This window comes from Martes martes, assembly GCF_963455335.1.
Source record: "Martes martes genome assembly, chromosome: X".
NCBI classification, from domain to species: domain Eukaryota; kingdom Metazoa; phylum Chordata; class Mammalia; order Carnivora; family Mustelidae; genus Martes; species Martes martes.
This window is the reverse complement of record NC_137897.1, coordinates 30,611,694-30,683,782: the sequence shown is the minus strand read 5'-3', so window position 1 is coordinate 30,683,782 and position 72,089 is coordinate 30,611,694. Positions and strand designations below refer to the sequence as shown.

The following is a 72,089-nucleotide window of genomic DNA, read 5'->3' as shown; positions in this document are numbered from 1 at the left end:
AATTCTTGAGGTGTCTTTGGTGCAAAAAGTTGATTTTATTAAAGCACAGGGACAGGACCCATGGGCAAAAAAATGCTGCTGCACTGGGGTTGTGAGGAATGGCTGATTATATACTTTGGAGATGGGGGGAAGTAAGGACAAAGGGAGGTTTCCAAAAGGACTTTCATATGCTAAAGAAGTTTCTGGATACCGGAGGTCAAGGTTGTTTTTCCTTAGAATGTTATACTCTGCCTATCTCAAGTATTTGCCAGTGGGCTGCAGGTTACAAGGAAATTTAATTTTATTTGCCTTTCCTTCTGCCTTTGTTTCCTACATCACTAAGGAAGGGAGGGTGATGTTAGGACTCCAGGAAATTAAGTTATGGGTCTCTGAAAGTTAGGCTATTGATAAAATTGTTTTTTCCTTGCAAATCACTAAGACGTCTGTAAACTGAGGGAGACTCGGGGCCTGCAGGACTGTGATCTCCGTTAGTTAACCATTTGCTTTTTCTCTTCCTTTAGTTTTAGGGCAGCCAGGGGTGCCTAAGGAATGTCACATATACCCCACCTGGGAGTAGGGAGGGAGGTCAAGGGGTGTCACCTTGTGCTTTGCCCTCTGCTTGCCTTTTGCTCCCTCATCAGTACTGGTGAATACACCACCGTGGAACATTTCTCCATCCTCCACATTGAAATAGGTGCAATGATTTAGGGATCTGGATGTTCAGACAGTCTTTAGTTTACTTAGATGTGTTGTTCTTTCTGCCAGCATCTTTGCCACACTATCCATAACGTCATCATGAAATTTCATTAGAATTCTTGATGAAAGGGTGCCTGTGTGGCTCAGTCGCTTAAGCACCTGCCTTCAGCTCAGGTCATGATCGCAGGGTCCTGGGATGGAGTCCTGCATCCGGAGCCTGCTTCTCCCTCTGTCCCCCCACTCCTCCCCACTTATGCTCTCTCTCTCTCTCTGACAAGTAAATAAATAAAATCTAAAACAACAACAACAACAAAACCTAAATATGTTTACAAACAAGTTCCATTCAGCTTTCTTTTTAAGATTTTATATTTGGGGCACCTGGATGGCTCAGTCTGTTAAGAGTCTCCCTTCGGCTCAGGTCATGGTCTCAGGGTCCTGGGATCGAGCCCCAGGTTGGGCTCCCTGCACAATGAGGAATCTGCTCCTCCCTCTGCTCCTGCTCTCTCTCTCAAATAAATAAATAATATAAATAAATAAAATAATATTAAATAAATATTAAATAAATAATATTAAATAAATAATAAATAAATAAAATTTTTAAAAAAGATTTTAAATAAAGTCTAAACGCAACATTGGGCTCAAACTCACAACCCCAAGATCAAGAGACACATGCTCTACAAACTGAGCCAACCAGGTGCCCTTCCCAAAACTTCTTAATGTCCTGGTTCACAGACAACCAAAGTGATTTTCTCTGAGGTTATACTGATGGGTCCAACTAATTTTTTTTCTATTATTAATTTATAGTAGTCATAAATGCTATTTTCAAGGTCAGCATTCATGTCTACTTTCTCTGGTTAGAGCTTTTCTATTTTCCATCAAGGAATTATTCTGCACTCCACTGTATATAATCACAATGTCTTCATATTCTCTGGTTTCCCTCCCTTCCTATTAAAAAGAACTGCAAATCTAAAAATGTCATAATCAATACACAATTACAAAAAATAAGAGGGTCTAAGGTATGAACCAAAAATCAGTTATTATGTCAGCACAAGATATGACAGAATCCAATGCATTAATACATTTAAATTAATGTATATTGTCTTTATTATCATTTTAAAATATTTTAATATCATGTTAAAATTTATAACTCAATCTTTTTTTTTAAAGATTTTATTTATTTGTTTATTTCAGAGAGAGCACAAACAACAGTGACAGGCAGAGAGAGAGGGAGAAAGAGACTCCCCACTGAGCAGGAAGACCTATGAGAGGGCTTGGTCCCAGGACCCTGGAATCACCACCTGAGCCCAAGGCAGATGCTTAACTGACTGAGCCACCCAGGTGCCCTTCAATCAAACATTTATAGTATCCTAATACAGGGCCACATGGGTGGCTCAGTTGGTTAAGCATCTGCCTTTGGCTCAGGTCACGATCTTGGGGTCCTGGGATGGGCCTCACAGGGCTTCCTGCTTGGTGGGAAGTCTGCTTCTCCTTCTGCCCTTTCCCCTCTCCTTCTGCCCTTCCCCACCCCCCAACTCATGCAAGTGCTCTCACTCTCAAATAAATAATAAATAAAATCTTAAAAATAAAAAAGAATCCCTAACACAATATGCAAAATCCAGGCAGCAAAACACTGATACTACTCTTTTCTTATCCTTCTAATGTATTTTAGGATCAAAACATGTCCTTCCTAAAATAATGCCTAGCAGCTAAAGAAGGGGCATATTGTTGTGGACAACTGCAAATATAATTTTCCTATAGAGAACTGCAACTTGACTTGGGTGACATTTATAAATCTCACTTTCTTATCTCATTTTTTTTGTAGGGCACTTGTGTTTTGCTTAATGGAATGGAACATCATGACCTAGATAATTTTATAGCTGAAATCAAGGGGTAAATGGATTAAAGATCAATGCAATGTAAAAAAGCAAGCCTGGCTTTGACAAAATGATTTGTAAACAGGGAAAAATATTTGTTTTACAAAAACTATTTAAAGGTGAAAACTAACCTTTATATAACTTCTAAGCAAACACTATAAATGGCTAATTGCTTTTTTTCTTCTTTAATAAATAATTTTCCAGTGAGAATATTTTATCTCAACAATGAGTTAGGAAGTCTGATTTACAGTCTTGTTTAATTGCTAATTTACATATTACCTTGTAGGGGCTATTAACTTCTGCATTTCAATTTCTACTGAAGGGGAGCTGAATTTGTCCACAGAATAAGTCTCTTTGGCATAAAGATTATTTCAGGCTGATTGTTTTTAAGAAAGAGCAGACATAGAGGGAGCTCTAAAAACTGAATAGAGGGTCACCTGGCTAGTGCAGTCAGTAGAGCATGTGACTCTTGATCTCAGGATTATGAGTTCAAGTCCCATGTTGGACATAGAGCTTACTTAAAAATTTTAAAATGAGTAGAATTTATCCTTTAATAAGAGACATTTACATTTATAATGATGCTTCTCATTCTGTACCAGGATGATTGAATCTCTAGAAACTTATCAGTGGAGAAGACATGGACATAAACCTGCATAAGAACCATACCCTTGATTACTGTGCTTTGCTTGATAACCTCCCATAACTGGTCACCCTCCCCTCAACATCTTTCATTTTTAGCTGGAGATGATATTTAAGGCAGTGGCTTGGGAACCTGGGTGGCTTAGTCGGCTGAGCATCTGCCTTTGGCTCAGGTCATGATCCCTGGTCCTGTGATGGAGCCCCACATCAGGCTCCCTGCTCAGTGGGGAGTCTGCTTCTCCCTCTCCCTCTGATGCTCCCCCTGGTTGTATGTGATTGCACATGCTCTCTCTCTGACAAATAAATAAATTTTTTTAAAAAAGACAGTGGCTTGGGCCATCTCTGGGAATTACTCACTTTTCCCCTTCCTCTCCCATATACATAGGAGGTATACATATTATTAAACTATCTGTTTGTTTTTCTCTTTTTACTCTGTCTTTTATTACAGGGTATCTCAGCCAAGAACCTAGAGAGATAGAGGGAAAATTATTTTTCCTCCCCTACAATATATTTACAAAATAAAACAAAACAAAGCAAAAAAAAAAAAAAAAGGAATGAGACCAACATTTACAATGAATCTAGAAAAGGCTGAGTTTTAGGTAGGTTCCCTCCCTTAATTCTCTCAATAATCCCAACAGGAATATATCACATCTCCATTTTGCAGACAAGGAAAATGATGTTGAAATATGTTAATTTGTCCATATTAATATAACTATTGAGAAATCCAATTAGGGGCACCTGGGTGGCTTAGTCATTTATGGGTCTGACTCTTAGTTTTGGCTTAAGTCATGATATCATGATCCTGGGATGGAGCCATGTGCCAGACTCCATGCTTAGTGTGGAGTCTGCTTCAGATTCTTTCTCCCTCTCTTTCCCTCCCCACTCTGGCTCTCTCTCTGTCAAATAAATAAATAAAATCTTAAAAAAAAAAAAAGAAATCCAGTTAGAGTCCAAACTGAGGATTTTCTAGCTCTATGATAAATGCTCACTACTCTGCTTCTGCACATGTGTGCATACAGCTACTTAGAAAACTTGTAAGACACATGAACAAAGGATTAAAGCATATATTATTATAACTTCTTGAAATATATTACAAACAAGGAAGGACTCTATCTCAAAGATTATATTGTTTAATAGACACTAGAAGATAAGGAAAACATGCATTATTGGGGCACCTGGTTTGCTCAGTTGGAAGAGCATGTGACTCTTGATCTTGGGGTCATGAGTTTGAGCCCCATGTTGGGTGTAAAGATTACTAAAAATCTGTATATAAAGTTAAAAAAAAAGAAAAAATGTTATTTTATAAGTAGTACTAAAGAGGTAGAATTTAGCTAAATAGAAGATAAACATATAATGGAGAGTAAAAGGAAAAATTCATCTTTGGAATATCTGACATTGATTAATTAACACTAGACATGATTTGTCATGATAAGACATAAAATTATCAATATCATAGATTTAAAAAAAAGAACATCAATGGAAACCCTGAAGGCATTAAAAACATATAAAAAGACATTATAAATAGCTTCTTAGCAATATATTTAAAATTTTATGTTAAATTTTAAAAATTGTAGAGAAACACCAATTAGCAAAAGTGAGAAAAGAAGAAATAGAGAACCAAATAATCTTATCTTTTAAATAAGTTGAATTTGTAATTTAACATCTCTTCACTTCCACCTCCATCCCCAGAAGATACTGTCTAGCCCTAGGTGGTTTACCCATGAATTCTACCAAATATTTAAGGAAAAAATAACAACAATACTATAAAAAAAGATGGGAAATATTTCCAAGTCATTTATTAGTGTAGTATAATCTTGATGCCAAAAATGAAAAAAGGCATTACAAGGGTACCTGGGTGGCTCAGTCAGTTAAGCATCTGTCTTTGGCTCAGGTCATGATCCCAGGGTCCTGGGATTGAGCCCTGTGTTGGGCTCCCTGATCAGAGGGGAGTCTGCTTCTTCCTCTCCTTCTGCCCCTCCCCCTGCTTGTGTTCTCTTTTCTCTCTCAAAGAAATAAAATCTTTTAAAAAATAAAAAAAGACATTTACAATAAAGAAAAAATATGGGCCAGTCTTTCTCACAAACACAGACACAAAAATCCTACATAAAATATTAGAAAACAGAAACTTTTAACCTAGAGATGTCTGGGTTAATTCACCCCCATATTCTTGAATCTTCCAATTTCCCTGAATTCTCTGAGCATATAGAAGTGGCCCACTCTTATCTATTAGTGGATAGCCCTATTCCCTTGTTTGAAGATGATGTCAAAGTTGAGAAGTATATACAATAATTCTTTTGGCGCTTTCCCAATTAAAACTATGATCATTTACTTAAGTAGCTGTTCCCTGGGCTACATAAATATACAAACATCTCAAAGACTATTGACACAGGGTCCAAACTGACGCTGGAATCCCAAAATTCCAAGTATCACACGGACCCCTGCCAGAGTTAGGACATATAATGACCAGGTGATAAATGGAGTCTTAGGGCACCTGATTGGCTCAATTGGTAGAGTATGTGATTCTTGATCATGGGGTCATGAGTTCAAACCCCATTTGGGTATAGAGCTTAATTTGAATGAATGAATGAATAAATGAATGAATAAATGGAGTTCTGACCCAGGTCAATCTCACAGTTAATCCTTTAGGAACACTGTGCAAAATATTCAACAGAATAGATTATGTTTGTAGTTGGCAGAACCCCATGTTTGTTCCTTGGCCTGTAGGGTAAGAGATATGATAAAGTGGAAGGCCATAAAAACTTTAGAAACTACCCCTATTTTTTTTAAGATTTATTTTATTTTATTTATTTGAGAGACAGAGAGAGCATGAGAGGGGAGAGGTCAGAAGGAGAAGTAGACTTCCCACGGAGCAGGGAGCCCAATGTGGGACTCAATCCCAGGACTCCAGGATCACGACCTGAGCCAAAGGCAGTTGCTTAACCAATTGAGCCACCCAGGTGCCCTGAAACTACCCCCATTTTCAACCAAGACAGTAAAGAAAAATCAGTCCTACATTCCAAGGTTAGCAGCACCTAAAGAATGCTGAATTGGTGCTCACCATCATATCTCCCTTTGATTTATTAGTCTCGCACTTTCAAAATCCAAACACATCCCATACTGTATTAGTGGACTACTGCAAACTCAAACAGTTAATATTCCCAACTGCAGCTACTGTGGCAGATGTGGTGTTTCTGATAGAGCAGATTAACACAATCAAAGTACATGATAAGCAGTTATTGATCTGGCAAGTGCATATTTTTCTGTTTCTATCAAAAGGGAGGATTATAAATAGTCCGCATTTACTGGGAGGAGATAACAATATATGTTTATAGTCCTGTCCTAGGTCTACATGAGGTCCTCTCCCCTCTGACATAATATACTCTGGAGACACCTGAACTGTCTGGACATTCTGCAGAACATCAAAAATTTCTAACATATTGACTATAAGTTGCTAACTAGACCTGTAAGAAGCAGCAAAAACATTGAAAAGTCCTGGTAAGGTACATGCATTCCAAAGAGAGGGGCCCACAACACTGGTAAAAATGTTAACGGTCCAGTGGTCTGAGACATGCCAGTGTATCTCCTCCATGGTAAAGGGCACATTATTGCATCTCAAATATTCTTCCACAAAGAAAAAAGCAAAATTCCTGGAAAGTCCTCTGGGATTTGTCACAAAGCATAATCCAAAACTGGCCATATGGTTATAGCCCATAGACTGAGTGACATAAAATGGTCTCAGCTTTGAGTAGTGCCCAGAGCAAGAAAGGGCTCTTCATCAGGAAGAGGCTGCAATGCAAATGTTCCTACTGCTTGTCCCGTATCATCTGGGAGACTCTATGTTACTATATGTCCCAAGGTTGACAAAAGACACAATTTAATATTACTATTATTATTTTAAGTAGGCTCCAATCCCAGTTTGGGGCTTGAACTCACAACCCCAAGATCAAGAGTCACATGCTCTACCAACCGTGCCAGTCAGGCACCTCTCACAATCTGTTTTTGTTTTTTCGAGGTCTTTAATTCCAGTTAGTTAAAATACAGTGTTGTATTAGTTTCAAGTATACAATATTGTTTTTCAACACTTCCATACATCACCCAGTGCTCATTGCAACAAGTGTGCTCCTCAATTCCCATCACCTATTTCACTCATATCCCCACCCACCTCCCCTCTGGTAACCCTCAGTTTGTTCTCTATAATTAAGTGTCTGTTTCTTGGTTTGTCTCTCTCTAAAAGATGCCAGTTAGAGTTTATGGCAAGCCCCAGTGAATGACTCATGACAGATTCCTAGTGTTCTGGAGTAAGACTCTACCACCTGCAATACAGAATTGTACGCATTTCAAAAAGCAGATTCTGATTTTATGACATAGATATTTTTAGTAAATACAGTCCAGTTATTGTGTAGAACTTCTATCACTTCTTTCCCCAACATTAGGCCATGATATGCATTTTTTTTTTTTCAGGAAGATTACAGTAGTGATGTGTCCTTTTTTGGTGCATCATATCAGGAAGCATATGACTGGTAATTTACTTTTTGATCCCTTGGCTAAAGTGCTACCGTTCTGGGTTCTCCACTGTAGTTATATTTTTCTTTCTCTCTTGAGGAAGACTCTTTTGAATGATATCACTACCTTATTGCACTGTAGATTTTCAATCACTAGTTTTAGACTCTATTTATGATTCTTGAATGGATTAATTTTTACAATGATGATTACCAAATTTATTTTTTGTACATCTAGCAGTTGGTTTTCTACTATAAAGTATAATTTTCCATTCTCTCACATTTTTCCTGCAAGTTATTTGGGTTCTGCTTGCCCAACTACAAGGTGGAGTGTGGATTTCCCCCTATACCAGCAATTAATTAATTAATAATTAATTAATTCTCAAACACTATCTACCAGGAGATAGCATCAGATTCCACAGGTTGAGGGCTGTCCTACAAGGCTGCCTCCACCTTAACTTTAGATGCCAATCACAAACCCAGGTTATCACCTATGTTTCTGATCAACCAGATATAGGTTAGAAGTTCCAATGACCTCCACCTTGGGTTGGATTAATTTTCTAGAGCAACTCACAGAACTTAGAAACATTTTACAATTGTTCCTTGAATAATGCAGGAGTCAGGACACTGACTCTCCACACAGTTGAAAATCCCCACATAACTTTAGACTCTCCAAAAACTTGTTATTAATAGCCTATTGTTGACTGGAAGCCTTACCAATAACATAAACACTTGATTAACACATATTTTGTACATTATATGTATTATATACTGTCTTCTTATAATAAAGCAAGCTAGAGAAAATGTTATTAGGAAAATCATAAGGAAAAGACATCTACAGTACTGTATGCATCCAAAAAATCTACATGTAAGTAGATCCACATAGGGCTTTTTTTCTCAAGATTTTGTTTATTTATTTATTTGAGAAAGAGAGTACAAGCAGGGGGCAGGAACAGAGGGAGAGGGAGAAGCAGACTCCCCATTAAGCAGGGAGCCCGACATGGAGCTCGATACCAGGGCCCTGGGGTCATGACCTGAGCCAAAGGCAGATGCTCAACCAACTGAGCCACCAAGGTGCTTCAGACCCACACAGTTTAAACCCATGTTGTTCAAGGGTCAACTGTACTTACTAGATCCTAGTTTATAATAAGGAGATATACTTCAGGAATGTCCAGATGGAACAGATGCACAGGGCAAAGTATGAGGAAAGGGCTGAAGCTTCCATGCTCTATCCAGGAGCTTGACTCTCCACAAATCTCGATGTGTTCACTAACCCAGAAGCTCCCTGAACACCGTCCTTTTGAGATTTTTATGGGGGCTTTATTACATAAGCAAGAGTGATTAAATTATTGGCCACTGGTGACTGATTCACTCCAGTCCCACTCCCCTTCCTAGAAATCAGAGGGTAGGACTAAAAGGCCCAAACCTCTAATCAGGTGTTTGGTTTCCTTGGCAACCAGCCCCCATCTTTAAATGCTTCCAAAAGTCACCTCATTAACATAAACTCAGGTGTAGTTGAAAGGCGCTTGTTATGAATAACAAAAAACATTTTTATTGCTCTTACCACTTAGAAAATTCCAAAAGTTTTAGGAGTTCTATACCAGAAACTGGACAAAGACCAAATATATATTTATTATAAATCAAAAATTCACACACATCTATAACTCTATTGCTTTGACTTGCTCTCTCTTGTTCTTAGAAATATCCTGTTAGCTGGGGAGCCTAGGTGGCTCAGAAGGTTAAGTGTCTGACTTCTGCTCAGGTTACCATCTCAGAGTCCTGGGATCCAGCCCTGCCCTTGTGAGCCCCACCCATGTCAAGCCTGGCCTCAGTCTCCACACTCTCCTTCGTTTTCCCTCTGCTCCACTTCAAAAAAGGAAGACAACTATTGAGGTCAAAGAGAAAGATCTCAATTACTTTTTTTTTTTTTTTAAGATTTATTTATTTATTTATTTGTCAGAGAGAGAGAGAGAGGAGCGAGAGTGAGCACAAGCAGAGAGAGTGGCAGGCAGAGGGAGAAGCAGGCTCCCTGCCAAGCAAGGAGCCTGATGCGGGACTCGATCCCAGGATGCTGGGATCATGACCTGAGCCGAAGGGAGCTGCTCAACCAACGGAGCCACCCAGGCGTCCCATCAATTACTTTTTTTAAAGAGATTTTATTCATTTATTTGGGAGAGAGAGCATGAGGGGAGAAGGTCCGACAGAGAAGCAGACTCCCTGTGGAGCTGGGAGCCCTATGTGGGACTCAATCCTGGGACTCCAGGATTATGACCTGAGCCGAAGGCAGTTGCTTAACCAACTGAGCCAACCAGGCACCCTAAAGATCTTAATTTCAAAGAATAAATAGTCCCTTTAGCTTCAGTAGCCATTGGTCAAGTGATGCTAAGCTGAACTGTGGCTTAAAGATTAATTCCATACTGATTTAGACTGAGGTTGGTTTGTTTTGAAAGAATTTATTCTCAACATTTAGTTCCTACCTGAGTCCAAATCTGAAACCTTTGCTTGATATTAAGAGGAGAGAGTGGCTGGAAAGTTATTTTGCTGCTGCAGTAGAGAGGCCAGGGATGGGCAAAATTGGGAGACAGGCTTCATGCTAGATGCTACCAGTCGATCTCTATTTCTGGGTTTCTCACTCCTTCTGTTATCACCTTCAGGATATTTAATAAAAGGACAATTGACATAGATGTGGACAAAGTTAAGAAAAATATGAAGGTGAGGGGTGCCTGTGTGGCTCAGTGGGTTAAGCCGCTGCCTTCGGCTCAGGTCATGATCTCAGGGTCCTGGGATCGAGTCCCGTGTCGGACTCTCTGCTCGGCAGGGAGCCTGCTTCCCTCTCTCTCTCTCTGCCTGCCTCTCTGCCTACTTGTGACCTCTCTCTCTGTCAAATAAATAAATAAAATCTTTAAAAAAAAAAAAAGAAAAAGAAAAATATGAAGGTGAGTTGTATGTTATACATCTTAATAGGGATCTCCTTGAAGGCTTTACCTCCAGAATTATCCTGGGGTCTAAACAGAAATATCATGATCTCTGACTTGCTTCTTCTTTGGTTTATTTTGCTGGATTTATATACATCCTGCCTCGGAATTTTACTGTGTAGTTTTCAATTTCCATTATTACAAGTCAGGGAGAGAATGTAGATGAAAATAAGTGCTCAACAAATAAGTAAATCTGATTTCTAAAATTTTCCTCTGAACAAAGTATCATGCTGCTCTTATAAAAAAATTAAATATAACACACATGTTTATGGAGGAGCTTGACTAAGTCTCAGTAGAAGTCTAAAATAGTAGGTGTATATGCTTGAAGAAAGCAAATAAGTGAACATCCATCAGGAGGGAAAGGATGGATATAAAACAGAAGTAGATTTTATGTTACTATTTTCATCTTTTTGAATTCTACAAATTTAACAATATTCAGAAGACAAAAGGAGGATAGAAAAGAAATTGGAATCTCAGAAGGAAATAAAATACCTTCCAGCCAAAGATGATAAAATCAATATTTATCAAGCAAGAAAGATCATAAAACTTAAATGGCTTCCTTTCCTACTTAATCAGAAAAGGGTGCATTAATATTTGCTTTAGGTAGTAGAAGAAAAATAAAGTTGAAATTGTGGAAGGGAGATTTTGATACTTGATTTTTCATCAGCTAATGGGATATTTATTTTTTTCTTTTTAAATTTTACTTATTTTTTTTAAAGATTTTATTTATTTACTTGTCAGAGAGAGAGAGAGAGAACACAATCAGAGGGAGCAGGCTCCCTGCTGAGCAAGGAGCCCAATGTGGGATTCAATCCCAGGGCCCCAGGTTCATGACCTGAGCCAAAGGCAGATGCTTGACTCAGCCACACAGGCATTCCAATTTCTTCTTTGAGAAAAAGACCAGGTACACCTGGCTGACTCAGTCAGAAGAGCACACAGCTCTTGATCTTAGGGTTGTGAGTTCAAGTCCCATGTTGGGAGTAGAGATTACTTAAATAAAACTTTTTTTTTTTTTAAAGGGCAAATAGGGCACCTGGGTGGCTCAGTTGGTTAAGCGACTGCCTTCGGCTCAGGTCATGATCCTGGAGTCCCAGGATCGAGTCCCACATTGGGCTCCCTGCTCGGCAGGGAGTCTGCTTCTCCCACTGACCTCTCTCCTCTCATGCTCTCTCTCTCTCATTCTCTCTCTCTCTCAAATAAATAAATAAAATCTTTAAAAAAAAAAGGGCAAATAATCTAATAGAAGATACAAAGACATGAACAGGTATTTCCCAGAGGAAGAAGCATATAGAGAGGAAAAATTGTGAAAAAGTGGTCAGCTGCATTAGTGAGCAAGGCAATGCAAATCAATACCAGAATGACAAGCCATTTTGTACCCATTTTATGGGTGAAAGTGAAAAAATCTGATAATACGAAGTATTGGAGAAGATCTGGATCATTGTGAAATTTCACACATTGCTAGAAGAAGTATCGATTAGTACAACCACTTTGGAAAGCAGCTGGCAATATCTTGCAAAGATGAACATTCCTATACCATACAGCCCAGCAATTTCCCTGCTAGTCATATACCCAAAAGAAACTTTTGCACATATCCTCTTCCTCCTCCACCACCACCATCACCACTACCATCAGAAGATATGTACAAGAATGTTCATAGAAACCCTTAGTCATAAAAACCTGAAAACAACTATCAGCAGCAGAATGGATATATAGAACATATAAATGACTGAAAAGCAGCTGTAGGCAGTAAGAATGAATGTAAGCAGTGTAGTTTTGAACAAAAAAAAACTAATCCCAGAAAGTGTCATGTTGGGAAATAAAATCTTGGGATAATAACTGATTTTTCTGTCATTTCTCACCATTCTTTTTATTCGAACCACACAATCCTGCCCCATTAAAACAAGACCAGGAGGTTGTGGCATTCCATGTTTCTTACCCAAGAAGAAAAGCAACATACAACAAAATGCTGAGGCACAGATTAAAATTGGTTTTGTACAGAGGGGAGGAAAAATTTTCTTTTGTTCATCGAGGTTCTGTGGCTGGTCTAATAGTTACATCAACATAAGACAAATTAATGGAAGAAAGACAAATTTAATTTCACACATATGAGAACTCCATACAAATATGAGATCCATGGGCAATTGGGGAGTTGGGGTTACATGCTGTCCTGAGCTAAGGAATCAAATAGGGCCTTCAGAGAGGAGGGTAATTCATAGGACAGTAATAGGAACACATGTTTGATAATTAGATATTTGCCCTGTGTCAGGGAAGAAGACCTTCCTCTGCCCTATGCTCCTTCTAGCTGGACTCAGAATCATATTGACATCCCACAGATTAACAGGAGAAAATCAAATTTAATAGGGCTAGATATGGGGACGCCACGCAAACATGAAAATCCCAAAGACAGTGAGGCAACGGAAGCTTAAAGGAGCTAAAGAGAAAGGTAGGGTCTGAGGCTACAAAGGGGAGAAAGACCATTAGCCTGAAGGTGAAAGGGGATGTTTTCAATAATGAAGGTTGCCCTGTTAGGTAGATGAGGTTCTTGAGAACACAGGAGTATCTGGTAGTAGCTCTCTTCCTGGTACAGCCTCTCTTTTCCAGCGTAACTTTAGGTAGTTCAGGGGGAGGCCGACAGCTTTTCCTGCATCTGCTGGAAAGGACTTTTAACTCAAAATAATCTTTATGCCAAAGTGGCCCATCTTGGAGTAGCCTGCCAGTGGCCCCTATCCCTACCATACAGATGGGTCATTGGGATAAAAGTTATCTCTGGCAGTAACTCTCTGTGTACCAGGCCACTGTCTACATTTTTCTAGGTCAGTAAGGGAAATTCAATAAGTTGTTTCTTAAGTCTTCTGGGTCCTGATTGCCTTCAGTTCAAAATAATTCATATGCCCAAGTGGCATATTTTGGGGTTTACATATTCTGCTCCCCTTCAAGTACCATCAATTTGATGTCGGGTGTTTTAAAAAAGATTGATTGGGGGGCGCCTGGGTGGCTCAGTGGGTTAAAGCCTCTGCCTTTGGCTCAGGTCATGATCTCAGGGTCCTGGGATCGAGCCCCACGTCGGGCTCTTTGCTCAGTGGGGAGCCTGCTTCCTCCTCTCTCTCTGCCTGCCTCTCTGCCTACTTGTGGTCTCTGTCTCTCTCAAACAAAAACAAAAACAAACAAACAAACAAACAAAAGATTGATTAAGAGAGCAAGTGGGGGGAGGGGCAGAGGGAGAGGGAGAAAGAATCTCAAGCACACTTGGTCCTCAGCACAAAGCTCAACACAGGGTGGGCTTTATCTCACGACCCCAAGATCATGACCCCGAGATCATAACCTAAGCCAAAATCAAGAGTCGGACACTTAACCAGCTGAGTCACCCAGGCATTCCTGGTGTTGGGTATTAAAAGCAAATCTCTAAAATAATCAAGAACTACATTTTAGGCTTAAGCCATAGTTCAGAGAAAGAAGAAGAAAGTTATCCAAGATGCCGTCAACCACAACAGAAGTTTATACTTAATGGTGACTAAGACCATAGCTTTTGAAGTGAGGAATAGGAACCCATGTCCACCAGCACTGCTAAACTTTAATACTATATTTGCAACTCTAGGAAATGCAGAGACAAGAAGTGTAAGGATGGGAAGGCAGAAAGCAAACTGATTTTTCTGCATAGATGCAATAGCCCATATGTCAAGATGAAGCCTGCATCAGCAAGGAGTCCTGGATAACCTCCCTGAAAACACCATCCCTGCCAATCCATATAGAACATTTGGTGTGAAAGAGACATAAACTTTTGTTGTTTTGAGCTGCTGAGACTTGACCATTGTTTGTTGCTAACTTATTCAAACTGGTACAGATGGCTTCAATTCAATCTATAGTGCTTTATATCCAGCTGGAAAGCTTCACATCCAAGCTGGAAAGCCTATATTTTAAATGCCTGAAATAATGTATAATATGTATTTACAAATAAATAGAATGCATGAATATACAAATTTCCCTAACCTGGACATTAGACAAAGTTAATTCAGCCAGAGTAAGAAAGAGTCAGAGAAAGGTACAGAATTGTTAGATGGTGTGAATCTCTTAGAGGGGGCTCTGAAATTTCTCCTCTTCCTTCTCAGGGGAAAGACTGTGTGTGTGTATGTGTGTGTGTTTCAAAGAATGGTTTGGAATATAGCACACAGAAGAGAAATGGCAGCACAGGAGATTGGGACTGAGACAGCCTACCACACCCAGAATCTTTCTCATCAAACAGTATCTACAAGTTTCCCTAGCTTTACCCTATCTCCCAATAAGATGGTGTGCAAAGGCTGAGAGATGGTAAAGGGCCTCGTGCCTGAGAGAAACAGGACACAGTGTGGGTAGATGGACTTCCACATCCTGGACGTGATGGCACAAACGGTACCCGGCTGCCAATATGAAGAGCTGCCAGGGACCAAAGGGGAGTCAAGCCCCTATCATAGGACTTCTGCTGACAACCCAGTTTCAGAGGTTTTCTAAAATGACATTATTCTACATGAACTGTTGAATATATTGGCCACCCTAAGAGAAAGAGGGATATGCAAAAATCTTTAACTGCACGAGTTTAAATTTGATTTGACTAAGACAATTCTATAATGGGAATGACTGAGTTCAATTTTTTGAATGGGGACTCGAAATGAAGACTGAACATTTGCAAAGTTAAAAGTACAATGATTTGCATTTTGCAAATGAATTTTGCAGTGAATCAAGCACTCCCTCAAAGAGCTGGTTGGCATCGTTAGTAAATTAAACATACTGAGAGGGAGAACACTGGGGAATGGATTAGATTTGGATACAGGAGCAATCAGAAGTTCAGTTTCTAGACATGGTAAATTTGAGATGCCTAATAAACTTCAAAAGTAGAGGAAGTTGAGTATCAGTAGAGAGGTTTAAGGGAGATATGCCCATTTGGGGGGTTTTAGATATGGATGAAGATTTAAAGTTAGGGACTTGGGAATTGGATTATGTAAGGAATAAACACAGAAAAAGAACAAATCTAGAGATGTGAACTTTGAGGCATTCCAACATTTACAGATTAAGAGGATGTTGTTCCAAAAAAGGAGACAGAAACAGCAGCAAAATGAAGTAGTGGAATAAAACAGGATTGTGTGGTGTCCTGGATGTCAAATAATGTTCCAAGAAGGATGTGAGCAACCATGTCAAATACTAAGAGGAAAGATGGGGATTGAATAATGGCCATTGAATTTGGCAATGCAGGCATAGTAGATAACTTTGGAAATGCAGTTTTGTGAGTGTTGGAGATGAGAACATTGTGCAATGGGCCAAATCTGGAATAATTCGTCTTTTCTTTCTTATGTGGTTTTTCCAAAACAGTTTTTTTGACTTGGCATGAGGAAGCTCCTTGATAAGGAAGTTATTCATTTGAATATGTCTAGAAACACAGCATACAACCTCCCATGTTATAAGTCAAAATGAAAATAAACAAAAGACATAAGAAATGAAAAAACAGACCTGTTTACTTTATCTAGAAATTCTTAAACTTCTGTCCTATAAAGTGTACACACGTGTGTGTGTATATGTGTGCATAAGGCTCCACAATCTCTTATATGAAGCCCTTTGGGTCAGATGTAATTTGTAAACCAGAATATTTCAGACTTCAGAGAGACAATGAAGTGGATGGTGCATATTTTATGTAATTCCACCAACCACCAACAGGAAATCAAACACAAGAGTACTTTCGCAATTTTTTATAAAAAGTTTCACCTTGGGATAAACAAAAGTGATAGATAGCTTCACACTCCTTTAAGTTTATACATCAAAGAATTATGTGCCAACATTTCTAAGAAAATAATTTCAGTTTCAGAACTTTTGGGGTTTCAGAGCTGTGGGCTTATATTAGGATTCAGTGGAAAGGTTTCCTAGAATAAAGTTTGTGCAGTGTTGACAAATGACCTTGAAGCGAGGGTCAAGAGCTAGTGGTAACCTTTGGGGTAAAATATAAACATGGGCATTTGCTAAGTGCAGTTTAATTGTAGCGGATAATATTTCACGCAACCCACATATGTCATATCACAAGACAATAAGTATATGATTTATAATTTCAAAATGTTACAGGACTGTAAAAATGATGACATAAAAATGATATCAAACACAATGTTTTTGTATTTTAAAAAGGAAAACAAAAGGGGTGCCTGAGGGGCTCAGTCAGTGGAACACCCCACTCTTGCTTTCAGCTCAGGTCATTTTCTCATGGGTCCTTAGATGGAGCCCCGTGGCTGGTCTGTGCTCAGAGTGGAGTCTGCTTGAAGATTCTCACCCCCTGCCCCTCCCCCCAGTCACAAGCACATGCTCTCTCTTTCTCTCTCTCTCTCTAAAATAAATAAATCTTTAAAAAAAATGAAGACAAAATTAATTAAACAAAAAACATCTGGGCACCTGGGTGACTCAGTGGATTAAGCCTCTGCCTTCAGCTCAGGTCATGATCTCACAGTCCTGGGATCGAGTCCCATGTCGGGCTCTCTGCTCAGCAGGGAGCCTGCTTCCCCTTCTCTCTCCACCTGCCTCTCTGCCTATTTGTGATCTCTCTCTGTCTGTCAAATAAATAAATAAAATCTTTAAAAAAAAAAACCATCACTACACAATTTTGAAAAAGAAGATGAGGGGAGCAGATGGAGAGAAAAAGGGCCTCCCTGAAACCTCCAGTAAAATAAAGACAAATTAATAAATAATTATCAAATGTCTATTTCTTATTAAAATTTTTAAATATTTATTTAGTTAAATAATCTCTATACCCAACATGGGGCTGGAACTCACAAACCTGGGATCAAGAGTCTCATGCTCCTCCCACCAAGTCAGTCAGGTGTCCCTACCTATTTCTTTCCTTTTTTTTTTTAAGATTTAATTTATTTGTCAGAAAGAGAGAAAACACAAGCAGGGGAAGTGACAGGCAGAGGGAGAAGCAGGATATCCACTGAGCAAGGATCCCAATGCAGGACTCGATCCCAGGACTCTGGGATCAGGACCTGAGCTGCAAGCGGATGTTTAGCTGACTGAGCCATCCAGGCATCACCCCCCACCCCCTGCCTATTTCTTGTAACAGTGCGTTTAGTGTTATAGGACATAGCTTCCCCATTCCCTCCACGCCACAAAAAAACAAAAAAGCTATGTAGATCCCTTGGAGATTATAGTTAATGGAATGTTCATCTTATAAAGTGACCAAATGAGAGCTATATAGAGCCTATGGTGGGAGATAACCTGGTCATAGGAAAGCCAGTGCTGATCTACTTATGTAAGTCATCATGGTTTTAGGCTATTCATTCCATTCAAGTGCATCAGGCATAAAGAAGAGCTAAAATATCCCATCCTTGTACTTTTAAACTGGTTTTCCAGCTTCCATAAGCAATTTTCCACCCAACAGTGATGGTTTGTCCCCACTCTTCAGTGAGATTCAACAGATGCAGTCAGGATATCTCATTTACTAACCAAAGCCTAACAGAAGGAAATTCCACAGGAATCTGAGATGAATTTGGAAATAGCACTTAAAATAACTCAGTCCCACTTAGTTTACATGTGGCCCTTGGGAATGGCCATGAGAAGGATGGGAATGGAAGGAGAGAAATGAGGGCCTCTAATTCCAAAATGAAATACTTCTCTCTACGCATAAAATAAAATGGGGACCTACATACATGAAAATACAGGCCAGAGAGGTTGTATGACTGAGGAATTGGAACATTGGAGGTTTTCCCCTTGCTCTCATCATGTCGTCTGCAGGGGTCACACGGCCTTCAGATACATTCCACAATTAATCATTCTGCTTGATTTGGTGCCTCCTTGTGAGCACAGCTTGTAAATCATTTGCTGGAAGTTGCAGAAGAATAGGGATTGGTTCAGGAAAACTGCAGGTGGCTTCAGGATGAGCCAGCTGGAAGGAAGGTGGGACCATCAGTGGTTACAGGAAAGCTGACCTAAGACTGAGCCTCAACTTTATGGTGCACTGGCTTAGAAGAAATCACCCAACGTCAACACTTTCCTCAGAGGAAGAGAGTGAGGAGATGCCATACCAAAAAATAAGCAATACCAAACACCTTTGAGAAATGTTCTCACCAACAATATGCTGTACGGGGGAATTATGCATTTTACTGTGATGAACGGCATTGTATCTGGTGGTGGGTACTGACTGATAAGTGAAAGCCTCCGGAAGGACATTTGTATGGTTCCCTTTGTCACTGGTTGGTATTGTTCTCTCCTATCTCAGGATGCAGCCCACTGGAGTCCTTCAAAGACGTGGCAGCTTCATGAAAACAACCCATCGCACCGTGTGAATTACATTTTGTCTTTCCTGGAAAATATCAGGAAAGGAATACATCTAAGAACCATTTCACGAGACATACTCCCTATATAAATAAAGTTTGATAAACTAATGAGCAGCTTGGGGGAAGAATAACACATTTGTCAGCCTCCTTGAGTCCCCAGAATGGCAATGGCATCCTGAACTAGTGCTGAGCAGGAAGATGAGGACAAGGCGGGGAGGAAGAAAGGGGCCGCTACTCTCCTCAAACCCTCATGAGAGAGAAGAGACGTCTGGCTTGACAAGGCTTCCCCGATGGATTCTTAACGCTATTCCAGGGGACCTCCTTCAAGGATACAGTATCTTAGATTATACTAGAAATCCCCTCTCATTCACTTTTGGGTTGCTTGAGAGGCTAGGTTAAAACCCTGTCATACAACTACTGACAGCTTGTTTCCCCAGGTCGTGTTTGAGGACTTGAGTGGTGGTGTAGGAAGAGCACAGCCCATGGGGCAGGATTTGGTTCACTATGCACTAGACCTGGTTAACTTGGACCAACTACCAGTCCTTCCTGAGACTCAAGCTTTCTTGTCTGTGAAGTGAGTACTTCCCATACCCGTCTCACAGAATTATTGTGAGACATGCATGAGAAAGTGTGAGAAAGAGCCACTTGTACAAGGTAAAACAACACACAAACGCTCATTAGAATTTATTTTAAAATTTGCCATAGAGCAGAACAAAGATTTGGCCAGGATATAGACACAATGCCTCCAGAAAAAAATGAGCGAATTTAATTGAGACAATAATAGTGCTTCTTTTATAACTTTTATATCACAGTCTCCTCTCCTTAAAGACAAATTGATGAATTTCTTCGTGAACTATTTTCATTCTCTTTGATGATCTTTAACTCACATTCTTCTAGGTACTTCCCCCCACTTGGGGAAATGGTAATCTAACTTCTGCAACTCACTGTCTAGATGTCTGAATGACTTTCTTTGATCCTTGTTTTTTTTTTTTTTTAAGATTTTATTTATTTATTTGACAGACAGAGATCACAAGTAGTCAGAGAGGCAGGCAGAGAGAGAGAGAGAGAGAGAGGAGGGAGCAGGCTCCCTGCGGAGCAGAGAGCCCGATGTGGGGCTCGATCCCAGGACCTTGGGATCATGACCCGAGCCGAAAGCAGAGGCTTTAACCCACTGAGCCACCCAGGCGCCCCTGATACTTGTTTTTTTTTTTTAATACTATTGGTACAAAGTAATTGATATACAGGATTTTGAGACACAGTCTATTAATCATGAAGATAAGTGATACCTGTGCTCATTTTGTCCAGGCCCAGGCCACTAGGGCTAATGATATTGCTTCTACCTACATAATAGAACTTAGTTCTATTTATTATATATTTACATGCTCATATTTATGCATCCTTGGCCAAGCTCTGAACTTGCAAAGGCTCAAAAGTGTATCTTACTTTTTTTCCAGCTGGAATGTTTTATTTTTTGGAAAAATATTAGATATTTTAAGGGACTGTATTTCCCTTTTTTCTCTGACTGCTAGGAAGCTCACAGGCAAAATGGAAGCCCAAAGTTGCTAACTCTGAAGGATGAAACAGTATGTATTTCTATGCATACACTTTCCCAGACCTCTTATTATTCTACCTTCATCTTTTAGACTTCCTTATTTTTCATTTTGTTTCATGGTTATATATTCTTGTCACTCTGTTACAGATTCCTTCATTCTGCTTCAGAGATGCTTCTTTGGGTTCCTTATTTTTTTGACCCTTTTGTCCAACTGGTCTTCTAAACCCATGACAAGTTTACTCTCTGAATCAGAGTCCAGGCTCATATGTACTTTGGGAGAATCTATATCTTTTCCCTTCAGTTTATCTTTTGTGGGAGGAGGAAAAGGCTTTCACTTTTTCTGAAGAGTCCTTCTTAGGCTGGGAACTTGCCTTTTCTTGAAGCTTGGATCTGCTTTCTCTCTGGTTGGCCATGTGCTTTTCAGTTCCTCCTAGTCTCCACTGGGTTTGACAATTTGAGTTTTTGTTTTGTTTTGTTTGACAGTAGATGGCTCTTTATCCATCCAACCACCTTCTTTGTCTTCTGCATCTTCTGGCTCATTCTTAGACTTCCACTCATTGTCACTGATACTCACTATCACTCCTATCTGACTTCTCAGAATCTTCAGGATCGCTGGGCTCTATAGCTGTGTAAACATCATTTGAGATTTCATTTATGCCTAGTTGTGCTTTGCAAGTCTTTATCATCTTGTCAAGATTTATCTGGAACCTGGTGTGACTCTGCCAGTTGGGTGAGATGAGAAGAAAAGTACCACCTGCTGCTGGACCAACTCGCTTAGCTCCCTCAGGTCCATCTTGGCCTTGCTTCAACAATCCAGGTTAAGATTCAGGATGCTTCCAGTGGTGGACATTTTGTTTGTTTTTATCATGATTGGCATGGATGCTTGAGGAGAGAAAGTTTCTGGACCACTGGATAAAGTACCTGCTTGTCCCATGTTTGCCAAGGCTGGTGAAGCTGTGCTCTTGTCCAGGAAGTCCATGGACTCCTTGCTGGCCCTGAAGTGGCTCAACGTGGCCTTCTTCTTGGCATCCTGCTCCATGTCAGAACCTGTGTGCATGGAAGAGTTTTTACTTGTGGGAGAGCTTGGCACATGTGACAAGGAAATCCTGCGACCCCAGCCCCTGCTCAGCATGGGCTTGCCATCAGTATCTTGGGGAACACTGTCATGTCAAAGCTGAGCTTGACCTTTTCCTGCTTGTCTAGTTGGGCAGTGCCAGCACTGGGGTTGCTGGGATTGAGCAGCATTTGGTACTGGATGTTGGGCGTGTATGGTTTCCCAATGGGAGAGTAATTAAGACCCCTAAACTTTCTGCAGATGTTCTTCACCTATACCTCCATCTTTCTCATTGCACCATTGAAGATGCTTTTTGTGTTTTTCACAGAAAAAAGGAATTTCTTTAGACATGAGGTGGCAATTATTTATTGGAACCCAGGCCCTGTCATGTTACCTAAATAAATGTGCATCATGCTACCCAGCTTTATCCCTCAGAGCTTTTATAGGCCAGAATGGAAACCCCTTCAGTTTTGCCCAGACCAAAGGATTTGAACTGCTACAAGCTTCATAAAACCAGTTATCTCATTTTTGTCAAACAGCTAGATATTTAGTGGATATACTTTGATTTCATTCACCCCATACTCAGAGACTTTGATCAGTACTTTTGCCATGTCAGTTTGTGATTTCTTCCATTTAAATGATGCATTGTGCAAAATCCACTTTGCATCAGCCAGAAAAGCGTAGGCAGCCCTACATTTTCTTCTTAGCCTTCTTTTCCAATGTACAAGGGTCCACAGAATGGAAGATGCCATTCCAATGGAACAGGCTTCTGGAATGCATCTGTCCCTGGTTGTTTCATTTTCTGAATGGCAAACTTGAACAGGTAGGATAACTGTTTGATGGTGAACATTGTCATGGCTTTACTCTGAGCCTCAACGCCTTCTGTTACCATAATCTTTTCACATTCAGGACAAAACCCATCTCCCTCTGGTTCTGTTGTCAGTCTCAGACACTTAACATGATAAACCCAGGGATAAATCTCACAGCAAAGGACTTGGCCTTTCTGGTGACAAATCCAGCAGTAGAAATCATTCCATCCATCCTGTGGTACAACATTGCTGCCCCTCCTCGTATTGACAGGATGCACTGAGAAGGTCCAGCATTCTGTCTGATACCCTCATGGCTCTCTGCAGCCTTCCCTATGAACTCTGGGTTCCTTTACTTCCTTTGCTTCAGGTCATAAACTCAGGGTCATGAGATCAAGCCCCACATCAGGCTGTACACTCAGTAAGGAGTCTGCTAAAGTTTCTCTCTCCCTTTGCCCCTCCCTGTGTGCACTCACTCTCTCAATAAATAAATAAAATACATCTTTAAAAAAAAGATTTATTTATTTTAGAGAGAGAAAGTGTGAGTGGAGGGAGGCAGAGGGAAATGGAGAGAATCCTAAGCAGACTTCCCACTGAGCACAGAGCCAGATGCAAGGCTCGATCCCACCACCCCAACATATAAGAGCCAAAATCAAGAGTTGGGTGCTTAACCCACTAAGACGCCCAGACACCACTGAAAATACTGCTTCAAATGCTTTCTAATAACTTACTGTTTGATTTCCACACATGTCAGTGTGTGTGTGGTGGGGATGGGGGGGTGGTATATATGTGTATCTTGGATATACAGGCCCATTTGCCCTTGAAGTCATGACTTCCAAAGAATAAATTAATGTCACAGGTTTGCCATATCCAAAGGGAAGTGCAACACAGTAATGCAGATCTTCTGTTGGATAACATCATATAATACAATGAGAGACACAAGGCCAGCATGTCATATCCTGACATAGTCAGCAGGAAAAATTGAAGGGAAAAAAAGGAACAGTTCTTTGGGAAAAAAATAAAATAAACTGTAGGGCCTCAGAAAACTGTTGGTTAAATTCATTTTTTAATTTCATTGCTAAAGTAATGAATGACAATTCACTTAGGCCTTTCTTCACAAAGTACCAGTATTGTGAAAGTGTGAATTCCTTTCACAGAATCATACTCTAATTGTCTAAGACAGAGAGTCTTAAATGACCTCCATATTTCAGATGAACTATCTTTGCTTCATTGAAAAGAGTGGCATTACGGGTGATCTATACCCTTGGATAGTTTAGAAACAAAAATATACACTTATGGTACAAATTGCCTTAGTGTAAAGCCTGACAGAATTTGGGATCTGAGCCGAAGAATTTTCTCACCTTTCTGCCGCAAAAAGGTAGCAAAATCACATGAAAATCTTTTCCGGGTCCAGATCACACAGTACATTAAAAGATTTTGCTACTGTGCAATTTTCCCAAAGGCACTAGGACTTCTCAAAATATTTATTTGAAGTGCTTTGAACTTGCTCTAACAGGTGAACAAAGGACTGCAGATGTTGTGGAAAGCTATTTACAACCCCTCCTCCCTTGCCTTCCTTTACACTAAAGAGACTGCAAAGTTGCATTAGTCACTGGTTTGCCTCTATTTCAGCAAGGGTAGCAAGATGAGAGGCAATTTTAGTGATCAGTGAGATGTATATAAAGTCTTGGAAAAGGAGAAAAAACAAAAAGCTTTGGGAAGGAAAAGACTTTGGATCTTCTTCCTGCTTCACGCCAGAAATATGAGCAAAGGACAATGGAGAGGGAAGAAAGAATGAGCCACGATCCCCTGAAGACAGTCTATTGTGCAAGCTACCTCCCAAAAGGTTAGCTGATAAAAATATGTTCCAATGTTGGGGCGCCTGGGTGGCTCAGTCAGTTAAGTGTCTACCTTTGGCTCAGGTCATAATGGCAGGCTGATGGGATTGAGCCCTGTGCCAGGCTCCCTACTCAGCGGGGAGTCTGCTTCTTCCTCTCGTTCTGCCTGCTGCTCCCCCTGCTTGTGCTCTCTTTCTCTGTCAAATAAATAAATAAGCAAAATCTTTTTTTTTAAAAATGTGCCCCAATATGTTTAAAGCAGTTGTTGGGTTTTCTTTTGTTTTAAGATACCTCAACACATAAGAAAGGTGTTTGGGGGATGCCGAATTAAAAAAAAAAAACAAAACTTTAAGTAACTATTTATGTATTTATTTATTTATTTTAAAGATTTTATTTATTTATTTGACAGCGAGAGAGAGCACAAGAAGGGGGAGCAGCAGGCAGAGGGAGAACTAGGCTCCCCGCTGAACAAGGAGCCTGATGTGGAACTTGATCCCATGACCCTGGGATTATGACCTAATTGACTGAGCCACCCAGGGGTCCCATGTAACGATTTAATTACTGGTGCAATTAATTTCAAATTTTGTCAACATAGAGGGTTCAAATTCAGATTGCTTAGGGAAAATGTTTTTGTATGTATTTACTTCATATACAAATATCTATTACATGTAGTAGGAATAAAAGCAGTCACAGAAAATAAAGCACTGATTTAATAAAAGTAAAAGGTAGTAAAATTTCATCAAGTAAATGTTTTATACTCCACAAAAATATTTGAGTTACTTCAATAGGCAAACTAAAATGATCTCTGATTCAACTAATTGATTTGGTAAGGAACACTAGCTACTAGAACAGGTTCTCAGATGTCTTCCTGTATTTTTTACAGAATGTTTTACTAAATTTTGTTTTCACTTTTCAATTAGCTGTGTTGGCATTACAAATGAACCATATATAAATGAACCACTTGCAATACATATAATTATTCAAACTTATATGTTAAAAAATGAAAGTTTCACATCAATGTCAATTAGCTATGCACACTTGAAATGGAAGTAAAATGGAATATATTGGTTAAGAATAAATTGGCAAATGTTTCTGTGATTATGTCGTAGGGGTAAGGCACTTTCATAATTACTGAAGGGAATATAAATCTGACAAAAATTATCAAAATTGCAAAAGTACATTTCCTTGGAATCAGCAATTCTATATTTAGGAATTTATTCTGAAGATATACTAGCATGCATTCATGAGAAATCATACATGCGCAAGATTATTCTTGCAGCATAATTTGCAATAGCAATCTGGAGACAACTGTTCATAAATAGGGGATTGGCTCTGTAAATTACTGTGCATTCATAGAAGAAAGTATTACTGAAAAGAATGAAGTAAGTCATCATGTACTTATATGAAGCAATCTCCAACTTGTTTTAGGTAAAAAAGAAAATATGTGGGAAAAAATGGATGTGTAGTATATGGGTATATCATATATGTGTATGTAATACACACACACACACACACACACACACACACACACACACACACTGTGCCCCTGGTATAGATATAACTGTGAAAGAAACTGACATTTGCTGCTTTCGGTGACTAAGAGTAATGCGTGGGTAATGTGACTAGGAACAGGGTAGGAGAAAAGCTATAGGCCTACCTTTTTTTTAATTATAAGCAATATGTAAGGTATTACTTACCTCACAAAAGAGAATTAAGATATATGTTAGTGGGAGGACTTAAGTGGCTCAGTTGGTTAAGCATCTGTCTTGATCTCAACTCAGATCTTGATCTTAGAGGCATGAGTTCAAGACCCATGTCAAGACCAAGTAGGCTCCATAGCCAGTGTGGAGCCTACTTAAAAAAAAAAAAAAATAGATAAACAAACAAAATGTATATTAGTGAAAAATCTCAAATTTTCTTTAAAAATAATCGAGTATTTATAAGCTCATTCTGCTCTTTCCTGCATGCAATGAATCACATCATACTGTCAAAGGGGAAATTTTAAATGCTTAAATAAATATATAAAGTCTCACAGCTTTATTAATATAACAGAAAAAGCCAGCTTAATTCCAAGTTGCTTCCTCATGGATCTACCCTAATTCAGTGTTAAAAGCAGTGTGAAAATGTTTTTAATTAAGGACATTTCTCATTTTTTGGAATCTTGCAAAATGGGCCATTCTGTGATAAGAAAGAGCTTATATAATAGGTCCATCTTTCACTTATGAATACAGAATGTTGATCCAATTGAGTCACCCACAAATTGATATTCCTAAATTCATTTTGATGACCAGCAAAGTACAAGTACCCACCACAATTTATTTTTGACTTTGTTAGTACTTTAATAAGAATTCTCATGGTATGTAACATGTAATAGATAGAAGTGGCAGAATTAAAAGATAAAAATGTATAAAATTTCCATAACAGAAAAAGTCATGTTTCCTTCTTCATAAGTGAGAGGTTCATCTTAAACTATTTGAGCTGTGTTCCCCCCACAGAACTTATAAAATGTATCCTTGTCTGAATTTATCATGTAAATCCCCCCCTTTTTAAAAGATTTTATTTATTTATTTGAGAGAGAGAGCACAAGCATCGTGGAGTGGCAGAAGGAGAGAGAAGCAGACTCCCTGCTGAGCAGGACACTGGGATCAGGACCTGAGTCAAAGGCAGAAGCTTAACTGCTTAATTGACTGATCTACCCAGGCACCCTGCAAAACCCCTTCTCATGTAAAGTAAGACTAACATGAGGGAAATATGCACTCGCACATGAACCAGAGACACCAGACTGTACAGTATCCTCCAGAGTGTGCTTCCTGCTTTGAGACCTTCGAGGACTTTATTAAAGTCTAGATATTAACAAGCTTCACCCACTAGAAGTGCACATTATGCTTGGCTCCAGTTCTGGAACCTATTTGTACTCATCACAGATGAAATCCTCCAGTATTCTTTTGTCAGCTGCCCTCATTTCCATCCATTCTATTCACAAAACCAAGTGGGTCAACTCCAGAGGCACATGATGGATACTCAGTAAATACTGAATAGGTGAGGAATGAGTGAATGGGTAACAATAAACTATATTTTTACATTACTTACTGCTTCAGTGTACCTGGGTGGCCACATTGGTTTAGTATTCAACTCTTAATTTCAGTTCAGGTCATGATCTCAGGGTCCTAAGATCGAGCCCCGAGTCGGGTTCCATGCCCAGCTAGGAGTCTGCTTGAGATTCTCTCTCTCCCTTTCCCTCTGCCCCTCCCCCTCTTTACACATGGGTTTTCTCTCTCAAATGAATAAATACAATCTTTTAAAAAATTATATATGTATATGTGTGTGTATGTGTGTGTATACATACACACATATGAAATGTTTTACTGCTTTTAAAATACGTTTGCATTATCACTCCATTTATTCTTCACAATACTCATGTAAAAAGGTAGGGATGGTGCACCTGGCTCAGTCAGAAGAGCATGAAGCTCTTGATCTCAGTGTCATGAGTTTGAGCTCCAGGGTGGGTGGAGAGATTACATACATACATATATACACACATAAACTTAAAAAAAAAAAGAAGGCAAGGCTTTTAGGTCACGTTTTACACATGATGAATTTGAGGCCCTAAGTGGTGTAAATGAGTTATTCAATGTCACAACTAAAAAGCTACCAAGGCCCCATAACATGCCATTGTCCTTCAATGATCATAGAACATCAGTAACAGCATCCATCAGAAGCAGCAGTGGAGGGCAGAAGTGGTCCCCTGACTCCTCCACTCTGGATGATAGTACTTCAGCTTCCACTTTAGCTTTCAGTTTGGATACAAAAGGGCAAATGCTTTGCTTGGAATGCTCTTTTCTGTGAAGACTCCTGACATCAGAGGGGAGGACCAAGTTGGTAGAGGAGTAGGAGACCTAAATTTCATCTGGTCCCAGGAGTTCAGCTAGAACTATTCAGCTAGATAGTTTTCAAACCGTTCTGAACACCTACAAACTCAAAAGGAGATCAAAGAAAAGAACAGCAGCAATTCTAGGAACAGAGAAGCAACTACTTTCTGAAAGGTTGGACATGCAGAGAAGTGAATTTCTGTCTTTTAAATTTGGGGACAGTTTCTTCTCACAGACCAAAATATACCCTAAATCTAGTGCATGGCTTTGTTCTAGTGTCCCACCTGATCACATACTCTCCCCCTCTTTTTAAATTTTTGTTTTCCTTTTTTTAGCCAACTTCTTATCAATTCCTTTTTTAAAATCTTTTTTAATTTTCATCTTTACAGTCATACTCCAACCCTTCATCATATTTACCCATACATTTGTGTGTGTGTGTGTATATATATATATATATATGTTTTTCTTTCCCTAAAATTTTGGGAGGCAGTTTTTTCTAACAGCCCAAAATACACCCCAAATCAAGAGTGTGACTTTGTTCTATTCGCCAGTGTGATCATATATATATATATGTATGTGTATATATATATATATGTGTGTGTGTGTGTGTGTGTGTGTATATGTATGTATATATATAAAATTTTCCTTTATTTTCTTCCTGGTTTTGGGGTTCTTCTGATTTGTTTAGTGTATATTTTTCTGGGGTCGTTGTTACCCTGTAAGCATTTTGTTCTCTCATTCATCTAGTCTTCTCTGAACAAAATGACAAAGTGGAAAAACTGACCTCAAAAAAAAGAACAAGAGGCAGTACCAACTGCTAGGGACCTAATCAATATGGACATTAGTAAGATGTCAGAACTAGAGTTCAAAATGACGATTATAAAGATACTAGCTGAGCTTGAAAAAAGCATAGAAGATACTAGAGAAACCCTTTCAGGAGAAATCAAAGAACCAAAATCTAACCAAGTTGAAATAAAAAAAGCTATTAATGAGGTACAATCAAAACTGGAGGCTCTAACTGCTAGGATAAATGAGGCAGAAGAAAGAATTAGTGACATAGAAGACCAAATGACAGAGAATAAAGAAGCTGAGAAAAAGAGAGATAAAGAACTACTGGATCATGAGGAGAGAATTTGAGAGATAAGTCATATGAAACAATGTTAAAATAATTGGGATCCCAGAAGAAGAAGAAAGAGAGAGAGGGGCAGAAAATATACTGGAGCAGGTTATAGCAGAGAACTTCCCTAATTTGGAGAAGGAAACAGGCATCAAAATTCAGGAGGCATAGAGAACCCCCTCAAAATCAATTAAAAATAGGTCCACACCACATCATCTAATAGTTAAACTTACAAGTATCAGAGACAAAGAGAAAATCCTGAAAGCAGCTTGGGATAAGAGGTCTGTGACCTACAATGGTAGAAATATAAGATTGACAGCAGACCTATCCACAGCCACCTGGCAGGTCAGAAAGGATTGGCATGATATATTCAGAGCATTAATGAGAAAAATATGCAGCCAAGAATACTATATCCAGGTAGGCTGTCACTGAAAATGGAAAGGAGAGATAAAAAGCTTCCAGGACAAACAAAAACTGAAAGAATTTGCCAATACCAAACCAGCCCTACAGGAAATATTGAAAGGGGTCCTCTAAGCAAAGAGAGAGCCTCAAAGTAACATAGACCGGAAAGGAACAGAAACAATACACAGTAACAGTCATCTGACAGGCAATACAATGGCACTAAATTCATATCCTTCAGTAGTTACCCTAAACGTAAACAGGCTAAATGTCCCAATCAAAAGACATAGGATATCAGAATGGATTAAAAAAAAAACAAACAAAAAACAAGAACGATCGATATGTTGTCTGCAAGAGACTTATTTTAGAACCAAAGACACCTCCAGATTTAAGGTGAGGGGATGGAAAACAATTTACCATGCTAATGGACATCAAAAGACAGCTAGGGTGGCAATCCTTATATCAGATAAATTAGATTTTCAGCCGAAGACTATAATAAGAGATGAGGAAGAAAACTATATCATACTTAAATGGTCTATCCAACAAGAAGACCTAACAATTTTAAATATCTATGCCCCTAACATGGGAGCAGCCAATTATATAAGTCAATAAATAACAAAATCAAAGAAACACATCGACAATAATACAATAATAGTAGGGGATGTTAACACCCCCCTCACTGAAATGGACAGATCATCTAAGCAAAAGATCAACAAGGAAATAAAGGCTTTAAATGACACAGTGGACCAGATGAACATCACAGATATATTCAGAACATTCCACCTCAAAGCAACAGAACACACATTCTTCTCTAGGGCACATGGAACATTCTCCAGGATAGATCACATCCTGGACCACAAATCAGGTCTCAATGGTACCAAAAGACTGGGATCATTCACTGCATATTATCGGACCACAGTGCTTTGAAACTAGAACTCAACCACAAGAGGAAAGTTGGAAAGAACTCAAGTACATGGAGGCTAAAGAGCATCCTACTAAAAAATGAATGGGTCAACCAGGAAATTAAAGAAGAATTTTTAAAAATCATGGGAGGTTGGGGGAACCAGGTGGTGGGTATTAGGGAGGGCACAGATTGCATGGAGCACTGGGTGTGGTGAAAAAACAATGAATACTGTTACGCTGAAAATAAATAAAAAATTTAAAAAAAAATCATGGAAACAAATGAAAATGAAAACACAACAGTTCAAAATCTTTGGGATGCAGCAAAGGCAGTCCTAAGAGGAAAGTATATAGCAATACAAGTCTTTCTCAAGAAACAAGAAGGGTCTCAAATACACAACCTAACCCTACACCTAAAGGAGCTGGAGAAAGAATAGCAATTAAAGCCTAAACCAAGCAGGAGAAGAGAAATAATAAACAGAAATCAGAACAGAAATCAATGAAATAGAAACCAAAAGAACAGTAGAACAGATCAACAAAAATAGGAGCTGGTTCTTTGAAAGAATAAGATTGATAAACCCCTGGCCAGACTTATCAAAAAGAAAAGAGAAAGGACCCAAATAAATAAAATCATGAATGAAAGAGGAGAGATCACAACCAACACCAAACAAATACAAACAATTATAAGAACATATTATGAGCAACTATGCACCAGCAAATCAGACAATCTGGAAGAAATGGATGTATTTCTAGACTATAAACTACCAAAATTGAACCAGGAAGAGATAGAAAACCTGAACAGACCCATAACCAATAAGGAAACTGAAGCAATCATCCAAAGTCTCCCAACAAACAAGAGCCCAGGGCCACATGTCCTCCCAGAGAAGTTCTACCAAACATTTAAAGAATTAATACCTATTCTCCTGAAACTGTTCCAAAAATAGAAATGGAAGAAAAACCTCCAAACTCATTTTAGGAGGCTAACATTACCTTGATCCCAAAACCAGACAAGGATCCCATCAAAAAAGAGAATTACAGACCAATATCCCTGATGAACATGGATGCAAAAATTCTCACCAAAATACAAGCTAGTAGGATCCAATAGTACATTAAAAGGATTATTCACCACGACCAAGTGGTATTTATTTCTGGGCTGCAAAGTTGGTTCAACATCTGCAAATCAATCAATATGATACAATACATTAGTGAAAGAAAGAACAAGAACCATATGATACTCTCAATAGATGCAGAAAAAGCATCTGACAAAGTATAGCATCCTTTCTCGATCAAAACTCTTCACAGTATAGGGATAGACTGTATATACCTCAGTATCATAAAAGCCATCTACGAAAAATCCACAGAGAATATCATTCTCAATGGGGAAAAACTGAGACCTTTTCCCTAAGGTCAGGAACACAGCAGGGATGTCCACTATCACCACACTATTCAACATAGTACTAGAAGTTCTAGCCTCAGCAATCAGAAAACAAAAATAAATAAAAGGCATCCAAATCAGCAAAGAAGTCAAACTCTCACTCTTTGCAGATATGATACTTTATGTGAAAAACACAAAAGACTCTACTCTAAAACTGCTAGAACTCATGCAAGAATTCAGTAAAGTGTCAGGATATAAAATCAATGCATAGGAATCAGTTGCATTTCTATACACCAACAGCAAGACAGAAGAAAGAGAAATTAAGGAGTCCATCCCATTTACAATTGCACCCAAAACCATAAGATACCTAGGAATAAACCTAACCGAAGAGGCAAAGAATCTATACTCAGAAAACTATAAAGTACTCATGAAGAAATTGAGGAAGACACAAAGAAATGGAAAAACATTCCATGCTCATGGACTGGAAGCTCAAATATTGTGAAAATGTCTATGCTACCTAGGGCAATCTACACATTAATGCAATCCCTATCAAAATACCCTCAACTTTCTTCAAAGAAATGGAACAAATAATCCTAAAATTTGTATGGAACCAGAAAAGACCCCTAATAGAGGAATATTGAAAAAGAAAACCAAAGCTGGTGACATCACAATTCCAGACTTCAAGCTCTATTACAAAGCTGTCATCATCAAGACAGTATGGTACTGGCACAAAAACAGACACATAGATCAATGGAGTAGAACAGAGAGCCCAGAAATGAACCTTCAACTCTATGGTCAACTCATCTTTGACAAAGCAGGAAAGAATGTCCAATGGAAAAAAGACAGTCTCTTCAACAAATGGTTTTGGGGAACTGGACAGCCACATGCAGAAGAATGAAACTGGACCATTTCCTTACACCACACAAACAAATAGACTAAAACAGATGAAAGACCTCAATGTGAGACAGGAATCCATCCAAATCCTTGAGGAGAACACAGGCTGCAACCTCTTTGACCTCAGCTGCAGCAACTTCTTCCTAGGAACATCACCAAAGGCAAGGGAGGCAAGGGCAAAAATGAACTACTGGGACTTTATCAAGATAAAAAGGTTTTGCACAGCAAAGGAAACAGTCAACAAAATCAAAAGACAACTGACAGAATGGGAGAAGATATTTGCAAACGACAGATCAGATAAAGGGCTAGTATCCAAAACCTATAAGAACTTATCAAACTCAACACCCAAAGAACATATAATTCAATCCAGAAATGGGCAGAGGACATGAACAGACATTTCTGCAAAGAAGACATCCAAATCGCCAACAGACACATGAAAAAGTGCTCAACATCACTCAGCATCAGGGAACTACCAATCAAAACCACAGTGAGATGCCACCTCACATCAGACAGAATGGTTAAAATTCGCAAGTCAGGAAACAACAGATATTGGTGAGGATGCAGTGAAAGGCAAACCCTCCTACAGTATTGGTGGGAATGCAGCCACTCTGGAAAACAGTATGGAGGTTCTTCAAAAAGTTGAAAATAGAGCTACCCTATGACCCAGCAATTGCACTACTGGGTATTTACCCCAAAGATACACATGTAATGATCCAAAGGGACACATGCACCCCAATGTTTATGGCAGCAGTGTCCACAACAACCAAACTGGAAATAGCCTAGATGTCCAACAAGAGAGGAATGGATAAGGAAGAAGTGGTATATAAATATACAGTGGAATATTATGCAGCCATCAAAAGAAATGAAATCTTGCCACTGGCAACGACATAGATGGAACTAGAATCTATTATGCTAAGTGAAATAAGTCAATCAGAGAAAGACAATTATTATATGATCTCACTGAGATGAGGAATTTGAGAAACAAGACAGAGGATCATAGTTGAAGGGAGGGAAAAATGAAACAAGAGGAAACCAGAGATGGAGACAAACCATAAGAGACTCTTAATCTCAGGAAACAAACTGAGGGTTGCTGGAGGGGAGGGGGATGGCAGGGATAGGGTGGCTGGGTGAAGGACGTTGTGGAAGGTATTTGCTCTGGTGAGTGTTGTGAATTGTGTAAGACTGATGAATCATAGACCTGTACCCCTGAAACAAATAATACATTATATGTTAATTTAAAAAATAAAACAGAATGTAAATGAGAAAAAAATCTCAATGATATTTATATTGATTATATACCAAAATGATATTTTAGATGTTTGATTGAATAAAATATATTATTTAATTAAAAAAGAAAGATTCCTGACATCACATTCAGCCACCTGAGAGGCCAAAACATTCTCTCCAGCCTTGAGAGAATCTTCACAGCCACATCTGAGTTCTGCTATGAAGCCAACAAAGTGTAATCTTAAATCAAATTCAAATATGGAAATGTGACATGATGAAACAGATTACTTACCCCTCCATAAACTGAAATGTATAACACCGATTATTCTATGGGGGTGGTATTAACACTAAGGTCTGCCCTCTGAGTGAGAATAATTCCCTTTGTTCTCCAATAGGTACCACTTTCTTCCCACTGGATATGGCATCGTCCCTCCATTGTTAAATTAAATCTTGCAGAAAGCACCAAGGATTATCATGAATGTCTGCATTAATGTCAGCCTCGGTTAGAAACAAAGCCAACATCTGGGAGTTTGCAGAAAGGGAAAGCCCACTCAGGAAAATCAGGCAGAGTAGTTCGATGTGCCTGTCAAACTTCACATCAAAACTGATGTAATACAGTAAGAAATGAATAAAACCGGCGGTGGGGGGAGCATCGTTAATCAGAAGAGTTAACAGACTGCCTACCTAAGCCCTCATTGTCAGCTTTACCAGGAAACTACACATATCATAGAGGAAACATGGATAAAAATGTTGCAATATCCTTGTCTCGATACATCTACAATATATTATGAAGCCAGAAAAGGTGAAAGTTAACCCAAAAGTTATTGCTGGGGAAAGACTCCATTCAGACTACTAAGTAGAATGGCAAAATGATGCGTGCGAGAATGCAACACAAAGGACTAACCTTACAGAGGAAGATTAATGACAGGATCACTTTGAAATATGTCTCTTTTATACAAATTAATACATAGAGCTTCATAAAGTGTTTTATTTGTCCCGTTGCAAAATTGTACTTTGTTGCTTGCTTTTCTGAGCTGTTATCACAATAACATTTATTTCCATCCCAATCCTGTGCTCCACTGAATCTATGAAATATCAAACTTCTCTACAAAGGTGGGCTCATCAAAAAGAAAAATTCAGAAATTAAGTAATACAAAATAAAGTCCCTTTTATCCCCACTGTGAATGAGTGACTTATTTTATTACTTTCTCAAAAATCTTGTAATGTGTTTTGAAAGTGTCCAGTTCAAAAAAACCAAGAAATAAAAGTAAAGAAAAAAAGAAAATAGAGAACTGGAGATCAGAAAATCTATGGTAAATTTAGAAGTATATTGCCAAATAGAAAAGCAGGACAAAAAAGTTTTAAAGCACCTTGTATCAAGATCTTGCAACTAGGTTCATATAAGATAATTTTATCCTATGTGAAAATAATATGCTTACTACTGCAACTAGCTTCCTATATCTGGGCTGGTGAAATGGCACACAGCTATACCATGAAGTCACATATAAATGATACCCAATATAATGATTAAAAACTGACAATGAGTTCCTGTCTGCTCCCTCTTTTTTCCACCCTTCCTCCCTCCATCCTTTCCTTCTTTCTTCCTTTTCTCCTCTTTTTTTTTTTAAAGGTTTTATTTATTTATTTGACAGACAGAGATCACAAGTAGGCAGAGCAGCAGGCAGAGAGAGGGGGGAGGCAGGCTCCCTGCTGAGCAGAGAGCCCGATGCGGGGCTTGATCCCAGGACCTTGAGATCATGACCTGAGCCGAAGGCAGAGGCCTAACCCACTGAGCCACCCAGGCACCCCTCTCCTCTTTTTATTTTTATTTTTATTTTTGAAAGTTTTATTAATTTACTTGAGAGGGAGAGAGAGAGAATATGAGCGGAGGGAGGGGCAGGCGGAGAGAGAAGGAAAAGCAGACTCGCCACTGGGCAGGGAGCCTGACCTGGGGCTCGATCCCAGGACCCCGAGGTCACAACCGGAGCTGAAGTCAAACGCTTAACTGACTGAGCCACCGACGTGGCTTTTGAAATTTCTGCCTGAAAGTATAGTCTACCATATCATTATTAGTGCAAATAGTTTTTGGCCAGCCTGAATAAACTACCAATCCAAATCCAATTTATTTTAGTGCTGTTTTGTTACTCCCTCATGCCTTGACATCCTTCAGAAATGTGCCTTGACAGGACCATTCCTTGATCAAATTCTGGGCAGAGAGAAGCATAGACGTATGCAGCATGTGAACGTTCTAAGGGAGCCAGGTGCCAAACGCTATACACTGACAAGAGAGTAGGTAACTGATCGAACCGAGGGAATGTGGCAGACTTCCTGTAGGAGGTAACATATGTATGGAATGGTAAATAGGAACTTGCCATACAGACAAGATGGGGAGGCAAGATATTCTATATGAAGTGACCTAGAGAAAAATGTGGTTAATCTAGTCAATAACAACAGATTAGTAGATTTAAGAAATATTTTGTGAATTCTTACTTTAAAATGTGAATTTCTATGCCAAGGTCTAAGCCCACTTGGTCCCTGCTTGAACTAAGTGAAATGTATAGAAACTAATGCCACACTTTGGTTGAAAGGACAAGAAAGTGCTGGTAACCATCTCATCGTATTGTTTACATGGTGCTCTCCATGTCCAGTGGCAGGGAAGAGGGGTGGCTTAGATTTTCCTCGAGGCGATCAAGCAAGACCCTGGGAATGTGAGCAGATCATGATGACGAGATGTTGGGGAAACATCCTGAAAGCTGGCATCCATAAGTGTACGTGCTCTAATTTGTGACCTTTTTCAGAAATCTGAAGCCACGTGTTAGAATACCAAATAACTTGTGCAGGATACGATTTGAACCATTCAAATATTTCCTTATACCCCTCAATAATATGGATGAAAACTCCTAGCCATTTATGGTGTTTTCTTCTAGGAGCAAGGAAGATATACTCTTCATATTCATACTGGATGTTTTCTTTTCCCCAGACTGCTGGCATCTTCATATAAATACAATTCCCAGGTGGCATGTACTATGAGTTTATTCATTGTGTAAATGCATTTTTATACCTTGTTGGTTGCCCAAATTATATTTTTCTATAAATACAGACTGGAATTCTATTCACAGATCAGGTGTGTAAGTATGAAAACTGTCTTTAAAAAGGACTTATTTCTATATTTTCTTTACATTATTGGTCTGAAACTTAAAACTATACACTTAGAAGTGATCTGCAATTATCTTAATGCTATGAAACCAAATGCATTAAATTTGTGGAATTTTGTAGCCTAAATTCACCCTAGAAATGATTTATTTCATGCTCCTCATATTGAATATAGGAGACTTAGGTCAAATGAGGGTACGGCTTGCTTCTGAGTCCTCAATTTTTATAAAAATCCTGGAATTAGAGCATTAGCTCCTAAATTCCCAGCACTGTGTTCCTACCCCTGCTCTCCTGTGGATACCCCTATATGACCACCTTTTCTTTAAATAATCATAAAATAAGAGGCTCTGAAGGGCTCTCAAAGACCCTGTAGTGCCCTATTCTTTGAATGGACAGCACTATTGTGTTCTGCATGGACTTTATTAACTCCTGGAGAAACTGACATATAGTAAATGAGAGCATTACTCAAGTGCCATCCCCAAATTATCATCTTTCTCTTTAAACAAATGAAAGTGAGCTTCATTCTTAAATGGGATATTATTATATCTTGACACAAACATTCTTTTATATTATGGAAATATTCAACAGAAAATACGATATAATTTGTCAGCAAAAATGCATTCTAAAATAAAGAAACTGGGGCACCTGGCTGGCTCACTCTTGATCTCAGGGTCATGAGTCTGAGACCCACGTTGGGTATAGATATTATTTTTAAAAAATTAAAAATTAAAAAAATAAAGAAGCCTCATTATCATCTTTGAAAGAGCAGTATCATTAAAAGATGCTTAGGAATTGCCTCAACTGTCAAAGATTCATTTCAGCCAAATGAGTCATTATGTAGTAGGAGTCCCTCCCCTGCCCTCCCAACACCGCCCCCCCACTGGGATTTTTCACAGCAAAAGATCAGTGTAGATATACTTCTGCAAAAAAAGAAGCAGGCTACTCAAAAATCTGGTGCCATCCGTTCCTTACATGTTGAAAGTCAACTCACAAAAGCACCAGGAATAATTTCACCTGCAAAATCAGTCATTCACCACCAGGTAATCCCCAAATCCACTTGGACTGGATTTGGTCATCTGCCCATAGGTGGCACTGCCACGTCATTCAACATGTATCTACTGAGACCGTAGTCTGTGTGCAGCCTCATGCAATGGAAGCACTTTTGCAAATTGGGCCTCAGACTCTACCGTCATGCTGTCTTGGCTGACGCTCCCCTGCCTCTCTGACAGAGGGCTTTGGAAGCAGAGAGTCTGGGTTCTAGTCCCTCTTCCTAACATGCTACCTGAGAGCTAACCCTCAGTTTCTTCACTTGGAAAATGCAAACAACAATACCTCATTCATAAAACTTTAAGGAAGGTCAAATAAAATAATGCTTGACAAATACTTAAGCAAACTCTCTAGAGTATAATGTGGAATTGAAAATGTTCAACTACCAAATGTGGTGACTCACTTTGGTTGAAATAAAACCATACACCAACTGTTGCCGTAGTATTTAATAAGAAAACTTGGTACAAGGGCTTTTGAGGATGCAGGATACAAGGTTAATCCTTATTGAAAAGATAATCGAGAAGTTAGGAAAATATTTACAAATTAATTATCATTGAGGCACAAGATACAAAAAGCATTAATTTCACACTGATTTAACTTAATCTCTCTATATTATTTATCCTGTCATTGTCAAGTTGATTTGGGGACAAGTCTGTTGTAAATGGAAGAAACTCTCTTATGACATTCTGTTTTCATTTACAGGGTTTTATTTTTATCCCTAGTGCAATATAATCCTTAACCTCAAGATTATAATTACAATAAAGAGCTTGCTATCTCTGCTTTCTGTAGAAAATGCTGTCTGCTGAAGCATTTATTACAGGAAATTGGATTTACTCACCAAAAACTGTAAAGCGCACACTAGCCTTCTGATGTTTGGCTCAATATCCATTTGTCCTTGCTTAATGTCATAACCCATCTCCTATGTGGGATATAGATTTACTTGTCCACAAGCAAGCTTTTTAATTTTAAATTTGTCCGTTCATGGCTGTTCTCAAAAAATAAATTTGTGACTCTAACAAATTCATTTGTAATGAAAACAGAGATTTTTCTACAACGGTAGGTACAAAACCGGTGTTGACTGCGATGAGTTCTACCTTGTTACTTGCGCTCTCTTCCACTGTCTGACAACCACTCTAAGGCCATTAGAATAACAGAAGTGGAGTCATTGTGCCTCCTCTTAGGGGAAAACAAAGTTTAACACACCAGGGCTCAGAATCAAGTTAACTGTCCTGCCGCCACCTGGGCTTTTGTCTTATTCCGGGGCTCTACCTTCCTGTAAGACTGCCTACAAATACTGAGGCCCCTCGTAGAATTTGGGGCTCTTGCTACTTCTGTCACTAAATACTGGTGTCCTGGCCAGAAACCCAAACTTATGGCCACCTGGTGAGAGTCCTCCCCAAGTCCCACTGCTTCCCACTCTGTCTACCTCTCTGAACAAGGCCTTTCACAAGATTTCTTCGGCCCTTGTCTGCCAAAGAAAAGACAACCGGACACTGGTTTTTGTTACACTGAAACCACTACAGAAATGTAAAGATGGTTGGAAATTAAGATGGGCACACTAGTGCTTCAGCAAGGCTTGACTTTAAATTGAACACATTCTTCTCTTCCTTATTCTCAAAGCCTCCCCCTCCCGTTCACTTGTTTTTCTGTAGAATTCTTTGTTCTAGGAACTCAGGATCAATATGGAGATCTCGCTGCTCTCGATATATACTTAAGGAGACTTGGGTGCCAGGGGCCAGTGCTAGTCGCAACATCACCTTGAGGATGTGAAAAACGTGGCTGGCAGTTCGTTCGTAGCAGATTCCTATCTAAATGGCCCCGATCCTGTATTTTCCTATAGAACCTCTCAGTCTTTTACCCTGGGCGGGCTTGCCCTCCTGGGGGCATGAGCCGGCAGCAGCCTCCTTTGCCTGGCAAAGTAATCAACTACCTTCTTCTTTATCCCTCCATGCTGTCTTCCTGTAACATTTCCGCTCTGGAGCACAGAGGTTGGTTTTTGACAACATTGTGCCTTGATTATATCCCACAGTGAATAAAAGTAAATGTAGAATCCTGCAGTTTGAATCAGGGACCTGGTGTTATTTTTCGTTTTAAGCATAAGGATCATCCTAGCTAATGGCATCAAGGTCAGTTGAGTAACTGGCTAGCCTTGGGAAAAGAAAGATAAAGAGAAACTTGACCAGCGAATTTGCTACTTCCTTTTATCCTCACTACTGGGAACAAGCAGAGTTCAATTGTGACATAAAGAAACTATAATTAAAGAGTGAAAACACACAGACACACACAGAGCAAAAACACAGGCTAACAAAGAAAGAACAGAGAGACCATGACTTGAGTGTCCTACTTCAGCAAATGAAGGCTAAATTACTGAAAACAATAAGTTCCCATCACTAGCGCTCTAGGCAGATTTCTTTTCTATTTTCTCTAGGTATTGCTTTATGAAGAAGCTCTGTGAGGTTTTTTTTTTGGTTTTTTTTTTTGTTGTTTTGTTTTGTTTTAAGATTTTGTTTATTTATTTGACAGAGAGAGACACAGTGGGAGAGGGAACGCACGCAGGGGGAGCAGCAGAGGGAGAGGGAGAAGCAGACTCCCTGATGTGGGGCTCGATCCCAGGACCCCGGGATCATGACCAGAGCCCAAGGCAGACACTTAAGGATGGGCCCCCCCCCAGGCGCCCGGAAGCTCTGTAAGTTCTAATGTATTTACGGAAAACGGACTTAACTTGGTCATTTCTGAGCAGCGTCTCATCATCAGGACACAGAAAATGATGCGCGCACCTGAGGAAGGACAAACCCACGACTCCTCCGGGAACCGGCTCCTGGCGTCCCCCCTGCAAGCCCGCCCTGGCTCGGAGCGGTCGGAGCCCTCGCCCCTGAAGCCCCACAAGTCACGCAGCCTCGTCGGGCCTCGTGGACCCGCCTGTAAAATGATGCTTTAAAAGCACGACGCCGGAGGGACGAAGAAGCACAAACAGGGTAAAGTGTCCTGGGGGGGCCAGGCCCGCCGTTAGCCGTGCACGAAGTCACCGTCGCAGACCACAGAGCTGTCGCCTACCTGGTCTGGGTGCCTCACACCCGCGTCCTCTCGACTCTCGAAGCTCCGAGGCTCCGAGGCTCCCTCTCCCGTCAGCAGCCCCGGATCTCATCCCCCATCCCAGGCCCTGGTTCCGACTGGTCACTTTCTCCACGTCCCTCGGGTGGCCCGGGGCTCTTCTCCCTCCCTCGTCACAGGGGACGCTGCGGTCTCAGCGAGCCCGAAGGGACGCTCCTTGGAGCTGGGGAGCCTCCCGCTCCTCTCCGTCTCACTCCTGGGCCAGTCGGCTTCCCTGACACCCGGCCTTTGAGTAGCCCAGTGCGGAGAAGAAACAAATTCCTGCACTTTCTTTCTCTTTTACTTTTTTGTTTTGGTTTTAATTACGTTGAATTTTACCTGAATAGTTTGTTTTGGTTTTAATTACGTTGAATCTTACCTGAATAGTTAAAGGTAACAATAGTTAAAGGAATCTCTTCCACCCACTTGTGTTTAAGGTGTGAGAGGAGAAATAAAAAGAGGTCCCTGTGTCAAGGGGTTTTAAGACAGAACTGTGAGGCCATTAAGGAGGTGGGCCTTATGCACTTCCTCATCAGGCAGAACTATGAACTTTTGGACTAGGCCAGACCGCAAATACTTAGTTTTCTGCCACCAATAACTTATAATCAGAATTTTTTGTAATCTATCATATATATATATGTATGTATGTGTGTGTGTATATATATATATATATATAAATTTATATATTGTATTTTTTGTATATATTTGTAATGTATCATATATATATATATTTATATTTATATTTGTCTTTGGAAACCTCTGATTTTTACTTCCTACTGGGACACTATTTGGATTGCTGCCCAAATCTGTGTACCCTGAATTGCAATTCTTAGATCCCAAACAAACTGTTTTGCCTAGTTATTGCCTCCTGACAATTTTAGGTTGACGAAGGAAATGGCTTACTGCAAAGAAACACCCTTCTCCATATCACTTAGAAAAGACTTAGATGCTCAGCTTACCTAAGACAAGGCCAGACACTCACCCTTCCAATTCCCATTCTTTGTCTCATAAAAGATGAGCTGACCGGCCTTTTCCTGCTGATCAATGGGAACAAAATTCTCTTTAATCAAACTTTAGTTTAGCTTCTCTACCGCCCCCTGGTCCCTGAACCTTGAGCCACCTCAGCCTGAACCAACATATAATGCCTCCTGTCAACAGAGTGGTCTCAGAGTAAAAATTTCTCAGATGGAATTTCCAAATTTTCCTTTCAACCCACTTCCCTGCACCCAATTATTTCTAGCCTTATTTATTCCTCCCCATGAAAGAAAACTCCTTTTTGCCTAACACTTGTGAGGCTTGCAGATCTCATGACATTTTTGCTGTTGCTTATTTGTTTCAACTGTTTATAGGTTTGCTTTTTCAAGGAGGAGCTAGGCATGAAAGGTTGGGAGGGTGTGGTTGAAAAAACTAATGCAAAACAGACATGATGAAGGAAATTTGTGGGTTTTGTGTGTTTGCTTTCATGGACAATTTTCCCCTTATACAAATGAGAGGTGGAGTGGAGCAGAGTCAAACGGAGGCATTCCCAGAAGGCTGTGAGGTAGAAGCAGCTTCTGGATCTCTTAGTCCCAAATTGGGTTCTGCACTCAGATCTGTGACTATGGGGCAGTCGCACCCCTGGAGGTAGGTGCTGCCTGCAAACAACGCATCTCCTCATCACTTCTTCCCCTGTGAGCTCAAGTGTAAACTTTTCTAGGCGGAATCTACGGGTAGTGATATTTCCTGCCAAGCCAGGGGGAGCCAGAGGAAAGAAAAGGAAATTAATCTTGGACCAAGCTGTTAATCAAATTTCAGCAAAGGTCAGAGATGGGCTTAGGGACAGTTTTTTTAAAAACTCCCAATGACTCTTGTAGTTTACTGTTCTATTATTTGGAAATTCAGTCTTATCTGTTCCCTTTGACTTCTGGGGGAGAATCTCAGCTGAATAGACCACTTTTTTTTTTTTTTTAAAGATTTTATTTATTTGACAGAGAGAGAGACAGCCAGAGAGGGAACACAAGCAGGGGAAATGGGAGAGGGAGAAGCAGGCTTCCCGCTGAGCGAGGAACCCGATGTGGGGCTCAATCCCAGGATCCTGGGATCATGACCTGAGCAGAAGGCAGATGCTTAACAACTGGACCACGCAGTTCTATCCCAATAGAACATTTTCTACCAACACCATAATCACATTCTGTTCTCATCATTTTTTTTAACACTTACTTATTAATTTGAGGTGGTGGACAGGAAGAGAGAGGGGAGGGCGGATGGGGTAGAGGGAGAGAGAATCTTACGCAAACTCCATGCTGAGTGTGGAGCTGGACATGGGGCTCCATCTCAAGACCCTGAGATCGTGACCTGAGCCAAAACCAAGAGCTGGATGCATAACCAACTGTGTCACCCAAGCACCCCGATTCTCATCATTCTCTCTACTGAATTTGCACTGTAGATACTGACGCTGATGGCACACTTACTAGGTTCCAGGTGCTACAGACATAGTGTTCTATTCGAGCCTCACAGTAAATGAGGCATCAGTGATGTGTTATTATTTCCATTTTATAGGCGAAGAAACCAAGACTCAGGAAAGGTAACTTGCAGGAGATTCTAGAGCTAGCGGGCAGCAGAGTAGAAACTTAAATCATTCCAAATAATTGTATCTGAGTCTAAACACCCTACTATTTCTATTGTACCATAATGCTTCACCACATACCTAAATATATCCTCATTTTATATTAAACATTTTAACTTTTATTCTTTCCTCTCCATATCTACATAAATAATATTAGTTTAAAGTCATAGGTTACTTATCCATTTTATAAAGCCTATTCCCATATTTTATTCCCTTAGCATTTCTCAAGAGTCCTACGAAAAGGGCGAAATGGTCTTATTTTCTCCATTTGCCGATGACTTACTTGAAAGTGAGAATAAATAAGGAGCTTTTGGTAAAGTGAGACCGCTACTAAAATGGTAGTATCCAGATCTGAGCTTAAAATTTCAATTCCAAATCCATGATCCTCAAAAACACATAACATTTTCTTGGATATTGTGGTGTCAAAGGAAAGGATCATAAGTTGCTAACAACTTCTTTTCATCGTGAGACAAAGTACACACTAGAGAGGAAGTCTGCAGGAAAATATGTATGGTATACTCAGCCAGCCATGGAACCAGAGTAAAACCAGAGTAAAACCAAAAATATTTGGCATAAAATCTGAACTTATTCTTTTAAAAAATATTTAAGTTTATAAAAATATTCTTAATTTTATTATTTAATTTTATTATCATATTAAAAAGTACATAAATAAAAATTTTAACAAATAACTAAAATGCAAACATCTAGTCAAAACTGGAACACTGCCAGAACAGTTACGCTCTAAGTATCTTCTGCCAGAAGAAAAAAGCTTCCTGGTGGAAGGTCCAAAATGAAAGAAGGGAGGAAAACTGACTGTGTTCAAATACTAATAATGTCTAGTAGGTTTATAAATAGATTTAAATGCAAGGCAGCATCATATGTTGGGATGAGATTAATTAAAGTGCATAAGCTATTATCTAGGAAGATGGTAAAAGAATTGTCCTTATTTTTAAATTAACTGTATTGTTAAATGTAACAAAATATAGAAAATCTGCAAATATCAAAGCATAATTTAATGGAATATGGGGAATGAATACCTGTATAACCATCCCATTTACCTATTGGTCACAACCTCTTCCCCCAACCCAACTTCCTCTATCAGAGTAAAGCTTTCTCTTTCATGGTAATCACTTCCTTTTTTTGCTGCTATAATAATTATGTCCATTTTATGGTCAATATTTGTAAGTAATCTACATATTATCAAAAATAATGTGTACTGTGTTGTTGGGTGAAATAACTTACATGCACACACACACACACACACACACACACACACACATATGCATAACCATTAAGCCATGTTTGTTAATGGTGTTCCAATCTTCTATAGCTAATGGATTTTTTTGCATGTGATTACCAGAAAAAGGATGTGCGAAAATCTCCCACAATGCTTACTGTGTTTATTTCTTGTTGTAATTTTACATTTTTTGGATCTGTTGATCCATCTGTTAACTGACCAATCCATCGATCTAATCTGTTTTATCTCCTTACTGAAATGAGCCTTTCATCTTTACAAACCAATTCTCTTCATCTCTAGTAATTTTTTTTTTGTCCTAATTTATAGTAGAGCTGGTTCATGGCAATTTTTTGCTTGTTTGTTTGTTTAAGTTATCTCTACACCCAACGTATGTCTCCAATTTATGACCCTGAGGACCCTGAGATTAAGAGTCATATGTTCTACCGAATGAGCAGACCAGGCACCCCTGGGTTACGATGTGTTTTTTTTTCCCTTTTTCTCCCACTCCACTCAACACCAAAATGATTTTCCTGCAAACCTGAGATGAGATTAATTCTGGTTTACTTTAACACTATGGTTGTAACCCTTTTGGATCCTGGACTTTTCTGCTGGAGGTAGGCCCTGGGTCTTGACTTCTGTAGTCCTTCCTTCTTTTCCTTGATGGGAAGCAGAACACGCCATTTCCAAATGTGTCACTTTGCCATGTGGATTGTTTTGAGCTGAACGCAAATAAGACCCAGTAGACTCAGGAAATGCTATTACCTCCCCCTTAACTACGTAAAAGAATTAAGATCGGGGTCCTGTAACAGGAAGAGGTAACACTTTTTTTAAGATTTTATTTATTTCTTTGACACAGAGAGAGAGAGAGATAGCAAGAGAGAGAGCATACAAGCAGCGGGAGCAGCAGGCAGAGGGAGAGGGAGAAGCAGGCTCCCCACTGAGCAAGGAACCCAAAGTGGGGCATGATCCCAGAATCCTGGGATCATGACCTGAGCTGAAGGCAGATGCTTAACTGACTGAGCCACCCAGGAGCCCCAGCGATAACTTTTTATATCAAAAAGAATTTTTCTTTCTTTTTTCTTTTTTCTTTTTTTTTTTTTTAAGAGGAAGAGCATGCAATCAGGGGAGGGGCAGAGGGAGAGAGAGAATCCTAAGCAGGCTCCATACTCAGGGCAGAGCCCCATGCAGGGCTCTATCTCATGACCCTGAGATCATGACCTGATCTGAAATCAAGAGTCGGACGCTTAACTGAGTGAGCCACCTAGGTGCCCCACCAAAAAGACTTACCTGCATGGGTTGGCAAATATCTGATCACCAAATATGTGCTCTTTCCATCTTCCTGCCAATTGTCTTCCTCCTCTTTGAAGCCCAGACCCCTATCCCCTTCTCCTTATCTCAGGATGGTATAGAAACCTCAATTGCTTGACAGCCTAGGAGTCTGTGGGGCTCTTGTACATATGTAATTAAATTAATTTTCTCCTTTAGTCTATGCTATATCAATTTCATTGTTAGACTAAAGAACCTAGAAGGGACAATTCTTCTGCCCAAGAAAATCTAGACCTCCAAAATCAAAGAAGCTCAGTCTTTGAGTGTGAAGGAGTGGAAGGTACAATTGATTGTCCTGAGTTCTGCTAAGCTCCATTTAATTTATTTTTATTTTTTTAAGCTTATTTATTTAAATGATCTCTACATCCAACATGGGGCTCGAACTCACAACCCCAAGATCAAGAGTCACATGCTCTTCCAACTGAGCCAGCCAGGCATCCTTGCTAAGCACCCTTTTAGTTCTCATTTTATTTATTTATTTATTTAAGTTTTTATTTTGTTTTATTTTATTTTTTTTAGTTCTTGTTTTAGAGTACAAGTTTGGCCTGGATTTTTTCCCCCAGAGTCTTATCTGCTCTTTGATGTTTTTAAAGTGATGTTTTTAAATTTTTATCCAAGTTTTGAGTTGTTTTTAGTGGGAAGATTCGTCTAAATAGTTACAGAATTTTTTGTATGAAACAAAAGAAAAATTAGCTCCTTTTCTGTGGAATTTAAAAATCCAATCAAAATATTCTTGATATAGAAGGCTTCTGACCATATGAGGTGGGCTCTTTGTATTGAGGAAGTGATTAGAAACAGTATTTCTTGCCAACCCAGAAAACCTCTCCACAAAAGAAGAGAAAGACAATAGTTTTATCATGAATATGCAATAAACCAAACTGCAATGTGTATCACAGGCACCAGCTAAAGTGACTACTGAGACAAAAGTCTTAGCATTTTCTGTAGCCAAGTAGATATAATTCATTCTCTCTTGGAAGAGAAGAGAGAACTGGGAGACAGAAAGAGTCATTGATGTAGGCACCCTGGGACTCAGTGTTTTAGATGAGGAAGATCTGGCATCAGATTGTGCAGATCTGGCATCACAGGGCAGACATCATTGTCTCATCCTGGGATTGATGACCAAATCAGAGGATGTCCGCAGAGGCCATTGTGTGTGGAAAATTCTGTGGACAAAATATAAAACCTAGTATGGCACTATAAAGTATTCCACTATAGGGGAGGAAGAATAATTTTCCCTCTACCATTCTATGTTCTTGACTGAGACACCTGTAATACGAGACAGATTACCGGAAGAAAAACAAACAGAGGTTTAATTACACGTATACCTCCAGTATAATGGGAGATACCCAGGAAAACTGAGTAACTCTCCAAATGGCCAGAGCCATCATCTTAAACACCAGCTCCAGTTAAAGACAAGAGATGTTGCTTGGGGAGTGTGGAGCTAGTTATGGGAGGTTATCAGGAAAGCACATTAATCAAGGGAGAGTTTGTTGTGCAGATTCAAGTCCATGCCTTCTCCACCGATAAAGTTTCTAGAGATTGAGTCATTCTCTTTCTGGTACAGAGAGGGAGACACTGTTACAAATGGAAATTTCCCTTATATGTGTAAATTTATTTTACAAAATAAATTTACAAAATTTATTTTGTAATAAAGTTACAAAAGGGTAACTTCTCAGGTTTTAGAACTTTTCCTTTGTCTGTCTCTTAAAAATAATCAGCCTAGGGATGCCAGGATGGCCCAGTGTGTAGAGTATCCGCCTTTGGCTGGCTCAGGTCATGAACCCATGGTCCTGGGTTCGAGTCCTGTGTGGGGCTCCTTGCTCAGAGGGGAGCCTGCTTCTATCTCTTCCTGCTCCTCTCCCTGCTTGTACTTTCTCTCTCTCTCTCTCTCTGATAAATAAATAAAATCTTTTTAAAAAAATCAGCCTAAAATAATTCTTATGCCAAAGACATATTTACAGATGGCAAATCCTACTTCCTTCTTCACCATTCACAGTAAAAGTAACTTGGAGGGAAAAAGATGATAAAAGTGGAAATCCAGAATTTACTTACTAAATGATACCGAGAGAAATCAAGAAGTGGCTGAGTTTACCATAAGTGTTTATTTCTTTTCCTCAGCAAACTGGGAAATAGAGAGTAAAGTTTGCTAAAATGTAACACATTATGTGTTTGTACGTGAGATTATGTAGCTTCAGTGACTGCAGCACGCTAAATGGGGTCTCGTCAGAGTTTCTGAAGAATTTTTGTGCCGTGTTTATCTGCTGCAAGGACTAACACTAACTCTGGATGAGAAAAGAGTAAGTCACCTCTGACCTTGTGAGAGAAAGGAGATGGACTCCTAGAAGTCCTTGCTGACTTGCAAACAATGGATTGTAATGAGACTGAGAGGCTGAGTGTAAGAATATTGCATAATCCATCACATCCCCTGGGCTGACGTGGGAAAGTCAGCATAAGGAAAAACAGTTATGGATGGCCATGGGAAAATATGAACGCTTCTATGTGAACTCTGAGCTGTTCATGCCAGTAATAAACTTCTTCTGAGAAAGGAAGAGGCAATTCAGCTCAGGGTATGAGTAAGTGCGTCTAACAATCTGGGCTTTCTAGGAAGTGGGAGTCCACACCTAAGCTAAAATGCCAAATCAGGGGCGCCTGGGTGGCTCAGTGGGTTAAAGCCTCTGCCTTCGGCTCAGGTCATGATCCCAGGGTCCTGGGATCGAGCCCCACATCGGGCTCTCTGCTTTGCGGAGAGCCTGCTTCCTCCTCTCTCTGCCTGCCTCCCTGTCTACTTGTGATCTCTCTCTCTCTCTGTCAAATAAATAAATAAAATCTTAAAAAAAAAAAAAAAAAAGCCAAATCAGCCGCGGGGTAGGGAATTAAAGGTTCTGGTTACCAATCCAGTGTGTGGGCGTGTGTCCACTGGGAGGTTCCCCATAACAACAAGCAATTCTCAGACATCACCTGAGGGTCCTACAATTTAACTCAACTCTGACACTATCTACCTGGGGAGCGTGTCCAACCCCACAGGTGAAGGGGTCAGCCCTATAAGATTTCCCCCAGTTCACTATAGGACTGACCTGCTATAGACTGGAGTTTCCCAGAACTTCCTTGGGTTCATTTTATTTCCCAGCGTGGCTCACAGAACTCAGAGAAACAGTTTACTTACAAGATCACCGGTTTATTATAAAAGCACAGAACTCAGGAGCAGGCAGATGGAAGAGATGCACAGGGCAAGGTATGTGGGAAGGGTGTGGGGCTTCCGTGCCCTCTCCAGGCCTGCCACATCTCCATGTGTTTATGAATCTGAAGCCCTCTGAATCCTGTGCTTTTGGGTTTTTATGGAGGCTTCCTTGTATAGGCGATTGATTCACTCACTGGCCACTGGTGACTGATTTCAACCTCCAGTCACTCTCCCCTCCCTGGAGGTCAGTGAGGGGAGAAAGGTCAGTGAGCAAGAAAGTTCCAACCTTCTAAAACCGGGCTGGTTCCCCTGGCAACCAGGCCTACTACTTAGGCACTTTCCAATTGCCTCCTTAACATAACAAAAGACACCATTCCGGCTCTCACCACTTAGAAAATTCCTAGGGTTTGAGGAGCTCTATGCTAGAAATAGGAGGAAGACCAAATATACATATTTATTATAAATTACAGTATCACAGGAGTTAGAACATTTCCATGACAGCTATAGCCCTCATTGTAACACAAGAGTTCTGTTTTCTTTAAAAATTTAAAGCAAAACCAAAAAATCATGTAATAAACTACAACCATTAAGAAAACATGGCCAGTAATATGGAAGGTGAGGCAGGATTAAGAGGTTGCTGAGGCCCAAAAGATTTCAGGAGTAGGGTCACCCTATTACTGAGAGAGCCTGAGGATTATCCTCACCTGTGTTTCTTTGGAGCTAGTTAATGCCAAAAGACAAACCATGACTTTTCTCTAAACAAGAAAGCATGGTCAGCGGTTTGTTTTGTGGAATCAGATCATTTTTTGTGACTTTCCAAACAAAGACAACACTCTACGCTGTCTACGCTATCGCTGCTATGATTTATTTAAGATGGACCACTACTATCACCACGATTAAAATTGCTTTGTGGAGGTTAGAGGAAGACAGAGCAGGTGCAGAGAGGATGCAGACTTCTGGGAGAAGTAAGTGTGTACTCCCAATGGAAGAAGTGGAGAACAGATCTCCAACAGAAGGAGTTGAAAATGGGACCAGGGGGCGCCTGGGTGGCTCAGTGGGTTAAGCCTCTGCCTTTGGCTCAGGTCATGATCTCAGGGTCCTGGAATGGAACTCCACATCAGGCTCTCTGCTCAGCGGGGTGCCTGCTTCCCCCTCTCTCTCTGCCTGCCTCTCTGCCTACTTGTGATCTTTCTCTGTCAAATAAATAAACAAAATCTTTAAAAAAAAAAAAAAGAAAGAAAGAAAAAGAAAATGGACCCAGGATCCGGGTTACCCACTTGATGGCAGTGAGCAAGGGTGTCCTACGGTCTATATTTAAAATTGTATGGACACACGGAACACACAGATGTACACCCACATATAACACGTCTCTTGTCTCAATAGTTATTTCGAGCACCAACTTGGTCCCGATACCACACTAAAGAACAAGGCACAGCTTACACATGGTTGGCGGGCACTTATGTAGGAACTCCGGAGACAGCTACTGAAAGTGCTTCTGTTTCTTGTCTTTCAATCAGCAAGCTAGGCTTTGCAGATTAACATATTAAATGCCAGAGATGGATTATTATTGGTGAAATAAATGTGTTGACTACAGCAACGATTTTTGTAATTGGACTCTCACAGAGAAGTCGAAAGTAGTTAAGGTTTACGGACTGGATGAACCTAGTATAAGAGGTACTGCCCACCTCTGCACCAAGAGGTTTTAAGAATCGAATGAGGAGGGAACCTGGGTGGCTCAGTGGGTTAAAGCCTCTGCTTTCGGCTCAGGTCATGATCCCAGAGTCCTGGGATCGAGCCCCACATCGGGCTCTCTGCTCAGCGGGGGGCCTGCTTCCTCCTCTCTCTCTGCCTGCCTCTCTGCCTACTTGTGATCTCTCTCTGTCAAATAAATAAATAAAATCTTTAAAAAAAAAAAAAAAAGAATCGAATGAGGGACGCCTGGGTGGTTCAGTGGGTTAAGCCTCTGCCTTCAGCTCAGGTCATGATCTCAGGGTCCTGGGATGGAGCCCCGCATCGGGCTCTCTGTGCAGTGGGGAGCCTGCCTCCCCCTCCCTCTCTGTCTGTCTCTCTCCCTACTTGTGATCTGTCAAATAAATAAATAAATAAAATCTTAAAAAAAAAAAAAAAGAATCGAATGAGGTTGGTAGACTTCCCCCTTTGCAATGGAGGCCAAGGCTTGATTCCTAAACAGTCGTGTGGCCTGAACCTGCTTTAGGCATACAGTTCTTAAACTTGGCTGCACATCAGACAGACCTGGAATGCTTTAGGGGCTGCAAATGCTGAAGCCACGCTTCAGGACAATAAAACGAGAATCCCTGGGGGAGCAGTCAAAGCATTAGTGGTTTTCAAAGCTCACAGTTGAAAACCACTAGTTTGAGAGGATATATAGCAGCAGTTATGATGTTTGCAGATTCCAGATTCTGTAATAGATTTGGATCTTTCTAGAGTGACCTCTCGTACAAGGGGGTAGCCGAGGCACCTAAAGAGATAGAAATCCGGTCTTCAAAGAACCCCACGAATAGGTTATATGAACTGTTGCGGGTCTGCTTGATAATCAGGGTTTGATTAACCTATGTCTGTGTATGTGTCAGTATTTGTTCTAAGATTTAATTTATCCTGACAGAGAAGTTTATAGAGAAGCAACTACCCTTCCCCACTTCCAGCTTTTGGGGAGCACTGTTTATCAAAAATAAACTAAGGATTATGTGAAACCATCTGGGACTAAGTCAGATAACAGTGGGTGCTGTGTATGTAATTTGCTGTCCACCCAACCATGAGCAGCTTGGTGTAACACAGTCACTATTTTAGGAGGCTAAATTCTGGAGAGAGACTTAATTACTGTATTCATCAAAGGGGAGAGATAGTAGGTAATATGAAATAGTTTGTTTCTAATCAGGAAAGCAAAACTGTCCTAGGTTGAGAAATATTGGATACAGGCACCAACCACAGGAGGGCAAACAAGTCCTTATCTTCTGCGTCTGTAACCACATTTTGATCTTGAATTTTCATTTCAGCTCAGTCGTGGAAAATTTAATCTTCCAAATTGAAGGTACATTCAGTAAGTTCTGCTTTGAAATTCAATCTTTTAAAGTAGCACTCTCTTAATTCAGGAATTTCCTGTCACTTCTCTCCTTCTATCAGGGTCCAGGGCAGACCGCCCCAAAATATAACACAATGGCATACTGGTTATTGTGAATTGAAGATACCTAGGAAATAACCGGTGCAAGGACACTGAGACCCTGCTCTGTCTCCTTGACAGCAGGAAACAAATCTCCCATATGAAAGGCACCCTCCCTTTCCTAAGAAGTAAAAAAGATATGCTTTTCACCAGAGACAGGGACTTCAAAGTTGAGAAGGCTATAAAAATAAACCTTGTTACTTTTTCACTAATCTACTACTTCAGCCCCAATTCTGCTTAGAATTCCTTTACTAATTAAAGCTCCCAAATACCTGTTTTCTTTATCTTGGCAAGTGCTCACGGAGTTATTATCTCTTTGTCTAGAATGTATAAAACCTGCCTGGGTCATTTCTTTGGGACTCAACTTCATTTTGGGGCCTCCATGTACATGTAATAAAGTTTTGGGTTTTTCTCTTATTAATCTGTTTCATATTAATTTAACTGACCTAATCAGCTAGGAGAACCCTGGGAGGGGAGTGAGGGAATTTCTCCCTCCCCAACACTTCTATTTGTCCGGTTCTGGGAGGATTTACAAATCATTGGCATTTGGGATGGATGGATAGATGGATGGATGGATGAGACAGATTGATAATGTATAACTTCACATTGGAACCAAGAACCCGTGTTAGCTTTGATATGTATCTTTTTTTTAAAGATTTTTTATTTATTTGACAGACAGAGATCACAAGCAGGCAGAGAGGCAGGCAGAGAGAGAGAGGGGAAAGCAGGCTCCCCACTGAGCAGAGAGCCCGATGCGGGGCTTGATTCCAGGACCCTGAGATCATGACCTGAGCCAAAGGCAGAGGCTTAACCCACTGAGCTACGCAGGTGCCCCTGTATCTTTTTTTTTTTTTTTTAATTAAAAAAAGTTTTTAAGGAATCTCCATGCCCAATGTGGGGCTCTAACTCATGACCCTGAGATCAAGAGTTGCATTCCCCATGTACTGAGCCTGTCAGGCACCCCTGACATCTATAATCTTAACTGATTTCATTGACTGACATCTATACACTACTTCTGTGCCTCAAATGCCCATGTCCTTTCTGCTCTCTGATGCCCAGTTTATTGCAAACAAATGTGTGTCTTCATTTTCCTCATTTTGAGGGATTTTTTTTTTTTTTTAAGATTTATTTGAGAGAGAGACAGGGTGAGAGAAAGAGAGCATGAGGCGGGGAGGGGCAGAGGGAGAGGGAGAAGCAGATTCCCTGCTGAGCAGGGAGCCTGACAGGGAGGAGGCTCCGTTCCAGGACCTGGAATCATGACCCAAGCTGAAGGCAGACGCTTAACTGACTCAGCCACCCAGGCGCCCCTTGAGGGCTCTTTGAGCTTCTAGCCCATTCTCAGTCATGTTAAATCCCTCTGAAGGGAATAGGCCACTTTTGGACGTTCCCCCTCCAATCACGTTGAGGGATGTGCACTTACAACTTGGTATTCTAGATTTCAGAGGCCAAACTGGCTTTGGAAATTTTCCAGGGGACTTTCACAAATCCTTCTTTATGTTTGGGTCCCACTAATCCTATCTATCAGGATAGATAGCATTTCTATTGCACACCAAACCCTAGAACATGATCCTGGGGCATTTTATGTACAATTTAACTGCTTTGATCACCTCTGTGAAATATTTTGCTTTCCCTAAAGCAAATACATGGGTTCTTTACATGCCCAGGGGCAGGAAATTGTTCTCACATCCACATATGGCCTTTAGAGTTAAATGCATATGGCATAAACTCTAGGTTTGCTTCCTTCGAAGTTGAGTTTACTAGAAGCCAGGTTTTTACAACTTTTGTGTGTGTAGGAGTTTAAAAAATCTACTCAGGAACACATTTGATTTATCTACTCTCAGCCAAGCAAGTCCTCCCCTCACTCAAGGAATGCCACTAAGCCAATGGATGGAGTGCACAAGATCATCAAAAATATTGGAAGACTATGATGAGTGCTGTGAAATGTGTAAACCTGGCGATTCACAGACCTGTACCCCTGGGGATAAAAATACACTATATGTTTATTAAAATAAAAAAATTAAAAAAATATATTGGGAGAAAGAAAACCTTGGTTATTATCAAAATATTGCCTCCTGCCATACTTGTAACAAGGACCTGTGGCTAATTGGACGGCTGGGCGTGGGATGACATTTTATCAGGATATCTGTATTTATCTGTATTAGCTGTTACAGATGTGAGAAAACCGAAGTTCTCTTATGTTAAGTGACATGTCTGAGATCACAGTGCTAATTAATAGCAGCTCTGGGTGCAGAAAGTGTGGTGTTCTTCTGTTGCTGGAAACTCTAAACTTGATTTGGAGAAATAGAAAGTGGCTTCCAACTAGCTCAATATCAGTGATCGACAAACATGGCTGTCCATTAGACTCAACCACAGAGCTTTTGCAAAATAGACAGGGATGCCCCCATAGCAAGCATACAGATTCACCAGGCCTGTATTGGGTTCCACACCTCTGTATTTAATTATACACAGATAATTTCTATGCTTTATAAAATAAAAAAAAGCTGAAGAGCATATGTAATGCACATACAATCAGCCTCAAATGTTGCCTTCCCTGGGCATCCTTCCAGCAGCTTTTTCCTGATCTCCTCCAGCCCCCAAAGACCAAATGGGAGGCGCCTAACGCAGGCATCAACCCTGATGTATGCACAGCTTGAGACAGTAGTTTTAACATCTCTGTGTGCTTCAGGATCCTCTAAGATACCTGTTAAATATGTAATTATCAGATGTCACTCCCAAGTTGCATGAATTGCTTTATGAACCCTTAATAAAAGATAATAAATGGGTATATGCTAGAATTTGGTCTGAAGTTGGTGTTTATTATAACCCGGAAGTGAGGCTTTGGGGCCCTATGCATCTCAAATTCTTTGACCGCTCTTATATATCTACCAAAAATAACTCAATAAACATGCGTGGCCAAGTTGATTTAGATCACAGGGCTTATTAACCCCAGTGTTTGCCTTCTAATAGTCAAACCCTCCTTCCTTTGGAGGCTGCAAACAGTCTGTATCCTGGCCCTGCCTGTGGAACACAGCTTGGCAATGAGTAGGAAGTGAGCATACTTGTCTACTGGGGAATTTGGCAGGAAAGCACGTAAAGACATTTCCCAAAGTATTTCTGAGCCTGCCCATAGAAATACCAACATTCTTCCACACCTATAAAATGAGCTGTGATGTTTACTCAGTGTTGACTTTGAAAGTACTGAACTTGTTGTTAAATACCTGTTAGGAGAACAGAGAACGCCGGCCAAGCACAATCTGCCACCCAATAATTTCCAGGGAACACAGATGGCAAGAGTGTTTGGACCTTAAAAGTTATGATGACCTAGAGAATTTGTTTCCAGTTTAATTACTTTGCAGGTAAAATAAGAGATAGATGTATCACATTGGATCTAACAGTAGGATGAACCTAGTTATTGGCCTAAACCATCTCTTCTTGGCTCTTTGCATGAATTCCTGGGAGTAGGAAGACAGGTGCGCACTAATCTGTGTGGTAAGCCCCAGCCCCTGGTCCTGGTCCGCCAGACAAAGCAGGTGAGAGGTTTTAGGGGAAATGGCCCTTTCAGGACAATCATTAGGGCAGCCCTCTTACCACCAGATTGACATACAATGGGTGGAAAACCTGAGAGAAGGGGGAGAAAAACAGGGGAAATAAAGTAGAAGAACTGGAAGATGAAGTTGCAAAATTCAATCTGATCTTGGCAAAACATGAAGGAAATCCTATGTCAGCCAAGGAGAGCCTACTTCCTGATTTGCTTTGCTCTCTGCTCTAGAGCCAGGAAAGCCCAAAAAGAGTGGGGTTGTCAGAAAACGTAGAAGTGATACCTGAAGAGCACTGAAACGAAACAAAACAGAACAGAAAAGAGAACAAAAAACACGTTCTGATGGAGAAAATACCATCCTCATTGTGACTGATTTTATTCAGGGAAGTGACAGCGATGTAATCGTCTTTTTTGCATATTACCCTAACAGCACCCCGCAAACTGTGAATGGAGGCATGAAGTGATATTTATTGTTCTATCCCCTGCACAAAGTGTAACACTTACGAATGGTAGATGTTTAATACACATTTGTTGAAAGAATGAACACAACAAAAATGTCTGTTTAAATGGAAGCACGGAAGGAGGCCAGGAGATGAGATGCGAATTCTCTGGGCATATGTAATAACGCTCATGTTTCTAAAATTGTATCCCTTTCTCATTTGTCGTTTCCTTCCTCTCACCGTTACTTCCTTATTTCCTTCCCTTCCCTTTGCTTGCCATACTTCTTTCTTCTCCCCTGATTCATTTCCTCCCTCCCTTTCATCCCCTTCTTCCTCTCTCTCTCTCCCTTCTCAAGCTGAGAGCGGTGAGGCCGAAAGGGGCTAGAGAGGACCTTTCCAACTTCCTCCCCTAAGCTGGTGGCAGATCTGGGTCACAGATGACTTCTTTCGTCACCCAAGGCGGGTGTCTCTTCACTACATCACAAATGCTCGCCCTAGTTTAGATTTTCGTGCAACGGAAGAGAGGCAAGCTGTCACCATGACACCAAATGAAGATCTCGTTATGCTCTACTCATTGCTCTGAAAGTAACACATCTAAAGAAATGAGTGGCCTTTCACACTCTGCTGTATCTCAGGCAGAGGAAATGCCTAACGGTGGAAATGCCACTAAAAGGACGGACATGATTGACAGGCAACAAATTCTGCTAATATGTGTCAAAAATTACAGTATGTATGGATTATTTCTAAAATTGACTGCCCTGAATTTCAGCTATGATCTTGGACTTTGTCACACTTCAGCTCTATCTTTACAATACCAATTTAGAATGAGAATATGAAAAACCTGTCAGTTCATATTTGAGTATATAGTTCCAGAAATGCGCTTACAGTTTTTTCAGATAAATCATGATTATTTTGCTATCATGTAGACATAGCCGCGATTATCATTTTGTTTTTTGTATTGCCAAGTGATTATTTCAGAGAAGACGGGAATACTCTTAGGGTAGCCTCTCAGTAACCTGGAAACAAGTTCCTTAGCTACAGTCCTGCTCAGTAATATCAAAACGAATAATAAATACCCCTATAGTATTTCACAGAGGTAATGAGGGCAAATTAAGTGACATTCAATGCATAAGGGGAGATTTTCAAGGACCAATACAAAGCATTATCCATTTAAGTGGAGAGAAATGGCAATATTTGCTGAGGGAATAGGAATCAGTATGAGGAAGTGACCGACTCTATTTTCCCTCATGCATATTCTTACTTTTCTCTAGAACTAATGAGCCCTGACAGTGGCAATAGTGAATAATAACATCTGAAGTTCTCCTCAAATTGTTTTTCTTTTGCATTTGTAGCTTTCATTTAAATTTACTTTCTTATATATGCCACATGTATTAGAAAGTGTGCTTTAGGGAACCTGTTTTAATTTTTTATTATTTTACCTTTAGCAACAATTACTACTTGAAAATTTAATTTAAAGGATTGGAAGGGAAGAAGCTGTAGGCAGGGAGGGTTAATTTGGAGGTCACTAGTTTGTGAATCAGCTAAGTCCTTGGTGAGTGATAATTGAGAAAGTCATAAATTATAAACAAGAAACATAATATTGTTTTTTAAAATTCTGACCCAGTATTAGTCTTTAGTGGTTTCCTTCCTTCCTTCCTTCTTTCCTTTTCATTTCTTTCTTTAAGATCTTATTTATTTATTTGAGTGAGAGAGAGAGAGGAGTGAGTGGCAGTGGAGGGCAGAGAGGGCAGAGGGAGAGGGAGAAGCAGACTCCTTGCTGAGCAGGGACTCCAATGTGGGATTAGACCCCAGGACCCTGGGAAAATGACCTGAGCCGAAGGCAGAGCTTAACACACTGAACCACCTAGGCGCAACCCCTCTTTTCTTTTTTTTAAAGATTTTATTTATTTATTTGACATAGATAGACACAGCAAGAGAGGGAACACAAGCAGGGGGAGTGGGAGAGGGAGAAGCAGGCCTCCCGCCTGGCAGAGAGCCCGATGTGGGGCCTGATCCCAGGACCCTGGGATCATGACCTGAACCAAAGGCAGAGGCTTAACAACTGAGCCACCCAGGTGCCCCATTTGTTTACTTTCTTTTAAAATATTTATTTATTTATTTATTTTAGAGGAGAGGGGCAGAAGGAGGGGGGAAGAATCTGAAGCATGCACAGAACTGACACAGGGTTCAATCCCATGACCCCGAGATCATGACCTGAGCTGAAACCAAGAGTCAGACACTTAACTGACTGAGTTGCCCAGGCACCCCTTGTTGGCTTTTTAAAAACATCAGTATTTTCTAAAACATCAGTGACATTTCTAAAATACCAGCTATTATTTCCTAATTTCCGGAATTTTAGAACAAAATTTATATCTGATGAAAATATCTGGCCCATGCCCTTCAGTCTTCTCTATCTGATAGGAAGTGTTGACTACAAAAACAACAACAAAAAGAGAAAAGAGAAAGACAACAAAAAGAGAAAGCAAAATGAGCAATACAGAAAATGTAGGTAGCTGAAGACAATTTATTGGCATAAACAACCTTTAGAAATTGTTCACATTACTTGCAATAAAGATACTATATCAAAGTTGAACCTTGAGTATCAGGAGAGAAACTCCACAGACCGGAAGGTGTTAGAAGATAATCTACAAATCATGCATCATGGGAAAGTTGAACAAGATATTAGTGAGGGGTGGATGGAGTCAGTTTATAGGGTTTTGCTGGTTTTCTGGGAGTCTAACATGACCTCCCCAGGGGGAGCTAATTTGTCATAAATCTCTCCATCGGACTGGGCATGGAAAAATGACACCTGGAGCATGCATGGAGGTTTCCTTTGACTAAACAGATCTAGGGCTTGTTAATACACTTCAATCCGGGCTTTCCTAATGTGCATGCAGCATTACCTCCAGAGGCAGAACTATAGTCCCATGCAGAAACTAGTGGAAATCCATTTCTTTTTGAACGGTACACTTACCAGGCTTAAATCAACTTGAAGCTAAACATTCTTCCTCTTCTAAAGTAAGAACTTCTAAAAATATACGTATGTGTTGTCATATGGTGTTATTTAATGCTTTATTAGTTTCCTATAATTTGTTATATTGGTTCAAAATTCCTTTATTGGTTTCCTATAATGTTAAGCAATGCAGTTCACGTTAACTCTACACTAAATCACTTCTGGATTCTGTTTGCTTGTTTATTTGCTTTTGGCTTTTATCAAATCCTTCAGTTTCAAATACTAAAGACTTTGAAGCAACTTGTTAAACCCATAGACCATGGGCTTAGACTGCTTTGTGCATCTCTCTCCTACTACTGACTAGAAAGACATTCTTAGGCCACCTTGTTAACTAAACTCCTTCAGTTTTCTTATTTGGTAAATTAGGAGAGAGAAGTGATATTTGGACTCCTTGTTGATATGGTTGTGAGAATTTCATTACATATCATAGCTCCTAACAAGCATAGCGTCAAACCTGTAGAAAACATTCAAGACATTGAAGGCTAGCTACTATAATTATTCAGTATATAAAACTTATTTCTCTTCTCCCAGTGATTGATCTTTATCATAAAACGTGAATGGAGATTTAGAGGTGAAGTCAGCATGATGGTAGAATAGGAAACCTCTAACCTTATTCCCCACAGAGACACTGACTTAACAACAATATATGGTCCAGAGAGCCTTTGTGAGAGTTCCAGAAACCAGGTAAGATGACTCAGAACCCCGAGAAAGGACAAAGCCAGGAACAGCCTTATTGAAATGGGTAAAAAAAAAAAAAAATTACTGCATTTCACCCATCATGGTCCTTCCCCAAAGCCAACACAGCTTGTTGTGACTGGAAGAAAACACTCAACTCAGTGCTTCTTTCTTGGAAGCAAAAGAGAAGAAAGGAGCATACATCCAATGTTCCAGCAGGGACTGGATCCTGTCACACCTGACTCAGAGTGCCCATGTGGAAGAAGCTAACTTTCCAAGTCTGGGGACCACTGAGAGCAAAGACGACCTCGGTGGCCTGTTGCAGCACTGAAAAACCTAGAGAACCATAACAGACACCAGAAGGAACAAAAAATTCTAAGCTCCTGAAAAAGTAATTGGAAAATCTGTATGGTTGGCAAACTACACGAGCAAACAGAGAAAACACATCCTCAGAAAATGTCCGAGAGCCCCTAGAATCCCTAGCCAGTCTTGTGTACAAAGCCAGTCCATAAAGACTGGAAGAGGTAGATGTTTTCTCAAATACTCAAATCTCAGCAAAAAAAAAAAAACAACAAAAAAAAAAACAAAAAACGAGGCATATAAAAACTCAGAAATATAGCTCAAGGAAACAAAATAAATCTCCAGCAACTGACCCTGAAGAAATAGACTTCTATGAATTAACTGACAAAGAATTGAAATAATGGTCTTACAGAAGCTCAACAAGTTTCAATTAAAAAAAAAGAAAAGCCAGAAAATGGCATGTTATGGTGAGAATGTAGAGAAATCAAAACCCTTATACACTGTTGGTGGAAATGTAAAATGGGGCAGCTGCTGTGGAAAACAATATGGAAGCCCCACTAATAATTAAAAACAGAATGATCATATGATCTAGGAATCCCACTTGTAGGTATATATTTAAAAGAACTGAAAACAGGATCTCCAAGAGATATTTGCATACCCATGTTCATTGCAGCATTATTCTCAACCACCATGAGGTGGAAGCAAGCTAAATATCCATCACAAGCGAATGGATAAAGAAAATGTGGTATATACAAACAATGAAATATTTACCCTTAAAAGGGGTAGAAATCCTGTTATGTGCTACAATATGGATGAAACTTGAAGACATTAAATGAAAGAAGCTAGTCGCAAAAGGGTAATTAGTGCATGATTCTACTTATAGGTGGTATCTAAATTAGTTAATCTCTGAGAAATAGAAAGTGGAACGATAGCTGCCAGGAGCTACAGCGACAGAGAAAAGGGGTGTTGCCTTTCAAAGAGCATAGATTTTTAGCTTGTAAAATGAAAAATTTCTAGAGCTCTCTTGCCCAGCAATGTACTTACAGTTAACACTACTATACTGTATACTTAAAGGTGGTTAAAATTTTAAATTTTTTAAAGATTGATTTATTTAGAGAAAGAGTGCATGTGCGAGTAGGGGGACAACAAGAGGGAGGAGAAAAAAAAATCTTAAGGAGACACAGTGCTGGGCATGGAGCCCAATGTGGGGCTTGATCTCACAACCCTGAGTTCATGACTTGAGCAGAAATCAAGAGTCGGATGCTTAGCTGACTGAACCACCCAGGTGCCCCTCGATTTTGAATTTTTTATGTGCTTTTTAACACAACAAAAAAGGATTTCACTTCATTTCAGTCTGGCTCCGATGGCTCTTGTCCTCACAGCATCACCATCAGAGAGGTGCTGAGGAGAGCTGAAGTCCCAGAGAAGCACTCTGACCGCCTGGCGCTGGCTCTACACCCGCCACTGGGTCTCAGAATGGGCGCAACTGGGAGTGGCAGCCTCCACTAGAATCCCTTTGTTCCCGTGGAAGTGCAAATGACTGAAATGTGGGCATATGCTTGAATAAGTATTTTGTTAGATCAAAATAAATTTGGAAGAAAGTCCTCTCCTCCCAGGCCTTACTAGCTGAGTGAAACAAAAAAGTGGGGATGGATTCTAATATTACTCTATGTGGCACTTCTGACAGGCATTTGTCACCCATGTATTATTTCCTTCAAAGAGAAAGTTTAAAACAGCCTCGTTGGGAGTAAATACTTAGTTTTCTATCTGGAAATGATCATGTTTTCCTTGAAACACTATTCATCTATGAGTCCTGGGTTTAAAATTACTGCCTGTATCCTGTCATTTTCTCCTCCTCCTAATCCTCCTTCCAATACACGGCTGAATTTTGCTTGTGATATTTTATGTCTCGGCATCTATTCAAGTAAATTTTGTTAACTTATTTCTCCACAGGAAGGAGAAAACCACATCCCCTCCTGGAACATGGGAGGATTTTATCTCATTTTATAGAATGTTTTATACAGCATTCATTTTCATCTTCCTTCATATGATGGATTGCAGAAATCTCTCTTCTTATATAATGTCACTTTGGTGCTAAAGCAAAATGTGAACATTTACAGGTACCATTTCAAAAGAATTATTTCCTGGAGGCACCTGGCTGGCTCAGTCAGTAGAGCACATGACTCTTGATCTTGGGATTGTAAGTTCGAGCCCCACAGTGGATGTACAGATGAGTTAAAAACAAAAATCTAAAAACAACAACAACAACAACAAAAAACCAGAAATATTTTCCATTCACTCAAAAACAATTAAAATACCACTGGAGAACATAGCAGAAGGTGAGAGAAATCTTGGTGGGAAAAAATATCCCAGACTTAGCATTTTGGTTTATTTGACCAGAGGGGGACGATCTGAAATGGTGAGCTGCACAGCCACCGGAGTGCGATCGCAAGCCAGGGGTTTGCATGACAATATTGTGCACGCATACACCTCATGACAGTTGTTTCACCCAGGTCATCAAGAGCTCAAGTTACTCGAGATACTGATTTCTACATTCTGGAAACATCGTCAAGGAGCTTGTGCCAAGAAAACAATGCCAAACAGGTCGAATCTGCAAATGCCTTAACGATTTTCAACTCTGCCCTCTCAAAGTAGAATCTCCTGCAGCCCAGGGACCCCCTTCTTCTCCCTGGTCATCCTAAGTGGTTTTTACCAGTGAGGCTGTTAGCTTACCCTTGATTTGCTACAGGTGGTGGTGAAAAGAGGAGTCATTTGTGAGTGCCATGAGGACACATAGTTTATGACTTCAGTGTGAGGTTTACCGATCACCACACACCAGGTACAGCAGCCCCGGTAGCAGATGTCTGGGTGACCCTAGATTTCCTTCTCAGACTTGTAGATGTGGCCCTTTCTGCAGCTGCCAACCACCAGGCTCTTGACGCCCGGTTAGGGTGGGAATTGCTTGCTCATAAGAAGCAACTGATAAATGGTAAGTCATAAGAACATCTCTGCAAAAACCTAGCCATAAATATGACCAGCAGATAGGGCTCCCCACTGCTTTTCTCACAAAGAAATTTAACATTCTATTTCGGGGGAATAAAATGGGATCTGGGCCCATCAATTCTAGCAATTTATGCTTTTGTGTAATCAAGCCTCCCCCCCTTTTTTCCCCCCCTGAAAAGTGCGTAGAAATTTAGTGGACTATCTCAAGCACATTTATTAGTTTCCTGCTGGCTTTTTTCTTCTTGTTCTTTCTGTGCCTTCATTCCAGGAGCACTTTGAAAGCTTTCCTTACCCTTCTTCACCCAGAGCCCCTCGTGCGGCATCACGGGGGCCCGCCCTCATCTAGTACAACTTAGACCAGTTACCGAGCACCGCTGACTTGCACGATGCCCAGCAGAGGGAAGAGGACATGCGGAGGAAAACCGGAGCCTGCAGCGCTGTACGGTGCGATGAAAACCCAGCGCCTCCGAGTCAACTGGAGAACAGGGAGGTGTCTGTGAGGAAGGCTGAGCCCCGAGCTAGTGGATTCTTGAGCGACAGGTAAGGATTAACCAAAAAGATGAGCCTCCAGGCAGAGGAGGAAACGAAATCCTAGCAGGTGGAATAGCATGGCCAAATACTCGGAGGTTTGAGGGCTTTCAGCCCTGAAAGAACTGAATACAGACCGTGGATGGGAAGTAAGTGATGTATGTGCGCGTGCACGCGCATGCGCGTGTTCACACACGCGTAGCAGTGGGGCGGGGGGACACCCTGGTAGAGGAGTCTGCGACATTACAAGTCCCCTGCCTCAATACAGTGTTCAAATGTTTCCAGGGCCCAGGGCATCATTCCACGGCAAACCAGGCACATGAAAACACTTCTCTCCTGAACATGAGCATCAAACAGGAGAAAAACAAACAGAACCAAGCATGTGATTGCCTTTATATAGGCATAAATCTAGAGACAGATGGAACAAGTTGACGACTGAGATAGAGGGGCAGTTTTTAAGCCCCTCTTGTCCTAAATCTTTACACGGTGGCTTCTTTTTTTATTATTATTGTTATCAAAATTCCTTTGAAGTGCTGCACATTTATGCTGCTGTCTATGTTAACCCCAATACTCCATGAAAAATCCAAATATAGACAGACTCCAACTTAAAAATACATTAACTCCCCAAAGCCCATTTCTAAGTTAACTGTTTTATTCAATGCGTTCACTCATAGAAGCAGTGTTACAAAAAGCAGCAAGCAACATTACCCCCATTCATTCACTGCACCCGGAAAGGCTCCCTCTTTCTATTGTAAAGTTCCGTGGGTTTTGACAAATTAATAATGTGATGTGCCCACCATTACAGAATCATACAAAAAAGTTTCCTTGCCCCCTCAAATGCCCTTTGTTTCACATATTTAATCCTCACCACACCCTGAACTACTGGTAATCCTGATCTATTAACCATTTCTATAGTTTTACTTTTTCCAGAGTGCCATATAGATACAAACCATATACATGCAGTCTTTCAACTGGCTTCTTTCTCCTAGCAATGTGCATTTAAGAGTCTTTCATGTCTCTGTATGACTTGACAATTAATTCCTCTTATTTTTAAAAATTATTAAGAGCAGTTTTAGTTTACAGAAAAATGGAGCACAAAAGACAGAAGTTCCCATATATCTCTTCAACCTCTCTCCCCCCACAACAGTTTCCCTATTAATGTCTCGCATTAGTGTAGTACATTTTGTACAATTGATGAGTTGGTATTGATACATTTTTTTGGCATTGATACTTTTTTTCCCCCCTTAGGCAAAGAACTTTATTAACCTTGTTTCAAACTGTGTTCCCAGGCTTCTTCAGCTTAATTAACTGCAAAGAATGAATTGTGTATAAGCAAAAACTGAAAAGAGCTGCACGCCTTGGGCTTAAAAATATTAGAGATCTAGATTTTGTCAGATTCATGAACAAAATTTTGAAAAGCAGGCATAATACTCTGGAAAACAACATAGAGTTTCCTCAAGAAGTTGAAAATAGAGCTACCCTATGACCCAGCAATGGCACTACTGGGTATTTACCCTAAAGATACAAATGTAGTGATCCGAAGGGGCACGTGCACCTGAATGTTTATAGCAGCAATGTCCACAATAGCCAAACTATGGAAAGAACCTAGATGTCCATCAACAGATGAATGGATAAAGAAGATGTGGTATATATATACAATGGTATATTATGCAGTCATCAAAAGAAATGGAATCTTGCCATTTGCGATGGACGTGAATGGAACTAGAGGGTATTATGCTTAGCGAAATAAGTCAGTCAGAGAAAGACAACTATCATATGATCTCCCTGATATGAGGAAGTGGAGAGGCAACGTGGGGGGTTTGGGGAGTAGGAAAAGAATAAATGAAACAAGATGGGATCGGGAGGGAGACAAACCGTAAGAGACTCTTAATCTCACAAAACAAACTGAGGGTTGCTGGGGGGAGGGGGGTATGCAGAGTGTGGTGGGGTTATGGACATTGGGAAGGGCATGTGATATGGTGAGTGCTGTGAAGTGTGTAAGCCTGACGATTCACCTGTACTCGTGGGGCAAATAATACATTATATGTGAATAAAAATAATTAATATAAAAAAGGAGGCATGATATAAACTAGCAGCTCCCGGTAACTTCTTCGAGTTTTATCTTCTTCAGAACTTGACTCAATTCAGTTTGCTTCATTCTTGGAAGCTTCATCACAATTCTCCACAAGATCTGGAACATCATCATCTTCCTTCTCTCCGGCAGCAAGTGGGGCTTTTCCATCCACAGATTGTGTGGGCAGAGCTTCAGCTAGTCTTCTTCAGCTAGTCAGACTGTCTGCACCAAGTTGGTTTAAGACACTGGGTAGCATTTCTGTCAGCTGCTTTGTCTCAGCATGGCCTGAAATGGTGAAAATGTTCGTCAACGGCGATGCCTGAACTTCGGGGTTGTGAGAGTGGATCACTGTTGCTTGGTTTGTGAACATATTCACTTCTTCAATACCAGACATACTGCTTACCCCTAACTTCTTTAAGAAGAACTGAAGTTTTTTATCATTCGCTGTAGCCGTTCTATGAACCACCTTCTTCAGGCGAGCAGTTTCTTTCCCAGCAATGCGCACTTGTGCTTGCAGTTTGGAGTTTATCTTGGTTCATGGTAGTTACTTTCATCTTGTTGGAGAGGAAATGGGAGACCGCAGGGGGAATGGGGTTGGTGCTCAGGGGGTCTCGGGTGGACCAGCTGAGATGAGGTGTTGGTACTGATACATTTTTAAAAACTAAAGTCCGTAGTTTATATCAGGATTCTTTTCTTATGTTTTATACTCTATGGGTTTTGAAAAATGCATAATGACATGTATCCAGCATTACAGTACCATACAGAACAATAATTTCACTGCTCTTAAAAATTGCCTGGGTGGCTCAGTTGGTTGAGCAACTGCCTTTGGCTCAGGTCATGATCCTGGAGTCCTGGGATCGAGCCCTGCATCCGGTTCCCTGCTCAGCGGGAGGGAGGCATGGGGGTCTGCTTCTCCTCTGACCTTCTCCCTCTCATGCTTGCTGGCTCTCATTCTCTCTCTCTCTCAAATAAATATATAAAATCTTTTTAAAAAATTGCTTATGCTCTACCTATTAGCTCTCTCTCTCTCCCTATGAATAACACCCCCCCCCCAACCCAGCCACCAGTGATCTTTCTACTGTCTCCATAGTTGTGCTATTTTCAGAATGTCATTATTTGGAATCATTCAGTATGTAGCCTTTTCAGATTGGTTACTTTCACTTAGCAATATGCATTTAAGTTTCCTCCATTCTTTTGGTGGCTTGATTGTTCTTTTTTTTTTTAAGATTTTATTTATTTATTTGACAGACAATCACAAGTAGGCAGAGAGGCAGGCAGAGAGAGAGGAGGAAGCAGGCTCCCTGCGGAGCAGAGAGCCCGATGTGGGGCTTGATCCCAGGACCCCGGGATCATGACCTGAGCCAAAGGCAGAGGCTTTAACCCACTGAGCCACCCATGTGCCCCTTGATTGTTCATTTTTTTCCCCAAAGATTTTATTTCAGAGAGAGTGTGTACGTGCATGCACACACGCAAGCCTGAGTGGGGAGAGGGGACGAGGGAAGCAGACTCCCCACTGAGCAGAGAGCCTGATGAGGGGCTCGGTCCCAGGACCCTGGGATCATGACCTGAGCTGAAGGCAGACACTTAACCAACTGAGCCACCCAGGTGCCCCTTGATGGCTCATTTCTTTTTAGCAATGAATAATATGCCATTGTGTGGATGTACCACAGTTTACACCTGTTGTAGCACATTTTGGTTGCTTCCGAGATGTGGCAATTATGAATAAAGTTGCCATAAATATCCATATGCTGGTTTTTGTGTGCGCCTAAGATTTCAGCTCAATTGGGAAAACACCAAGAAGTATGATTGCTAGATCTTATGCTTAAACTACATTTATTTTTGTAAAAACCATCCAAACTGACTATACCACTTTGCACTCCCATCAGCAATGAATGAAAATTCCCATTGCTCCATCTCTTTACCAGTACTTGGTGTTGTGATTATTTTGGATGTTAGTCATTGTAAAAGGTATGTGGTGTTTTAATTAGCAATTTCCTAAGGACATGATGCTGAGCATGTTTTTAGAATATATTTTATTGAAGTAGAGTTGTCACACAATTTAGAGCATTTTTTTTAAAGATTTATTTTATTTATTTATTTGACAGACAGAGATCACAAGTAGGCAGAGAGGCAGGCAGAGAGAGAGGAGGAAGCAGGCTCCCCGCTGAGCAGAGAGCCCGATGTGGGGCTCGATCCCAGGACCCTGAGATCATGACCTGAGCTGAAGGCAGAGGCTTTAACCCACTGAGCCACCCAGGTGCCCCTAGAGCATATTTTTATAGGATTATTTGCAACTCGTATATCTTCTTTTGATGAGGTGTCTATTCAGATTTTTTGCCTATTTCATTAATCAGGTTTTGTTTTCTTATTGAGTTTTCAAAATTCCTTGTATATTTTAGGTATTTCATCTTACATATGTTTTGCAAAGATCCCAAGTGTGTGGCTTTTCATCTGCTAATATTATCTTTCACAGAGCAGTTTTACATTTTAAATAAGTCCAACTTTTTTTTCCTGAGTCATGCTTTTGGTATTGTATCTAGAAAGTCCCGGTCAACCCCAAGGTCACCTAGATTTTCTATGTTATTTTGCATTTTAAATGTAGGTCATTATCCATTTTGAATTAATTTTTGAGATTACAACATTTGTATCTAGATTCCATTTTTTGCATGTGGATGGCCAGATGTTCCAGAACCATTTGTTGGAGAGATTATCTTTCTCCATTTTATTGCTTTTACCTCTTTGTAGAAGTCCAGTTGACTATATTCGTGGGTATCAATTTCTGGGCTTTCTAATCTCGTCCATTCCATTGCTCTATAGAACTGTTCTTTTCCAGTACCATAGACTATCTTGATCATTATAACTTTATGTCAGATTTTGAAATGAAGTAGTGTGAATTTTCCAACTGTGCCCTTCTTAGGTATTATATTAGCTAATCTAGGTGTTTCACCTTTCCACATAAACTTCAGAATCAGTTTGCCAATACCTACAAAATTGCTTGTTGGGATTTTGGGTGAGATTGAATGGATTGAGTTAAGAATAATGGATATTGTAACTATACTGACTCTTCTAAATCATGAACATGGGTTAGCTCTCATTTGGATCTTGATTTTATTTTTCACCAATGCTAAGTAGTTTTCTGCATAGAATTCCCTGTACATATTTTGTTAGTTTTCTACACAAGTACTTATTTATTTGGTGCCATTATAAACAATATATTTTTTTAAATTCAGATTTTTTCATTGCTTATTGATTTTTGTATACTGACCTGGTATCCTAAAACCTTGCTTTATTTGTCCAGGAGTTCCAGGATTTTTTTTTCCCAAGAGTTTCCCAGAAGACTGAGGATTTTCTAGATAAACATCTCTGAGGGGCACCTGGGTGGCTCAGTCAGAAGGGCATGGGCCTTTGGCTTGGGTAGTGATCTCAGGGTCCTGGGACTGAGTCTCGTATCAGGCTCCCTGCTCAACAGGGAATCTGCTTTTCCCTCTGCCCCTGCCCCTTGCTTGTGCTCTCACTCTCTCTCTCAAATAAATAAAATCTTTTTTTAAAATCTGTAAATAAAAACAGTATTATTTTTTCCTTTATAATCTGAATAGCTTTTTATTTCTTTTACCTGTCTTATTGCACTAGCTTGAACTTCCAGAATGATGTTAAGAAGGAGTGGTAAGAGAAGATACCTTTTCTTTGTTCCTTATTATGGGGGGAAGCACCCCATTTCTCACCTATTAACTCTAAATTTTGGAAATATTCTTCTAAGAATTTTTAAATTTTTTTAAAAATATTTTTTCCCCAAAGATTTATTTATTTATTTGACAGACAGAGATCACAGGTAGGCAGAGAGGCAGGCAGAGATAGAGGAGGAAGCAGGCTCCCTGTAGAGGGGAGCCCGATGCAGGGCTCGATCCCAGGACCCCTGGGACCATGAGCTGAGCCGAAGGCAGAGGCTTTAACCCACTGAGCCACCCAGGCACCCCAAGAATTTTTTAATTTTTAAGTGATCTCTACACCCAACATGGGGCTTGAACTCACAACCTGGAGACCAGGAGTCACATGCTCTACCGACTGAGCCAGCCAGGCACCCCTAGATATTCTTTATAAAAGTGAGAAAAGTTATCTATTCTTAATTTGCTAAGAGCTTTTATTGTGAATGCATGTCATATTTTGTCATATGCTTTTTCTGCAGAAACTGATATGACTGTACAAGTTTTATTCCTTAACCTATCGATATGGTGATTAACACTGATGATTTTCAAATGTGAACCAGCCCTTCATGCCTGTAATAAATTGCCAACGGTTGTTGTTTTATTTTGTTTCTGTTTTCTTTCTCATGTTTATCCTGACTCATGTTTTCCAAGCTTCCTGGATTTGTGGTTTGGTGTCTGTCAATAATTTTGGCAAATTCTAAGCCATGACCACTTGAAATATTTTTTGTTCTGTTGTTCTTCCTGCTTTTGACACTCCAATTACACATAATTTACACATTTTGATATTGTATGTCTGTTCTTAGATGCTGAGTTTATTTTTCTCTTTGCATTTAAGTTTGAGAGGTATCCACTATCTACAGATAAGCCACTGAAGGTTTTCTTCTTTTTTGTTCTTGTTTTTTTAAGATGTATTTATTTGAGAGAGAGAGCGAGTGCAAGTGGGAGGGGGAAAGGGAGAGGGAGAGAGAATCTCAAGCGGACTCCATGCTGAGCAGGGAACTGGATGTGGAGCTTGACTCCAGGACCCTGAGATTACGACCTGAGCCAAAACCAAGAGTCAGATGCCTAACCGACTGCACCATCAAGGCACCCTCCCTTTTTTACTTTTTAAAATTTTATTTATTTAAACTAATCTGTACAAGCAACATGGGGCTCAAACTTACAACCCTGAGATCAAGAGTTGCATAAGCTTCCAACTGAGCTAGCCAGGTGTCCCTGCAGGTTTTCTTCATTTCTGATACTGTTTTTTGTTTGTTTCTAGAATTTTCTTTTGATTTTTTCTTAGCATTTTCATCACTTTGCTTACTCTACCCATCTACATCCATTCTTTCATATTGTCATTTTTCCCCCACTAACACTGTTAACATATTAATCATAGTATTTTAAATTTCCTTTCTAATAATTCCAACATCTGTGCCATATGTAATTCTCATCCTGATATTTGTTTTATTTCTTCAGAGTGTTTTCCCTTACCTTTTATCAAGCCTTTCCATTTTGTGTTGACATTTGGACATGTTGTATCAGGTAATGGGAACTAAAGTAAACAGGCATTTAGGGTGTATACATATGTGTGTGTGTGTGTGTGTCTGTGTGTGTCTGTGTGTGTCTGTGTGTTTTGTTTTTTGTTTGCATTTAGTGTGTTTTTATGTTAATCTTGCTAGGGGTGTGCCTGTGCTTAATGTTTGGTGTAGCTGTAGTTGCCAGACATTTCTAACTCTTAGAGCTTACTTTTTTTCCTCCTCTTGAATTTTGGTTTCCTTGAGTATACCTCCTCAGGGGGAGTCTGTCTTGTGGCTCTTTCAACTGTTATCCACTCTTATCATACTGGAGCTCTGTTGGGGAAGCAGTAACATATGGGAATGGGAGCCCTATTCTACAGTTTTTTGCTTAAATCTAAGTCTTTGAGCGGCCTGTGTATTGTGGCCTTTGCAAGAGTTTCTCCAGTGATACAGCTTTCCACTCACCCACTCAGCATCATATTGCCTTCCTTGGTTGCATCATCCTCATCTATTTCCTTGAAGCCCTGAA

General features: G+C 40.1%; 2 pseudogenes across 2 annotated transcripts; both read right to left on the bottom strand.

Annotated features, from left to right (window-relative positions):
* Nucleotides 1-21,298: 21,298 nt before the first annotated feature.
* LOC308337326 (MYND-type zinc finger-containing chromatin reader ZMYND8-like) lies at nt 21,299-64,078 on the bottom strand (annotated as a pseudogene). The gene is made up of 2 exons: nt 64,048-64,078; nt 21,299-22,633 (listed from the first exon to the last, which is right to left on the bottom strand). The product of its transcript is annotated as an MYND-type zinc finger-containing chromatin reader ZMYND8-like (transcript).
* Nucleotides 64,079-66,427: 2,349 nt separating this feature from the next.
* LOC308337628 (transcription factor BTF3-like) lies at nt 66,428-66,911 on the bottom strand (annotated as a pseudogene). The gene has a single exon. The product of its transcript is annotated as a transcription factor BTF3-like (transcript).
* Nucleotides 66,912-72,089: the final 5,178 nt, after the last annotated feature.